This window comes from Prionailurus bengalensis, chromosome E2 (genome assembly GCF_016509475.1).
Source record: "Prionailurus bengalensis isolate Pbe53 chromosome E2, Fcat_Pben_1.1_paternal_pri, whole genome shotgun sequence".
In the NCBI taxonomy this organism is placed as follows: domain Eukaryota; kingdom Metazoa; phylum Chordata; class Mammalia; order Carnivora; family Felidae; genus Prionailurus; species Prionailurus bengalensis.
The window spans coordinates 14,813,304-14,883,736 of record NC_057352.1 but is presented as its reverse complement, the minus strand read 5'-3'; the positions used below and the strand labels follow the sequence as shown (position 1 = coordinate 14,883,736).

Sequence of the window (70,433 nt, the reverse complement as noted above, 5' to 3'; positions counted from 1 at the left end):
TAGGAGCCTGTGCTACCTCAGGGACTCGATTAAAGCATCTAATGCACGGCCAGTGCATACGGGCACCTGAAAAAGTCAGCTATTTTTCAGCATCCTCATTGTCCATACTGCATGAGCACAAGGGTCATGTGCCTGCCTTTTAGTGAGATCTCTGGGGCGGCGGGGCGGGGGGGGGGCAGCATGGAATCCCTCCAGCTTCCATAGGAGACCAAGTGCTTCTCAGTCAGAGAAGCACCATGGTGTGCCCAAGGTCCAGCGTGCAGTCTCCTGGCATGCTGTCCTGGATTCAAGTTGTGTCTTTGCTGGTGGACTTTGGGCCAATGATGGGACCTCCCTTCTAAAGAATAAAGCAAATCATGGTACTTCTGGCAGCAAGAATTAAATGACACCGTGGATGTGAAGTGTTCAGCGGCCAACAAAGTCAGGAATCAGCCGAGTAAAAACCGTAGCTACTGTTATTGTTGTTGTGGTGGTTGGCGAGGGGTGAGGGGGTCACCCCCAGATTGTCCTGTGTCCTTGAACCTTTCCCATCCCTGAACTTGCCCAGCCTCTGATTGCATCATGTCGCTGGCCAGGATACCAGGGAGGTGGCTAGGGCAGGAACAGAGAAGGTGCAGGGGAAGGGAAGAGGGGGTGGGAGAGATGTTCAGAGGGGACAGTCAGAGGCAGGGAGAGGAGAGACTAAGGAGCAGACAGAGGGGGAAACAGAGCCACGTGGGAGCAGGTCCCAGGTCCCCAAAGCCTCCTCGCTCCTTGGCTCCCCACTCAGGGCTCTGACCGGCACCTCCTCTCCTCGGGAACCCTGTGCCTTCCACATCCACTCCCAGATGTGAGCACTGCCCCTGGACCGAGTGCTGCCCATGTCCCACCCACCCAGCGCCCTCTACCCCAGGACCCCTCCCCTTCATGATCCGCCCCTGCTCTTACCGTGACCTTCCACTGATTTTGCTCCAGCCGTAGGGTGAAGTTAGCCACCTGGACAGTGATCACCCTGGTCACACTGACTCTCCCATTGCCCCAGGCCACATTCTCCTGCAGGACGGCAAACGACTCCAGGCCCGGCCGGGTCCCGCAGGTCCGAGCCAGCACGTACACGCAGGTGCCCATGAAGTCGAAGTGGCGGCCGTCGAAGGTGGTGTAATGGGGGTCTCCCGATGCTTGGCAGGTGGCAGAGCCCACGGCCACGCAGCCCAGAATGCCACCGGACGGTTGGCAGGCCTCATGCGGGCCACAGGTGGAGGGCTCACAGGTCACCAGGCCGCCCTCCTGGCAGCGGCACAGGGAATCACACCCCGGGCCGGGGTGGAAGGTCTGGCCTGGCGGGTGGTAAGCGCCCTGGTATATGCAGCCACACGAGGGCAGGGGCACGCAGGACTCACCACTGAGTGCGAAGCCCTCATCACACACACAGCCTTCGTGGCAGTCGGAGCCGCAGCCCCCAGGCACTGGGAGGTCTCCACAGGACAGCGGGCAGCCACGGGAACATGCCTCGTAGTGGCTGTGGGGCGGGCAGCTCAGAGCTGTGGGGAGAGCAGCCGTGAGCATCCAGGGTCCCTGCTCCCTGGTGACGCACACGCAGGCACACGCATGCTCCCGCGCTCACACGTAAGCCAGCCAGCTGCAAGGAACCCTCTGTATAATCTATGATATGATCTTCCTGGGGGGCAGATGATATCACAATTAACCTGGTCCTGATAAATAAGATTCAACTCCAAATTAACTGTGGTTTGTGGTTATCTGTAATGTCTTCAATGACATATTTTAAACACATATATGCAGGTACAATGTGTGTTTAATCTATGCAATGTACTCGTGAATGCAGTGGTTTTGACTTCTTCCTTCTCTAGTAGAGATATAGTAGTAGCAAATTAAAATATTTGGCCCGTGTTGTGAAGAGAAAAAGAATAATAATTCCTAGTTCTATCTCCAAACTCCAGTCACTCCAAATTATAAGACAGGTGGTTTCCTTGAAACAAAATAAAAAAAACTAAAACTGAGCCAAATAAAGCCTCTGTGTTGATATGATAGTCACTTGTGGCCATTTACGTGTAAGTTAATTAAAATTAAAAAAATAGAAGATTGGGGCAACTGGGTGGCTCAGTAAGTTGAGCGTCCTACTCTTGATTTCGGTTCAGGTCATGATCCCAGGGTGGTGGAATTGACCCCGGCATCAGGATCTCCCTGTCTGTCTGTCTGTCTGTCTCTCTCTCTCCCAAGCTTGTGCACGAGCTCTCTCTCTCTCTCTAAAATTAAAAACAAAACAAAACAAAACAAAACAAAACAAAACAAAACAAAACAAAAAACATTCAGTTCCTCGGTCACACTAGCCCCAGTTCAAGTGCTCAATACATGACTGGTGGCAACCATACAGGACAGCTCAGGGACAGAACACTTCCATCATCACCAAAGTTCTATTGGACAGCACTGTTCTAGATCTCATAACCAGCTTATAAGAGAATCAGGGAATAGAGGGACAAGTTAAATAACACTACAAAGAAGCAACTAGCCAAATTCAGAAAATAGGAAATTCTGCAGGACAAATGACTTTTTTGCCCCCAATAGATAAATGGTACAAACAAAATGGATAGAGGGACAGATATATGATAAAGCAAGTACAGTAAAATGGTTGACTATAGAATCTAGCTGGTAAGTGTATGAGTATTCACTGTAAAATTCTTTCAATCTTCCTATACATTTGAAAAACTTCATAATAATATGTAGGCAGAAAATGGAAAAGAGCTATTAGAGGATACAAATGATTTAAGAAAGGGGCGCTTGGGTGGCTCAGGCAGCTGAGTGTCTGACTTTGGTTCAGGTCATGATCTCTGGCCCCCCAAACCCCACTCATGCTCTGTCTCTCTCTCTCTCTCTCTCTCAAAAATAAACATTAGAAAAAAAAAATTTTTTTTAATCACGTAAGAAAAACCAACCCAGGGGCGCCTGGGTGGCGCAGTCGGTTAAGTATCCGACTTCAGCCAGGTCACGGTCTCGCGGTCCGTGAGTTTGAGCCCCGCGTCGGGCTCTGGGCTGATGGCTCGGAGCCTGGAGCCTGTTTCCGATTCTGTGTCTCCCCGTTCATGCTCTGTCTCTCTCTGTCCCAAAAATTAAAAAAAAAGAAAAAAAAAAAAAAGAAAAGAAAAACCAACCCAATGCAGTGTGTAGATTTGGTCTGGATCCAGATTCAAATAAACTGAAAAAAAAAAAAAAACCCACACTTTTTTTGTTTTTATTTAGACAATTGGGGAAATTTGAACCTAGGCTGAATTTTATTTTATTTTTTTTTTAATTATTTAAAAAAAAATTTTTTTTTTCAACGTTTATTTATTTTGGGACAGAGAGAGATAGAGCATGAACGGGGGAGGGGCAGAGAGAGAGGGAGACACAGAATCGGAAACAGGCTCCAGGCTCTGAGCCATCAGCCCAGAGCCTGACGCAGGGCTCGAACTCACGGACCACGAGATCGTGACCTGGCTGAAGTCAGCCGCTTAACCGACTGCGCCACCCAGGCGCCCCTTGAACCTAGGCTGAATTTTAGATGATGTTAAGGAATTAGTGTTATTTTCATTACTGGTAATAACAGCATTGTGGCATGTTTCTTAAAAAGTGCTATCTGTTGCAGATGTTTACTGAAGTATTTATGGGAAAATTCATATGTCTAGAATTTGCTTTAAAATATTTCAGCAAGTGGTGCCTGGCTGGCTCAGTTGGTAGAGCATGGGACTCTTGGTCTCAGTGTTTTAAGTTTGAACTCCACACTGAGTGTAGAGATTGCTTAAAAATAAAATCTTAGACTTTTTTTTAAATCTTCCAATCCAGGAACATGTGATGTCTTTCCATTTATTAAAAAATAAAATCTTAGAATTTTTAAAATACAAAAATAAAAATAAATAAGATATTTCAGCAAAATAAAAAAATAAAGGGAACTATTGGGTGGAAAGCTGAATCCATCTCACTAAGAGATGCCTTTCCAATACATTCTGTTTTTTATGTTTAATATTTTTATGTTTTAATATATTTATATAGACATTAATATATTAGTGTTTTATATGTTTTATTAGTTGTGTACTAATGATATTTGCAATGATAACTCATTCTATCTTTTTTTTTTAACACTTAGAGTCTGATGGTCTTAAGAATTTCTAAAAATAATGAAATGTCATTCACATGTATATATGTTTGTGGCAGAGAAGTATGATGGGGATTGGGACAGACTGATGACAGCCACCCCTTCTTCTTGGCTTGGCCATGGTGCTGGTTTTGACCAATGAGATAACAGCAAATGTGATGCCAAGCAGAGGCCTGAAGTGTGCTTGCCTACTGGGGCTTGTCCACTCTCGCTGTTCTTTGGAACACTGAGACCACTGTGTGAAGAAGTCTGTGCTAGCTGGCTGGAAGATAAAACCAAGTGGAGCAGGGGTAAGCCGTCCTGGATGAGGTCCCCCAAACCAACCAGCCTAACAACTGCCAGCTGTGTAAAATCAGGCCATTGTAGACCCTCCAGCCCCCATAGAACTGTCAGTAGGACTGCAGTGATAAACTATGCTGGCCCAGATTAGGAGAATAGCCCAGCCCACAGACTCATGAGAAATAATAAATATTTGTTGTAATCCACTTTTAGCTTTGGGGATGTTTGTTACACAGCAAAAACTAACCCATGCAATGATTTAAAAAGAGACTTTCTGGAGCACCTGGGTGGCTCAGTCAGTTAAGCATCTGACTTTGGCTCAGGTCATGATCTCACGGTTTGTGGGTTCAGGTCCCACATCAGGCTCTGTGCTGACAGCTCAGAGCCTGGAGCCTGCTTTGGATTCTGGGTCTCCCTCTCTCTGCCCTTCCCCTGTTCTCACTCTTTCTCTCTCTCTCCCTCAAAAGTAACATTAAAAAAAAAATAAAAAGAGACTTTCTGGGGCACCTGAGTGGCTCAGTTGGTTAAGCATCCAACTCTTGATTTTGGCTTAGGTTAGGATCTCATGGTTCATGAGATTGAGCCCCATGTCGGACTCTATGCTGACAGCCCTAAGCCTGCTTAGGACTCTCTCTCTCTCTCTCTTTCTCTACCCACCCCCCACTCATGCACATGCACACACTCTCTCTCAAAATTAATAAGACATTTTTTTTAAAAGAGACTTCCATGTATATAAGTATATTACATTAGGTATATTCTGCTGGAACTAAAAACCATTATTAGATGGTCACTTGGGGAGAGCAAGAATTTTTTTCCTGTTTTCTCCCCCATTATATCTTCAGTACCTGGAATATAGTAGGTGTTCAACAAATATTTGTTGAATGAATGAATGAATGAATGAATGAATATAAGTTGAAGGAGAAAAAGAAATGATGTAACATTCATGTATTTATCATGTGTATTTCAACAGATGACGTGATGTGTACCATCCAGGCAGATATTGTAAATGAGTGAAGTAGGCCAGATGGTGACCAAGAAAAACTGGAGAGGGGACCAGAACCAGGCTTCTTCTAAAGGCAGCATTGCTACTCATCTCTGAATGACAGCTGCCATATGGGAATTAGATGCAGGGCTACCAGATATTTTTGGTCATCTTACAAATATTTACTGCAACTGTGCCTTTCTAGCTGTACGTGATCCTGGGCACGTAACTAACTCTTTCTAAGCCTCTATTTCCTCATCTGTTAAATGCGTATCACCACAATCCCCACCTCATAATACTTTTGTCAGAGTTACGTGAATTAATGATACTTATCGATCATCCTATCTATAGGTATCCTAGAGACCCCCCAATACTCTTTACAAGGCTGAGCCCCCCCAGTTGTCACTCCTGGTACTCACGGCAAAGTTCCTCACTCCTCCAGGGGTGCACGGTGGCCCCGGCAGCCTGGCATGCAGCAGCATAGGTGGCCAGTGCATCACACAATGGCCCAGACTGGCCTGGCAGCAGGCAGCGGTCATAGACGCAGTCACGCACAGTGCCCTGTGGATCCAGCTTGCTGTGGCACTCCCGGAAGGGCCCCTCAGGGTCGGCAAGGATCCCACACTCCTTCTTGCTCTGCAGCTGCTGGGCCACTAGGGAGTCCAGCTTGGGACAGTCACCCGGCTCGGTTGCCCCACAGCCTGGCCTCGTCTCCTCCTGCCAGCTGTTCCCGAAGGCCAGCGCGTTGGCAGCTTGGCCTCCACCACGCAGGGCCAGATCATCATCTGGGTTCCCGTTGAAGTTCCCGCAGAGCCCGCAAAGGGCCCCAGCATAGCTGCCGGGAACCTTGGCAATCACACGGTTGTTCCAGTTGTAGGTGACAGTCAGGCCAAAGTCTGTGCGCACAACGGCATCTTGGCCCTGGCGGAACACCTGCACCTGGCCATCTGCGGCCTGGAAGGGCAAGTACTGAAGGACGCCATCCACCTGGGTGGAGATGAAGGAGGTCCACGGGGTCAGGGTATTCATGGTTCCTTGTCCCACCCTTCACTTCACTTCACTTGGCTCCAAATACTCTCAACTCCTTGCTGTTCTCTTGAGCACGTTCTGCTTCGTTCCACCTCAGGGCCCTTGCACTTGCTATCCCTCTGGTCTGGCACACCATCTACCTCTCTTCAACCTTCAACTATCGGCTCAAATCCAAATCCCTAACCCACGGCCTTCAAGAGCCTACAGGATCTGTCTCCTCATTACCTCCCTGATCTTCCTGCCTCCTACTCCCTCCCTCCGTCCCGCTCAGTATGTTCCAGGCACACTGGCTTTCTTGCTATTCCTCCACTTGTCTCAATTTGGTCCAACTTCAGGGTCTTTTTGCTTGGCCGAGAACATCACTGACCACTTCTCTCCTGGCTGCGAGTCCTGCAGCCTTCAGGATGGCGCAAATCCGAGCCCCTTCCCTACAAGGTCTCGTTTAACCTTGGCTCTGTCCACCTTTGTACCCGCATCACCTACCACATTGCGCACTCAGCCTCCTTGCTGTCTCCCTGAACACATCAAGCGCGCTGTCACCTCATGGCCTTCGCACTTGCCTCCTCCTAGATACCCCCCCAGTACTCTTTCCTTGGCCAACGCTACTTCATCTGTTAGGTGTTAGCTTTGATCCAAATCCCTTATGGTGGCTTAAAAGGCCCCAGGTGACCTGAGCCTCACTACTCTCCAATCTCTTCTCCAGTACTGCCCCGTTCCCCACGCCTGTGACGGCAGCCACGAAGCCATTTTGATCTCCTGAAGTCAGCAAGCTCAGCCCAGCTTCAGGGCCTTTGCTGTACCTTCTCCTTGCGACATTCCTACCCTCTTGCCCGTCCCCATTCTCCGCCTGGTTGCCTCCCCATCACCCTTTACGTCTCGGCTTAAAACAGAACCCCTCTCCCACCAGGCCCTGCTTGTTCCCACTTTTCTGACCTCATCTCCTACCACCCTCTCTGCCCTGTCTCTCCAGCCTCACTCTCCGGTGCAGGCACACTGGCTCCACACTGTTCTCCTGAGTCTTCAAAATCTGTCCAGCCTCACCTTTGTACCTGCTGCTCCCTCCTCCTCGGAACCACCACTCTTCACTCTTCCTTGTCCTTCAGGTTTTGTTTTAAATCAAGACCTCTATCGCAGCTGTCCCCTACATCATCCCCTGCCCCCAATCCAGCCCCACGGACCTCCAGGCCGTTCCTCTACCCCTCATGTTTGTTCCTGCCTCAGGGCCTTTGCACTCACTGTTCCTTCTACCTGGAGTACTCTTTCATCTACTTCTGTCCCTATCTGTTCCATCCCTTTCCTCAAGAGCAGCAGTAGGATGTAGTGGTTAAGAGTATGGTCTCTGGAGCCAAACAGCCTGGTTACAAATTGTGGCTCTGTGACTTATTAGCTGTGTGACCTTGAATAGATGACTTAACCTTTCCGTGCCTCAGTTTTCTCATCTAGCTATTTACAGAGTTGTTGTAGAGATTCAATGAGTTACTATATGTCAAGCATTTAACACCTAGGGGTAATGTCATATATTGGCTATTATTATTCCAGACTCAGAGAGGTGGGAACATAAATAGCAATCATCTGTTTATCCAGAAGTTTCTCTATGCCAAACACTCGGCTTTATGAGCAAAACTTCCTTTAATGCAAGGCCGTTCTGAGGACTATGACTTAAGGCCTGTAAAGGGTTTAGGGGTGTGCCTGCCACATGGAAATTTCTTTTGGTTTTCCATCCATTTCCAATTCATCCTCCTCTCCAGGGCGCAGGCCACTGTCTAAAACTGTTCAATTATTATTCACTAGAGTTGTGAATCTTACAACCCCACCTCTCGACTTTTATCTTCTTCTTTTTTTTTTTTTTTTTTAAAGAGAAAATCACTGGTTTTTGACTTCTGCTGCGTGGTGGACACGCTGACAGAAGACAAAACTAAGACAAAACCTGGAGACAGTCATTTGGAGACACAGTCACACAGCCAAGGAGAGGCAGCACCGCCTGGCTCGGGGGCCCAGGACTTAACCACTGGCCACACGATCTTTTAACAGATCCCCAGCCCTACCGGGGGTTCAGAGCCCCACTCCTGAAGGGGGGTTTCCTGCCCGCCTCCCAACCACCCCGACCGGTGTCGCTCACCAGCACTTTCCCCGGGTACTCCCGGCGCACCGCCACCTTCACTCCGCGGGCCTCTACGCGCACGGCACGCGTGTAGCTCACGGTCTGGCTGCCCCGGTGCTCGTTTTCCACCAGCACCCGGAAGGCGGGGAGCCCCGCGGCCTGGCTGCACGAGCCGGCCAGCAGGTAGGTGCAGGTGCCCATGAAGTCGAAGTGCCGGCCGTCGAAGCTCACGTAGTGCGGGTCCCCGGAAGCCTGGCAGCTCCCGAAGCGGTCGGGGTAGCAACCCAGGAGGCCGTCCTGGACGCGGCAGCGCTCGCCCGCCGGGCAGCCCTGTGTGTCGCTGCAGCGCACCTGCTGGGTGGCGCCGTCGCAAGTGCAGCGCCGCCGGCACAGCTCATCGGCCCATATCTGTTGGCCCGGGGCGAGCGGGCGGCCCTGGAAGATGCAGCCGCACGAGGAGGCCGCTACGCAGCCGCTACCGCTGGCCACGAAGCCCGGGAGGCACACGCAGCCCTCCACGCACGGGCGCCCGGAACAGTTGGACGGCGTCGCCTCGGAGTTGCAGGTGGCCGGGCAGGCGGGGCCGCACCGCTCATAGCGGCTGTTGGGGGGACAGGACAGGGCTGCGGGGAGGGGGAGACGGAGAGGGGGAGGATGCGTCAGGCCAGCGCAAGGGTGTTGCATTGATGCACTGGCGGCTCCGTTTCCTGGCGGGGCGCCCCGCCCAAAGCGCTCTACGGGACTTCCCTCCCCACATTCTGCTCCTTCCCCAGAGCTCTGCATGGCACTTCCATCCCTCCAGGTGCTGGGACCCCAAACCTCAGAGACACAGTTGACTCTTTTCCCTCTTCATTCCCCGACAACCAATCTGTCAGGAAGTCCTGTGAGCTCCATATTCAAAAATCTATCTAGAATCTGCCCCCTTCTCTCACCACCCCCCACCCTGGTCCAGTCCCTTCCAAGCAACCTTCTGCCTGGTCTCCCCCGGGCCCCATGCTACCCCCACAGGCTGCTCCTCACAGCCAGAGGGACCCTGTGAATGCCTGTGACATCCCTCTTGATGTCAGAGCCCCCTTGTGGTGCCATCTCAGGGGGAAGGCTAGAGTCCTCCTGGTGGCCCATGAAGCTGCCCATCACCTGCGCCCATCACCTCCCTCCTCATCTCCTCTCCCTCTCCCTTTGGCTCACTCTGTCCCAGCCACAGAGGCTTCCTCACAGGTCTTCACGCTCCCACCTCAGGGCCTTTGCACTGGCTGGCTGTTTCTGATGCCTGTATTGGCCTTTCCTCCAAAGGCAGTGCAGCATGTGGTTAAGAGAAAGCTGCTGGAGTCCGGATAGCCTGGGTTCAAATCCCAGTCTTCCCTTCCTAAGCTGTGTGATTGTGGGCCAATGACTCCATTCGCTCCCTGCCTCAGTTTTTCCCCATCAGTAAAATGAGATGATAATAGCACCGACCTCACAGGGTGGTGAGGGGTAAATAAGTTAACCTATGCAGAGACACCCCACAGCATCATTGTTACTCAGCTCACTCTATTGCCCTTTGCTGCTCTCAGCAATGATGTCACCTGTTCAGAAAGGCCTTCCCTGAGCACCCTCGTCATGAGCCTCCCATTTCCTCTTCTTACACGAATGCCATTTCTTTTGCTCTTTGAAGACGTTCCATAGTTTACTGCTTACTGTCTGTCTCCCCAACTGGAATATGAACTCTGAGAGCAGGGATCTGATCTGCCTCAATCCCAGAGCACAAAAGACAGGGTCTGGTCCACAGGAGATGCCCGCTCATTCAGAAATGAATGCATGGGTCAAAGAACTCACTGGTTCCTCCTCTGCACCAGGCATTGGGGAGCTTGGGAGGGTGGGCGTTTACTGGGCAGTGAGGACATATAGGAGTGACCACGACAAACCCCACATGGCCACAGTGTCTCCCCCAGACTTGCTCCTCCTCCGGAGTCTCTGTCTCAAGCCCTAGGCCTGGGTCTGGGCACCTCCCCTTCCCTGCACACTAGACTTTCTGTCTCCAGAAAAATTCCTTGGGAGCCTCCCAAGGGCAGGAATGGGTGTGTGCTGGCCCCCACTGTGCCCATTGCCAGAGGAGGGATGGGGCCACAGAGGGGCTCAGGGAATGCCCGTTGAGTAAATGAGTGAGTGAATGAATCATTAAGTGGATGGACACCCGGACTTTACCCAGAGGGCATCGGGGAGCCTCGAAAGGAATGCAAACGAAGAGATGTTCACATTTCTGCTTCGGGACTCTGAGGACTACGTCTCATGCCGGCTTCTGCACATGCCCCTCTCTCATTCCCAAACCCACTTCCTGCTCCCCCTTTATCTGCCTAGTTGAGTTCCTCCCACAGGCTTCCAATCAGGCATCCCTTCCTCTGGGAAATCCTCCTTGACCCTGCCAGGCTGAGTTGAGAAGCTTTCCTGGTCTCCCGTGCCCACCCTGGAATTCCCCCGTGCTGGCCCTGGCCACTCTGCCTGTGCCTCCCCGAGCCCAGCAGGGACCGCTTGGGACTGTCACCGGCTAGTGATGTGTCTGCCCCAACCTCGGGCTCACCGCGGGCACCGTCTGGCCATCTCGGCCATCCCTGTGTTCCTGGCATGGTCCGGCTTCAGGCTGAACCACACGAAGTGCTCAGACATTGAACAGATGCAAAGAGACCCCTGCCTTCCCACCACGTGCTCCCAGTCCGCCCCGGGGCATCACTCACGACAGTTGGCTGGTGACCTCCAGTCGCCGACAGAGATGCCGTGCTCCAGACAGGCCTGGGCGTAGGCGCTGAGGCTACGGCACAGGCTGGACCGGTCCCCGTTGAGCACACACAGGTCGTACACACACTCCTCCAGGAAGGGCCGGGGCGGCAGTGCGCTGTGGCAGGCAGCAAAGGGGCCGTCGGCCTGGGTCAGCATGCCGCAGAGCCGGTTGCCCTCGTAGTGCTGGGCCTGGCCCGGGGTGCACGAGGGACAGTTGTTTTGGCAGCCGTCGTCACACAGGTAGTCCCCGTCGTCCAGCTTCCAGCTGTTGGCGAACTCCACGGCGTCCGGCGCCTGCTCCGAGTCGGGCGTGAGGAAGTCATCGGTGGGGTCGCTGTTGTAGTTGCCACACAGTCCGCACACCTGGTCTTGGAAGCGCTCTGGCAGGCTCAGGGCCAGCTGGCAGTCCCAGTCGTAGGTGACCACCAGCCCGAAGTCCAGCTCCACCACGGCCCGTGTCCCACTCTGGTACACGCGCAGGCGACCCTCGGCCAGGGATACGGGCAGGCGCGAGTGCTGGTTGTCGATCTGTGGGGGGAGGAGTGGGTGGTCAGATCCCGTGTGGTCCGGCCCTCGCCCCTTCCACCCTCTCTCTCGCTTCCCCTAGTCCAGCTGGGATTCCTTCCTCCTGCTGCTCAGAACGGTGCCTGGTAGGATCGCAAGTGCTCGGGAAGTGAAGGCACTGCTGCATTAAATGACCATTCACTGGGCACTCCCTCTATGCCTGGTCCTGGCCGGGAGATCACTGAGACAACCCAGAGCCTGCTCTCGTGGGGCTCCCAGTCCAATGAGGGAGACAGAACTGTCACGAGATCAGAGCAACAGATCAGGGTGATCAGGACTGGGATGGTGGACGCACAGGAGGCTGTGGGAGTCTAGAAGAAGAGCCAGACCCAATCTTGCAGGTCAGGGGAGGCAGGGACAGCTGAGCTGAGCTGAGCTGGGCTGAGCTGAGCTGGGCTGAGCTGTAAAGGATCAGTGAGGGAGAGCCACGGAGACAAGGGGAAGGGGATTCCTTCGCAAATATCCTAAGCAGAGAGAGAGTCTGGCCAGGAGATGAGGAGTGTGTTTCTCGGTCCCTTGGGCCCAGTTTCCTCTTTCTGCATGTTTCTTCTTAATTCCTTCTTCCCATATGCTTGTCTTAGTCAGGAGGATGGGGTATGAAAAAAAAAAAAAAGGAATAAGAGGCAGAGGGAGACTGCAGGAGAAAGGTCCAAAGGTAAGATAGATCTTCATTTGGTCAGTGGGTCATCAAGGCCTCCGTGAGCCCTCCTGTGTGTCTGCATCCATGGGCAGTGCTGTGGATGCAGCCGTGACTGAGACACTTACAAGCTCTCAGCCCAGGGAACCTAGTCACCTCCATTTTTCAATGATACAAGTAATATTTGTTCATTACAGAAAACTTACAAAATGCTCATGAGCAAAAATCGGGAGAGGGAAATCACTCATATTGCTGTGGACACACTTGCCTGCCAGGGTTTTTTTCTACCTCTTAATTTATGTAATTTTTTTCCTTTTAAATAATGAGGCCATGTTGAAGTCCCCATTTTATGAAGCCCTCATCTCTCCTAGCAATGTTTTGGGGACATCCTATCATGATTCTTTTCTTAAAAAAAACCCTTTTTTTTAGTATGTTTGTTTATTTATTTATTTATTTACAGCACAAGTAGGGAAGGGGCAGAGAGAGGGAAAGAGAGGATTGCAAGCAGGCTCTGCACGGTCATTGTGATAACACATTGTGAGCCCGATGTGGGGTTTGATCCTATGAACTGCAAGATCATGACCTGAGCCGAGATCAAGTTGGACGCTTAACTGACTAAGCCACCCAGGTGCCCCTAATGTTTATTTTTTAATTTGTTGTTTTGGGAGAGAGAGAGAGAGAGTGTGGGCAGAGGAGGGGCAGAGAGAAAAGGAGAGAGAGAATCCCAAGCAGGCTCCATGATCAGCACGGAGCCTGACTCGGGGCTTGATCTCAAGATCAAGAGATCATAACCTGAGCTGAAATCCAGAGTCAGAGGCTTCACCGACTGAGCCACGCCGGGGCTCCTATCATGATTCTATCAGGAGCTCTAAACCTCTGTCAATCACTGACCTCTGTAAGGATCTGACCAATGGAATAGGCCCTCTCTCTCTGAAAAACTGCCCAGCATGTGCACAATTCCTCACGTAAATTCAGGAATTTGAACTCCCTCTGCGCTTGTGCTCAATCCCTCTAGATCTGGAGCACACCTACTTGAATCTGCTTACTTATTCATCTCACAGAATCACCGGCACACTCGCAAAGCGAGGGAGGTACCAGACTATTCAGTGCTGTGCTGTTTGCCATCGTGAAAAAAGCATCCATCCGTGGGGGGTTGAGTTGAATGAATGAGGAGGCATCCATCCAATGGAGAACCGTGCAGATGTAAAAGAGAGAGAGAGAGAGAGAGAGAGCACGCAGAGGCTCCCTTTATGCTGATATGGAAACAGCTCTAAAAGGCACCACTCAGTGCACAGCAAAGTGCAGGACAGAGCAGATGGTACAGTGCTCTTTGCTAAGAAAGGGGAAAGGTAAGAACGTATTGTTTACATTGCTTGCATTGTCATAAAGGAACCCTAGGTGAACCCTCAGGAAATCAGTAAAACTAGCTACCTGTGGGGAGCAGGGGCAAAGCAGATGAAGATGGGAATGAAAGCCAGACCTAGGGGCACCTGGGTGCCTCAGTCGGTTAAGCATCTGATGACTCGATTTCAGCTCAGGTCATGATCTCATAGTTCATGCGTTTGAGCGCCATGTAGGGCTCTGCTCTGACAGCTTGGAGCCTGCTTGGGATTCTCTCTCTCTCTCTCTCTCTCTCTCTCTCTCAAAAATAAATAAATAAACATAGAAAGAAAAGAAAGGAAGGAAGGAAGGAAGGAAGGAAGGAAAGAAGGAAGGAAGGAAGGAAGGAAGGAAGGAAGGAAGGAAGGAAGGAAGGAAGGAAGAAAGAAAGGGAGCCGGGGCACCTGGATGGTTCAGTCAGTTAAGCATCTGACTTCAGCTCAGGTCATGATCTCTCAGTCCGTGAGTTTGAGCCCGGCCTCAGGCTCTGCTTCAGATTCTGTCTCCTTCTCTCTGCCCCTCCCCCACTCACACTCTGTCTCTCTTTATCTCTCTCTCAAAAAGTAAATAAACATTAAAAAATTAAAAAAAAAAAAGCCAGACCTTTTGCAACAAGCCCTGTTTGTTCTGAGCTACGTGAATGCTTTACCTATTAACAAAAAATTAATCGCAGCATCACGGAAGAAACTCACAAATATTGTGCAGAGCAAAAGAGGTTTTACACAAAAGTCTTCTTACCTGTGTGATTCCATTCATGTGAATTTCTTTTTTTTTTTTTTAAATTTTTTTTTTTTCAACGTTAATTTTATTTTTGGGACAGAGAGAGACAGTGCATGAACGGGGGAGGGGCAGAGAGAGAGGGAGACACAGAATCGGAAACAGGCTCCAGGCTCTGAGCCATCAGCCCAGAGCCCGACGCGGGGCTCGAACTCCCGGACCGCGAGATCATGACCTGGCTGAAGTCGGACGCTCAACCAACTGCGCCACCCAGGCGCCCCCATGTGAATTTCTTAAACACACACACGCAAGTTCTTGAACAGGCAAAACTAATCCATGGTGGGGGGAAAAAATCAGAACTGTGGTTGCCTCTGGGGTGGGTTGGAATTGTTTGCAAAGGGGAATGAGAGAATGTTCCAGAATGATGAAAATATTCTGTTTGTTAATGGAGGTATGCATTCCACATTTGTCAAAACTCCGTGACTTGAGATTTATGGATTTTATTACGTGCATATTTGGTATCAAAAGTGAACACAACAGTGTAAAAATATTGTATAAGGCAGAATGGTGAAGAGGCTAAGCATAGTGACTCAGAAGCCAGACTGCATCTGAGCCCTTGGGAAGTCTGTCATCTCCCTGGACCTCAGTTTCCTTGTCTAGAAGTGTTAATAATAATAATAATGTGGGGGGCATCTCGGTGGCTCCAGTCGGTTGAGCGTCTGACTCTTGATTTTGGCTCAGGCTGTGATCCCAGGATGGTGGGGTAGAGCCCTGTGGTCCAGCTCGGCGCCGGGCATGGAGCCTGTTTGGGATTCTTTCTCTCCCTCTCCCTCTCTCTCTCTGCCCCTCCCCTGCTCATGCTCATGAGTGCTCTCTCTCTCACTCTCTCTCTCTCTCAAAAAAAAAATGCCTACCCCCACAGATCGCTGTGAGCACTCAATGCATTCATACATGGAAATCACTAAGAAACAAATCCAGGATATAATAGGTGCTCACTAAATTTAGTGTTAGTCGCTTAAGAAATTCCCCATTGTTGGACATTTTGTAGCCTTTTTTTTTCCTGTTGCTATTACAAGCGACATTGGCATAGACTTTTTTTTTTTTCTAAACCATATTTATGAGTATCCTTTAATTTTCTACAAGTAGAATTGCTGGACATAGGGGATTTAACACTCGGCCACAGATTTTCAAACTTCCCCCCCTCCCCGTCTCCACACTCTCCGCCCCAGCCTTTGCCTCCTCCTTCTGACTGGAGGCTCACAGGTATTCAATCTGAAGCTTCTGGGTACTCACTCGGACGAAGCCAACCTCCCCGCGGACCACCGACACTGAGTGGCTGTAGGCGTGCACGGTGACCAGGCCCACATAAGAGACGCGGCGGCTGCCTCGGTGCTCGTTCTTGGCTTCCACGCTGAAAGCGGGCAGGCTCTGGTCCTCGCTGCACAGCTCCACCATGGTGTACAGGCACGTGCCCATCATGTCGTAGCGACGGCCGTCGAAGGTGGTGTAGTGCGGGTCACCCTGGGCGCGGCAGGTGGCCATGGGGACCGCCACACACTGGGCCTGCCCATCCACCACCTGGCACTGCTGCTGAGGAGTGCACTGCACATCTTGGCAGGAGGGCTCCTGGGGCAGCACGGCTGGGGGCGGGGGGCGGCAGAGAAAGAGTCAGGAGTATCCTAGCAGGTGGGAACCGTGGAGCTCTCCTGCTGCGGGGAGTTTGGGCAGTGGGCCCACGACTACCCATTTTAGAAGTGGGGAAACTGAGGTCTGGAATCGTACAGGGAGAGAGGCGCCCAGGGATGACCCAACCCCATGTATTCTGATCCCCTGGTTTGACACAGCTCAGCCCAGAGGAACTGGAAGGTAGTGGAGAAGGATCATCATGGAAAGGTTAATTGGTGGGTTTTCTGTCCCCATTTCCCCCTCCTGTGCATCCCCACTCAGGTTAGAAGGCTAAGGCATCTTTATTTTTTTAATTAAAAAATTGTTTTTAATGTTTATTTTTGAGAGAAAGAGACGGAGACAGAGTGTGAGCGGGGGAGGGGCAGAGAGAACAGGAGACAATCCAAAGCAGGCTCCAGGCTCTGGGCTGTCGGCACAGAGCCTGACACAGGGTTCGAACTCACAAACTATGAGATCATGACCTGAGCGGAAGTCGGACGCTTAACCGATTGAGCCGTCCAGGTGCCCCCTAAAGAGTTGTTTTTTTTGTTTTTTTTTAAAGGAAGACAGACTGTTCATCACAACAGAAATGACTAGGGATCTGGCTGCCCATGTTAGAATCCTGGTTCCACCAATGATATGGGCGGGCACTGGTTGAGTAATTTTAAACTCTCTGTGCCTCAGGCTCCTCATTTGTAACAAGGGAGTGATAACAGTACGTTCTTCACGGGGATGTTTGGGGAGGAGGGTGTTGCCAGGCTCAAATAAGCGACAACAAAAGTAGGGGTTGGCCCCGGCGTTAACTGAGTGTTCCTTGTTATGATTAATCACCCACCCCTTCCCCATTTCTACTATTCAAGCCCAAAGTGACTCTTTAAAGTTGAGGGACTTCCATGTCCAGGGTCTGAGGGGGCATTTTTGCCAGTGCAGGGAATCCTAATGTCCAGGGTCCTAGCTTGAGGCAGGGGGTCCACACAGGAAGAAATAGCTCTTCCCTTCCTCCCTGTCTTCAAAATTTCTTGTTTTCTGTCCGCTCATAATAACTTACTAGATACCCCCTAAGAACTTTACAAATGTTAACTTATAACCCCCTCACTACAGTCCTGTGACAGTTATTACCCCTGTTTTACAGACGTGGAAACTGAGGCCCACAGAGGTGAGGTCACACGCCCAAGGTCACACAAGCAGAGGTGGGATTTGAACCTGGGAAGTCTGAGTTTAGCATGTGTGACCTCCGACACCACACTGTACTGTCTGGGGGCCGTTCCTCCATGCGCTGAGCCTAAGGTTACACGTAGGGCCGGGTCCTAAAGATTAACTATGTTAATACATGCAAGGCACCTAGAATGGTCTCTGGTATATTGAGAGGTAACTCCCCCCAACACGGTAGCCATTGTTATTATTATACTTCCAGACCTCTTGAGCTGGGGTATAAACATTCCTATAGGAAGTGGGGGAGGGGTAGTTAGCAATTGGTATAGTTGCTAAAATATCAAAATATTTCTGGGGTGCCTGGGTGGCTCAGACGGTTAAGTACCGGGCTTCTGATTTCAGCCTCAGGTCATGATCTCAGGGTTCGTGAATTTGAGCCCGGCATCGGGCTCTGTGCTGACAGTGCGGACCCTGCTTGGGATTCTCTGTCTCCCTCTCTCTCTGCCCCTCCCTTTCTTGCTCTCTATCTCTCCCCCCACCTCCCCCCACACACAGATCCCTCCCTCCAGGCACCTTGGCTCTTCCCTAGGACCCTATCTCTAAGCCCCCAGACACCATGGTGGCTTCTAAGACCCTGCTGCAGTGGTCTGGCCGGCACCAGCATCTCTTCTGACTGGTTGGGACCTTGGATCTTACTGGTCGCTAAATATTTAGCAGTTCCTGGTAGGAGAGGGAGGAGCTGGGAAGCCTTAGGGAAGGGAAGGATGGCAGAGGATGGAGGTGAGGTGGGGACAGCCCAGCGGAGCCAGGAATCCACAGGGGAGCAGGTGGGTGGGAAAAGGGAGGAGGTGAGAGAGCCCGCAAAGGGGCCCCAGGCTCATTTCCCATCACTCACTTCGACCGCAGACACCTGCTGTCCCGTAGCTGATGGCGTGGGCCAGCCCGAAGGTGAGCAGCCCAAAGTCGGTAGTGGCCTCAATCACGTGGGTCCTGTCAGTCGTGCCGAGGTCCACTTCGGCGAACGAGAACTCACTGCCTGGCACAGCTGTCCACGAGAGATCGGCCCCCAGCCCGCGCCCCTCCATGGTCAGCTCGTTAACAGCCTTCGTCCGGGCCACCACCACTGCCACGCCCTTAGTGCCTGGCATGCTCTTCACCACGTAGGCAGGGCAGTAGGCCGCCATGTCTGGGATCAAAGCCAGGTGGGGGTCATAGGTGACTCCATCCCTCACGGCACCTGTGCCAAACTGCAGGACCTGGATGCCCACATCTGCGGACAGGTAGAGGGGCAGGGATGGCCGGACCTCAAACTCGGCCACGTCACCTGCCCGGAGCCCGCGGGAGCCGGTGGTGCCCCCCTGCTGGTAGGTCAGCCTCGTGGTCTGGCTGGCCACGACGTAGACCAGATCGTAGCGGCTCTGGGAGGACAGGGTGGGCACCACGTAGCGGGTGCCCCAGGCGGACGTGGGCAGCAGCTGCTCCACCACGTGGTTGCAGTTGGTGTGTCTCTGGGCACAGCTGTGGCCGGAGAACACAGCCACGGGGCTCCTGGCCGTGATCTTTGAGCCCGACAATTCAGCTGTGCCCTGCACCTGGGCCACCTGGTAGGGCTTCAGAGTCAGGCTCAGGACACTGCCCGCTGCGTAGAACTTGCTCTGGAATGTCACTGCCCCCTCCAGCTGAACGCTGACCGAGGCTCCCGCTGCCCCAGCCACCACAGCGAACTCCTTAACATGCTTGGAGGAGACGCCAGGAGGCGTGACCACAAAATACTCGGTGCCCAGAGCGCGGACGGGCCACAGCCGCGTCAGCTCTGCCGTGTTGGGCTTAGTGTTTACGGCCTGTGCGGAGATCGCGCGGTCCGAGCGGATCACCACCGCGCTTTGGAAAGTGTTACTGCCGACCATCTCGGCTTTGGCGCTGATGTTGACCATGACCGACCGGCCGGGCTTCACCGTGACCTTCTGGGAGGTGCCGTCTGCCTGACTGAGAACGGAGACTGAGGCAGGGCTGTCCGACAGACTGGAGAGGAGGAGTTGGAGATAGGCGCGGCTGTACCCGGGCACGTAGTTCTGTAGGAAGGCTGCGAGGAATTCCACCTCCCTGGGGTCCTGGGGGTCCACTGACGCCCCCTGGGTCAACCCTGAGGGGGAGAGAATGAGTTATGGGTCTGCTTATCCAATCCTCCCCAGCGGACAAGTAACCGTTTGCACTGTGCCTAGATACCATATTGAAATAGTGACTGGAGCATTCCACACCGCCACCCCCTCTCCCCCCCACCCCCACCCCCGCCTTCTCTCTTTCCTTTCTCCTTATTCACCTACCGGCCTTTCTGGCTTTGGTTTCCTAAAAGCCTGAACACTTTCAAAGGGGATCTCAAACTCCAAGGCTGATGAGGCCAGGCGAACAATGTGAATGTGGGAAACAATCTGGCTGGTGAGTGTGTAAACCAAAGCATTCATATACCAAGGAAAGCGCGGCGTTGCTACTGGTTTCAGCCTGTTATTATGATGGTTTATGGGCTTTTCTTTTCTTTTCTTTTTATGCCAGATCTTACCATTTTTTCAAGAGAAGCTGGCTCTTTGAATTTCCATGAAAATTTTTCAAATTGGTTTAAGTACTGTGGGGCTCAAACTGCCTGGATTCAGGTGCCTGTTTGATTTCTGTCTTAATAAAACTTGGGGGTGAGTAAAGGGGATAAAGGGAAGAAGATTATGGAAGTGAGGACAATGTGTCTCCTAGAAATAGAGAGGAGTGGGTGCTTTCCAACACCCCTAACTAGGAAGAGATTCTCCAGGGCTGGGAAGAGAAGGGAGAGCAGGGAGAAAGAGGGGGAGGAGATCTACAGAGTCTTGGAGAGAGGATAGGGGTTATAGAAGGACTGTCTGTTGAATAAGGAGAGCTGGAAGGATGTCCCGATGTCTCACGGGGCCAGAGAATCAGGGATAATGAAGGCTTCAAAAGTAACTCAGGCAGATGCTGACTGATTCCCATCTTTTCCCCAGTACCCTGGCTTTACCTGAGACTCTAGGTCCTGGGCATAACCCTGGGGAATCGGGCACTAAGCCCTCCAAGAATGACTTTAGTAAAAATTACCATCACCTCCGCAGAATGAGGCTCAGAGTCAAAACGTTGGTTGAGTTACAGAAAACAGAGAAAGTGGTAGTTCTCACATACTTAAATTTGGGGACCGTGTTTTTTCTTTGCTTCCTTCTGGGACAGAGAGACAATGGGCAAATTCCACATTTCTCTGTAGAACCCACGGGACCGCTCTCCATCTTAGCTAGCCTGGGGTGGCATTGGGAGATAGGCTCATGGAGGGCGTACGGATGGAGGGTGCTGACCCCGGCAGGCAGCGTGCCCCAGACCAGAACAAGGACATCGATGGGATCTCTGCCCGACTTACCCCACAGGAGGGTTGCTCCGGTCCAGAGCGTCCACCAGCTCAGCAGGGACCCCATGTCTGCAGTGAGGAAAGAGAGGGGGTCATAGGAGGCTAGTCTGGCCCCAATGGCTGGACACTGTTCTGGAGAGGACAGAAGGGCCCAGTTTCAGGACAGGGGCTACCTGAGGCAGGTTGGATCCAAGGGCCAGTGTGTGTATATATAGGGGACTCAGATGTTCAGTGGATCTGGTTGGGGGTGGGGAGAGGGCAGAACAGGGCAAGGATGGGGAGTTGGGTGTCCAGTGGTCTGAGGTTGGGGTGAGGAAGCCTGGAGCCAGGGGCCAGAGTAGGGGACCTGATGTCCCACTTCTAAAGGGGACCCCAGCCTATCTCACCTGCAGGTCCCTGGAGCTGTGGGCCTAGCCCCTGGGCTGGGCTATATAGCAGAGTTTCTTGCCTCCTCGGGCCACACCCTGGGCCATCTGCCAGGAAGATGGTGTCAACTTCCTGGAGGAGGCTGGTGATCCCAGAGCCAGGTGGAATGGGGACCCTGAAGGCCTGGAAAGGGTGGAGGGCCAGCTCGGACACCTGGGTCCTGAGAGGGGTGTGAGAACAGCTGGTGGCTGTGTTCTGGGAACCGGCTGGAAACTTCAGAACTGGAAGGGTGGTGTCCCTGAGGGAAACAGCTGGGGAGCAGGGTGCTGAAGGCCTGGGTCTCCGGGGAAGGGGGGTGGGGAGTAGGGGCGGAAGGTGGTATTTGATCTTGTTTGCTGGGCCGATGGTTGGATTTCTTCCTTTCCCTCCTGCCAGGAACAAGAGCAAAGGACCTACATCCGGGTTCTGGCTGCTCCCTAGTCCCGCAAGCTGATTCCTGGGCCCCAGCCTTCCACATCCTGCATCCAGGCAGTGCTTCAGGGGATGGGGACAGGTGTCTGGGGTGGGCAGGAATTTGGGCACCTGACCCAGGCTGGTGGGTACCTCCACCCCCAGGTTAGCAGGGCCTCCTAGGTACATTGTCTGCAAAATGGGAACGTCAAAACTAGCCTCACTGGGCTTATCTCCCAGACAGCACTCTGTACACTCTCGAGGACTGTAGGGTGGGAGGCAGGTTCTTCTGGTGGGGTTCCCCCTGGGAAGAGTGGGGTGGGAACTGGGGAGCTGGGAGCTGTGTGTGAAGAAGGATGGAGGTCTCTGTTTCCTGGTTCCACGCAGACACTGGGTTCTACTTCCTGGAGAATTATTTGTTTTCTGGGAGGTCGTTTTGCCCTGAGAAGGGACTGGCTGAACAGGCTTTGGGGAACTCTATGCTCCCCATCACCCCAGGATCTACCTGGGATGGGAAATGGGGGCCTACGTTGCACATGGGGAGCAGAAGAAGGGGCTGCTGAGAGGTGGTGTGGGCTTTCTGAGATGGGGTCTGTTCCTCCGGAGGAGCTGGCCATGCCCAGGTCTTGCTCCCCTCCTCCCAACATCAAGACTCATTGTTTGCTGGGGAGTCTCCCCTGGAAACAGCAGCTGCAAGGCCTGGGAGCCCTCTCGGACAACACCCCAGCAGCTGCTGCCCCCAGGACTCCTCCTCTCTTATCACCAAAGCCTGGGCCTTGGGTTCCCCACGAAGGGCAGGTTCCCAGAGGGAGAGATAAAGGCTTGGAGTTGAACAGCACCCAAAGTCAACCAGGAAAATGAAGTGAGTAAACAGGGGACTGGATGAGAGCCAGGGATGTCAAGAAACAGGTGGGGGGCAGGGGGCTCATGGGAGTAGGAGCTTTGAGGGGAGCAGTGCCTGGGTCCCTGTGGGGTCTGGGGGTGGGCGAGGGAGCAGAGAATTAGGGTGAGCCTTGGGGGCGACTGATGAGGGAAACAAAGACAAGAAAAATTCAGCCTGCAGCCCATTGATAGGTGTCAGAGACCCCCAGCGTATAACGGCCCCCCAGACGTTTATGGTTGCCTTAATGTCTCCGTTTTTACACTTCCCTGAAAACTAAAAGCAACCTTATTTTGACAATAGCTAAATCTTTAGGGTCCTGTGAGACCCTGCTTTCAGCATCCAGAAATTCCTTGGAGACCCATGTTATCTATACCTCCTCTCCCTCCACAAACTTGAAAGTATATAATTAGTCACTCCTCACAACCCCAGTGCAGCTCTTTCTGCCCACGGGTCCTGTCCCCGTGCTATAATGAAATCACCTTTTTGCACCAAAGATGTCTTCAAGAAGTCTTTTTTGCCGTTGGCTCGCAAACCCCACTTCAAATTTCATCAGTGACCATGCCTCCCAATCTCCTCTAAGCCTTGAGGTCTCCCCTAGTTTGACCCCAGAGAGGAGGCTTTGTCCCCTCAAAATCCATTGCTGCCCTTCATAGTCAGAGTCCCTTAGAAATGGGGTGGTAGTGGGGAACCTCACGATTTAATATTTTGGATTTGACACCTACTGGGACCTTCTTCTCACTTCTTTCAGGACCCAAGGGGTGTGTGTGTGTGTTTGCGCATGTGTGTGTGGGTGGGTGTGTGGGTGTGTGGTACAACACAAACTGTGGTTTACTCTGTATCACGTCTCTTCTCAGAACCCCCTTATCTATTCTTGGAAAACCCCTGGAGATAACTTGTGGGGACCCTTCCTTATGGTCAGAGAAACACATCCATCCCTCCCACACCCCCAATCCTCATTCAGAGCCCAAACGGGTGTTTGAATCTGAGCCTTCTGGCCTCTCCCTGTTCCAGGATTTGCAGGGGGCAGGTTTGCACGAATAAGACCTCTAGAGACCCTTGAAACCCTCTGGTTGCCTGGGCTTTACAGAAAGGGCACAGCTAGAGAGAATTTACTCTCTGCAGCTAAATTCAGATTTATTATTACGTCATCTTATTACATTAATTATTATTATAATTGCAAGATATGTCTCTTTGGTGGAACGATCCTTCCCTGTAATTCCCCTCCTTGTTCTTAGCAATTTTTTCTGCTCTGAAGTCTACTTAATTTGATTTTAATGTAGTAACTTTTGGCTTTTTAGAGTTCTTGTTTGCACAGCACATCTTTTCCCACCCTTTTTACCTGTAACCTGCCAATATTGTTATATTTCAAGTGAGTTTTTTGGGGACAGATTACAGTTGAATCATGGTTTTTAAATTCACTCTACCAATCTCTGTTTTTGATTTTGCGCAATTTGGATAACCTACATCTAAAGTAACTATTGAGGCTTGAGCTTAAGTTTGACATCTTATTATTCATTTTCCATTTGTTCCCTCTGTTTCTCATCCCTCTGGCTTTTTGCTTTCACATTCCGTGGATTACATGAGCATTTTTTTTAGAATTCCATTTTGATTTATATTCTTTATGAGTGCATTCCTTTGGACAGTTTTCTTACCATTTGATCTAGGAATTACAATATGAATATATAATGTATCACATAAGTCTAGCATCAATATTTTACCACTTGGACTGAAGTACTGAAGCTTTACTTCTATGTCTATCCATTTACCTCCTTCGCTTAAAAAAATATAATTGTGTTAAGAACTTCTGCCATCTACATTGAACAGCACATCAGACGATGCCATAGTTGTCTTGTACTTGGAGAGGGGTATGGAGAAATAAGTCTCTGCCATCTTGTCTGGAACTGGAAGTCACCGCTTCTTTTTAAAGGAATGTTTATTTATTTAATTTTGAGAGAGAGGAGAGAGAGAGAGAGAGAGAGAGAGAGAGAGAGAGAGAGAGAGAGAATCTTAAGCAGGCTGCACACTCAGCAGGAAGCCCGACTCAATCCCATGAACCATGAGATCATGACCTGAGTCGAAATCAAGAGTCAGATGGACACTCAACTGACTGAGCCACCCAGGTGCCCCTACCAGTGTACTTTTAAAATCCATTCATTTCAATCTTAGTCCTGACTGCACATAAAATTCTTTTTGGAAGCTTTCCCTTCATAAACCTTCCACAACTTTTTCATTCAGATTTTGACTTAGGCCTTTTCTCTCCAAACAACCAGTCTCGTTTTAGGACAAAATTACTTTCCTTTTCCTCAACACAATGTATTCCCCTTCCTTAGATCTTTCTTGTGTATCTCCTGCTTTCCTACATAGAGAGTTGCTACCCTTATTCCCACCAGTCTTAATTACATTTAGCCAAGTTTTAACTCCTAAAAACCATAGTCTCCAGTGAAAACTAAGTAGTAACCAGTTGTGAACTGTTATATCAGACTTCTTTAGATCTGAAATTTATAAATACATTTCACAATTTTATTTTATTTTATTAATGTTTATTTTTGAGAGAGAGAGAGCGCGCGCGCGGGAGGGGCAGAGAGAGAGAGAGAGAGAGAGAGAGAGAGAGACAGACACAGAATCTGAAGCAGGCTCCGAGCTCTGAGCTGTCAGCACAGAGCCTGATGCAGGGCTTGAACCCACAAACTGTGAAATCACAACCTGAGCCAAAGTCGCATGCTTAACCAACTGAGCCACCCAGGTGCCCCAAATACATTTCACAATTTTAAAAACACGTTTTTCCATAGTTCAATTCTTTTAATAAAGTGCAAAGCATATTTACCAAAAGACCCAAGTAATCCTCAGCTTATCTGCAATAGGAAACCAAAAGCAGATAAACCTCACATTCAGTAATCAATGCTTCAGTATCTTACCTTATTTAGAAAATACGTAGATGCCCAATGAATTCAATCCAATTTGCCATCTCTAAGCAAAATTTTAAAGTTTCGGGTTACCAGAGACTTTGAAAGCTATCTTAACAATTGCCCATGAAAACTTTGAGGCAGACAAAAGTAACCACCAGTTGAAATCTTCTTTTTGCTAACACGGGCTTATTTGACCTTTAGTCATCCTTGGTAGTATATAAAAGTTTTATATTAATGCTGATAACTCTAAATTTTTTTTAACGTTTATTTATTTTTGAGTCAGAGAGAGAGCATGAATGGGGAGGGTCAGAGAGAGGGAGACACAGAATCTGAAACAGGCTCCAGGCTCTGAGCTGTCAGCACAGAGCCTGACGCGGGGCTCGAACTCACAGACCGCGAGATCATGACCTGAGCCGAAGTCAGCCGCTTAACTGACTGAGCCACCCAGGTGCCCCTAATGCTGATAACTCTAAAGACATGTCTATCTTAATTAAACTAAGAAACTTAAATTAGTTTAAATACTGAATATGGGAGCACTTGGGTGGCTCAGTTGGTTGAGGGTCCAACTCCTGATTTTGGCTCAGGATGAACTCATGGCTCGTGGGTTTGAGCCCTATGTCAGGCTCCACGCTGGCAGTGCAGAGTCTGTTTGGGATTCTCTCTCTGTCACTCTCTGTCTGTCCCTCCCTTGCTCTCTCTCTCTCTCAAAATAAATAAATAAAATAAAATTAAAAAACCAAATATGCTCCATCTGGGTCCACTTAAAACACAACCAATTTGTTCCCCATTGTCAAATTTTTAGCTGGGGCACTAGTGGGGAAATCTGAAGTGGGTGGTGTAAGTCTGGAGGGGTGCTCTTTGCTCCTTGACAGAGAGGGTGGAAGGAGGAGACAGTGGTGCCAGGAGCCAGTTATGCAGGCCGCACCCAAGGTGGTGCAGAAACAGGAAGGAAAGGAGGAGGCAGAAGAGGTGAGCTGCTGCCAGACAGCTGGAGGTGGGCAAAAGCCCCGAAGACAGAGAGAGAGGCTCCTGGCTCTGAAGCTCATCAGTTTGGACAGATGAGCAGACGCTTGTTTTTTTCTCACCAATAAGTAGAAATGGGCAGTCCATGTAGAGCCAGAGAAGACTGGGAATTTCCCTGAAACAAAAGGAGTTTTGACAGCTGCTCCATCCTGAGGTTGACTAACCAGAGACAATTGATTACAATTATCATAGCCATTAATCTGGGTCTGATAAGTTCTATAGCCTGTGTTTACTCCAATAACCTGGGTTAATTAGGAGAAGCCCTATTTATATAATCATCAACCAAAATGTTGGGAGGGGGGTTATTAGCCTGGTTAGTGGCCAAACACAGTCTGTAAGAGGTCCTTAGGTCAAGATCCTGATTTAGTGCCACGGAGACCTGGAAACAGGGTACCTCAGTCCATTTGCCCCATTTCCTGCAGAAGAGATCTGATAGATCCTACTGAATCTTAATGTCCCATTAATGGGCCATTTTCCCTTGTCTCCTAAGGAGTACTGACATCATGCAATGTTACAGAAGACCACTCTTTTTTTTCCCCCTGACATTTTGCAGCCTGAATTGTTTCCAGTGGGTCAAAAGGCATCCCAATTCAGAGTCCTTGGGAACTGAAGAAGATCCCACGCTCCTAGAAAAGTAGAGAGGGTCCATTACCAAGAAAATCACCCTCCCCACCCCCTGCCAACGACTCCCAGGTGGCATCCCACACAGGATATGTCAGAGGTTCTCCTAGTGTCAAAGCCACCAAGAGATGGCCCTTGAGTGAAATCACTGTAATCACTGCCCTGCCAGCATCCACCCCCCCAACCCCACTGCTTCCCCATCATCCTGGGCTACAAATAGGTGCTGGTGATGCCAGTGGACTTCATGCCGGTGCCATGAAGGCTGTGAAGAACATGCCATTTTTAACCCATGGAAAACACTAGGAAACTTTTACAAGGGGAAATTACTCAATGTTGTAATTTAAGTAGTTAATAGGGGACATTGATGGAAAACAGTAAAGATAGAAATCCATCCTGATCTAAACGACATTCCAGCACATGTAGTTTTTACAGCCTACTTCCCTAGGAAAAAATGGTCCCTGGTTAGATTTTAATTCAATCAGATACTGGTTTCAGCTGCCTTGGGGCCAGAAGCAGCTAGACCAGAGATGTGGAGCAGATCACATTAGACCAATAAGGAGGAAACGTCACATGGGAGTCTTAAGATTGGCAGCTGTCCTGGTGACCTAAGTGGCTGTCCTGTGCCCAAGAAAGACAACTTTGTATAAGGACAGGAAGAAAGAGAGGGCATCAAGTTTCTGGGTCTTATTTAACATTCTTCTCAGGGTGCTAACTTCCAGCCAAAAGGCAGGCTTTCTCCTCCTCATAGAGCAGCTGCAGGCTAGAGGATTGCAGCCTGAGCAACCGACAAGAAAGTGTTCCAATAAGACCATACTCCTCAAAAAGCCTCTGAAATGAAAGTAAAGAAAGAGAAGAGGAATTACTTGCCAAGTTTGCACCGAGGCTCAGAGTCCAGATGAGAAGACTCAGGCCGCATGTTCAGGCACCAAAATGATGTGGTTTGCTGTTTTGGGGTTCAAAGCCGACGGCCAAGAAAGAATTCTTGAGATGTTTTTGGTGCAAAAAGGTGGTTTTATTAAAGCACAGGGACAGGACCCGTGGGCAGAAAGAGCTGCACTGAGGTTGTGAGGAACGATGGATTATATACTTCTAAGTTGGGGGTGGGAATGGATAAAGGAAGTTTCCAAGAGGATTTTCTTTTCTAATTTTTAAATCTTTATTTATTTTTAAGAGAAAAGAGAGAGAGAGAGAGAGAGAGAGCATGAGTGGGAGAGGAGCAGAGAGAGAGGGAGACACAGAATCCAAAGCAGGTTCCACGCTCTGAGCTGTCAGCACAGAGCCGGATGCAGGGCTCGAACTCATTAACTGTGAGATCATGACCTGAGCTGAAGTGGATGCTTAACTGACTGAGCCACCCAGGCACCCCTTAAGAGTATTTTCATATATTAAAGAAACCTACAGGATCCTGGAGGCCTGGCTGATGTCAAGGTAAGGTTGCTTTTTGCCTCTAGCAGCACATTAACATTAAGGCAGTTAGTTGTGAACTCCTTGAGCATTGCCATACTCCACCGGTCTTTTGTCAATGGGCTGCAAGTTGTAAGGAAATTTAATTTTATGTATATTTCTTTTGCTTTTTTTCCCCACATCAAAATGTATCCATCTTTTCTTTCGCTGTTTCTACACTTTGCACAATTTTGCCCACTTTAAGGTTATAAAGGAATTCATCAGGTTTTGTTTTAGTTCTAGGATAGTGTCACTTAAATTTTTTTTAACGTTTTATTTATTTTTGAGAGACAGACAGAGCCTGAATGGGGGAAGGTCAGAGAGAGAGGGAGACACAGAATCCAAAGCAGGCTCCAGGTTCTGAGCTGTCAGCACAGAGCCTGATGCAGGGCTTGAACTACTGAACCAGGAGATCATAACCTGAGCCAAAGTCAGACACTTGACTGACTGGGCCACCCGGGTGCCCCTCACTTTTAACAATTTAGATCTCTTGGCCCTTTTCAAATTTATCCCTGTGCATGTTGTGAGGAACAGATCTAATCTGAACTTTTTCCGTATAGTTACCCACTTACTCTGGTACCACTTATTTAAAACATCCTTCTTGGGGCACCTGGGTGGCTCAGTCGGTTAAGCGTCCGACTTCGGCTCAGGTCACGATCTCGCGGTCCGCGAGTTCGAGCCCCGCGTCGGGCTCTGGGCTGATGGCTCAGAGCCTGGAGCCTGTTTCCGATTCTGTGTCTCCCTCTCTCTCTGCCCCTCCCCCGTTCATGCTCTGTCTCTCTCTGTCCCAAAAATAAATAAACGTTGAAAAAAAATTAAAAAAAAATAAATAAAACATCCTTCTTTTCTCCAGTGGTTTGAGACGCAACCTTCACCATATGCTAAATTTCTATATACATTTGGTTCTCTTCCTGAATTTTCTATCCTGTTCCTTTGGCCTATCCATGAGCCAATACTGATGAGGTTTTGGGGTGATGGTGGTGTTCAGAACTGATGGCCAAGAAAGAACTTTTGAAGACATCTTTGGTGCAAAAAGGTGATTTTATTAAAGCACGGGGACAGGACCTGTGAGCAGGAAGGAAGAGCTGCACTGCGGTGGTGAAGAGTGGCTGGTTATATACTACGGGGCTGGGGGAGATAAAGGAGGAAGTTTCTTAAAAAAGGGATTTTCCATATGCTAAGGACTCAGAGCTTACTGGAGGCCTAGCTATTGTCAAGCTAAGGTATTTTTCCCTCTAGCAAAGCATTACCATTAAGACTGTAGGGAGTTCCTGGAGATTAGGCTACTGATAATATTGTCCTCTTCTTGGAATATTACTAAGATGTTTGTGAACTGCTGGAGACTCTTATCAGTTTAACCATTTGTTTTCTGTCCTGTCTTTTATCCTTGGGCAGCCAGGAGTGCCTGAGGAGTGTCACACATATCCCACCTGGGGAAGATGTGTGTGTGCTGGCTTGTGCTTGGCCCTCAGCTTGCCTTATAGTCCCTCATTAACACCACAGTGTTATAATTACAGGAGTTTTATAATATGTTTTAATATCTGGTACAGCCGGTGGTGCTCTCTTACCATGGTCTTCTTAGAGTTTTCCTGGATGTTCTTATTTGCTTATTCTTTCAAATAAGTTTTATAACCAACCTTTTTCTAATTCTAGATCAAATGATGGCATTTGGGGGGAAGGTTGCACTACATGTATAAATCAACTTTGAAAGAATTGATATCTTTATTACAGGAGACTTCTGTCCAAAAACATTGTCCTTCCATCTGTTCATGTTTACTTTTGTGTCTTTCAGGAGTATTTATAGTTTTCCTCATAAATTTTACACTTTTCTTGTTAAGCTAATGCCTAGATATTTTATTATTATTACTAGTTGTTCTTATGATTAGGGTTTGCCTTTCTGTTCTTTCTTCTAACTGGATACTATTGAAGACTGCTGATTTCTATGTATTAATTTTAATGTCATGCTACTTAACTAAGTTCTATTTGTAGTTGCTTTTCCATTGATTCTTTTATAATCATGTTATCATCAAATAGAGGTTTTTTTCTAATTCTTCTTTTTTTTTTTTTAGAGAGAGAGTGTGTGTGTGAGTGGTGGAGAGGGGCAAAAAGGAGAGAGAGAGAATCTCAAGCAGGCTCCATGCTCCATGCAGAGTCCGACACAGGGCTTGATCCCACGACCCTGGGATCATGACCTGAGCTGAAATCAAGAGTCAGCACAGAGCCTGACATGGGGCTCAAACTCACGAACCGTAAGATCATGATCCGAACTGAAACCAAGAGTCGGACACTCAACCGACTGAGCCACCCAGGTGCCCCTGTTCGTTTCCAATTCTTATGTCTCTAACTGGTGTTAGAGCTCATGGCTCCAACATAAAGTTCAAGAGACTGAAGATGAAGGGCACCCCCATCAGAATACTATTCCTCTCAGTACACTGCTGATTTCAACTTCTTTCCACCTCCTTCCCCATGCTAGCTTCCACCCCACCACTGCTCTGAGTCGATGCCAGCCAAAGCTGCCAATAACCTCCTTGTAATTAAGTCCTGAGGACATTTACTGCTTTCAGAGAATAAGCACCTCTTTTTAAAATTTTCTCCGTTGGCTTTTCTGGTAGCACATACTTATGTACACACACACACACACACACACACACACGCACACCCCGACCTGATCTCCCACCAACCCCTCCGACTGCAACTTTCAAGCTCCTTATCTTCTGTCACCTCTCATTCTCAAGCCTCTTCTTACATTCTACAATCTTCCTAAGCCTTCTCAAACTCTTTCCTGGCTTCAGAAACCACTGACTTCTGCTGACTCCTGCCCCATGATCATTCTAAATGACTTTCTGCTTTTGTTTTATTTCTTATTGTAAACAAGACATCCCTTCCCATCCATGCACATGCACAGTAAGTTACAAAAATTCATTTATCATCACATAGTCGTTGAGATAGAAGGATTGAGTCTGCTGGTGCTAGGTCACATAAACAACAGTGATAAGGAACATGAAATGGTAACTCTTGATAACTCACATACAAGTTCAGAAGAAAACCGTGACTCTATACCAAGTGAGGGACGCTGAAAATCTTAAGAGCAGACACAACTCTCCTGTGGTTTCCAGATGGTGTGTGTCACTGCCTACTTGATACTGACTGAACGTCTCAAAGTCACCTCAGACTCAGTAGATCCGGAACCTCATGGTCTCCCCCCACCTACACTGTCATTCTCTTGTTTTGAATGATTAGCACCAGTTCTACAAGTCAGAGAATAGTTTTCCCAAGAGTACTTGCTTTTTTAAATTAATACACAATAAAATTGACATGTATGGATTTATGTTACCACTACCACAGGATACAGGATAGTTCCATCATCCAAAATCCTCCCTTGTGCCATCCCCTTCAGTCACACCTTCCCTCTCCCCCTAACCCCTGGCAACCACTACTCTGTTCTATGTTCCTGTAGTTTTGCCTTTTTCAAGAATGTCTCTTTACTTTAAAGATTTTATTATATTTAAAAATGTTTATTTATTTTTAGAGAGAGTGTGAGCAGGGGAGGGGCAGAGGGCAGAGAGAGGGGGGAGAGAGAATCCCAATCAGGCTCTGCACTGTCAGCACAGAGCCTGAAGCAGGACTTGATCTCACAAACCAGGAGATCATTACCTGAGTTGAAATCAAGAGTCGGACACTTAACTGACTGAGCCACCGAGATGCCCCAGAATCCAATTCCTTTCTGTTAAGCTGGAGATTAAAAAGATTTGCAAAAACTCAAAACAATATCACTCTTTTCAAAAGATGTGTGTGTGTGTGTGTGTGTGTGTGTGTGTGTGTGTGTGTGTTTGTGCTTATGGTTGTCATTAAGATTGATTAAGCCTACTATATGTAATCCCTCATGGATTACAACTAAAATCTCTGGCCAGAATACATAAAGTAACTACCCAAGGACACTGAAAAGTAATTGAGAATAGGCAGACTGCAGAGGGAAGTCAAAGTTTGAAAAACAACTGACATAGTGGTAAGGTTTCTATAGGTTTTTTTCCCTCCTGTACCTCCCTACTTTAACCAGAGCATGATCCAAATCCCAGATCTGGGCAGCAGATGCAGACAGAAAAATTCTGAGAAATGCTCTCTTTCTGGTCAGACGACTGGGAAGGGTGACCTATAAACAGAAAGTATGTGGGGGCAAAGTGGAGAGCTAATGGAAAAATTAAAAGAAAACAAATTCAAATCCAAAAGAAGGCAGAATGGAGGAAGGAGAGAACAAACAAAACAATAAAATGATAGACCTAAATCCAATGTATCAATATTACATTACATGTAAATAATCAAAGTATATACATGTATAATTAAATTTAGACTATATGCCATCTACAAGAAACTCACTTTATTTTTTATTTTTTTTATATATGAAATTTATTGTCAAATTGGTTTCCATACAACACCCAGTGCTCATCCCAAAAGGTGCCCTCCTCAATACCCATCACCCACCCTCTCCTCCCTCCCACCCCCCATCAACCCTCAGTTTGTTCTCAGTTTTTAACAGTCTCTTATGCTTTGGCTGTCTCCCACTCTAACCTTTTTTTTTTTTTTCCTTCCCCTTCCCCATGGGTTCCTGTTAAGTTTCTCAGGATCCACATAAGAGTGAAACCATATGGTATCTGTCTTTCTCTGTATGGCTTATTTCACTTAGCATCACACTCTCCAGTTCCATCCACGTTGCTATAAAAGGCCATATTTCATTTTTTCTCATTGCCACGTAGTACTCCATTGTGTATATAAACCACAATTTCTTTATCCATTCATCAGTTGATGGACATTTAGGCTCTTTCCATAATTTGGCTATTGTTGAGAGTGCTGCTATGAACATTGGGGTACAAGTGCCCCTATGCATCAGTACTCCTGTATCCCTTGGATAAATTCCTAGTAGTGCTATTGCTGGGTCATAGGGTAGGTCTATTTTTAATTTTCTGAGGAACCTCCACACTGCTTTCCAGAGCGCCTGCACCAGTTTGCATTCCCACCAACAGTGCAAGAGGGTTCCCATTTCTCCACATCCTCTCCAGCATCTATAGTCTCCTGATTTGTTCATTTTGGCCACTGTGACTGGCGTGAGGTGATATCTGAGTGTGGTTTTGATTTGTATTTCCCTGATAAGGAGCGACGCTGAACATCTTTTCATGTGCCTGTTGGCCATCCGGATGTCTTCTTTAGAGAAGTGTCTATTCATGTTTTCTGCCCATTTCTTCACTGGGTTATTTGTTTTTCGGGTGTGGAGTTTGGTGAGCTCTTTATAGATTTTGGATACTAGCCCTTTGTCCGCTATGTCATTTGCGAATATCTTTTCCCATTCCGTTGGTTGCCTTTTAGTTTTGTTGGTTGTTTCCTTTGCTGTGCAGAAGCTTTTTATCTTCATAAGGTCCCAGTAATTCACTTTTGCTTTTAATTCCCTTGCCTTTGGGGACGTGTCGAGTAAGAGATTGCTACGGCTGAGGTCAGAGAGGTCTTTTCCTGCTTTCTCCTCTAAGGTTTTGATGGCTTCCTGTCTCACATTCAGGTCCTTTATCCATTTTGAGTTTATTTTTGTGAATGGTGTGAGAAAGTGGTCTAGTTTCAACCTTCTGCATGTTGCTGTCCAGTTCTCCCAGCACCATTTGTTAAAGAGGCTGTCTTTTTTCCATTGTATGTTCTTTCCTGCTTTGTCAAAGATGAGTTGGCCATACGTTTGTGGGTCTAGTTCTGGGGTTTCTATTCTATTCCATTGGTCTATGTGTCTGTTTTTGTGCCAAAGAAACTCACTTTAAATAAAAAGATGCGGACAGGTTAAAAGTAAAAGGATGGAAAAAGATATACCACTCAAATACTAATCAAAATAAAGCAAGAGTCGCCCTATTCATATCAGAAAAAAAGTATACTTCACAACAAGAAAAATTACCAGGGTCATTATATAATGATACAAAAATAAATTCACCAAGAAAGTTTAACAACTCTAAATGTGCTTGCACCTAACAACAGAGCTTCAAAATACATCAAGCAAAAACAGAACTGAAAGAAGTAGACAAATCTATGTTTATAGTTGGCAACTTCAACACCCATCTCTCAGTAATCAATAGTAAAAATAGATAAGAAATCAGCAAAAATAGAAAAGATACAAACAATACTATCAACTAAGCTGACCTAATTGATATTTCCAAAACACTGCACCCAACAATAACAGAAAACACATTCTTTTCAAGTGCACATAGTGGGCGCCTGGGTGGCTTAGATGATTAAGTGTCCGACTTTGGCTCAGGTCATGATCTTTTTTTTTTTTTTTTTTAAATTTTTTTTTTCAACTTTTTTAATTTATTTTTGGGACAGAGAGAGACAGAGCATGAACAGGGGAGGGGCAGAGAGAGAAGGAGACACAGAATCGGAAGCAGGCTCCAGGCTCTGAGCTGTCAGCACAGAGCCCGACGTGGGGCTTGAACCCACGAACTGTGAGATCATGACCTGGCTGAAGTCGGACGCCCAACCGACTGCGCCACCCAGGCGCAGGCTCAGGTCATGATCTTGTGGTCTGTGAGTTTGAGCTCCGTGTCAGGCTTTGCCTGAGCCTGCTTTGGATTCTGTGTCTCCCTTTCTCTCTGCCTCTCTCCCTCTCATGTTCTGTCTCTGTCTCTGTCCCTTTCTCAAAAATAAAATAAGTATCAAGTGCACATAGAACATTTACTAGGATAGACCATATCCTGGGACACCTGGGTGGCTCAGTCAGTTAAGCATCTGGCTTTTGATTTTGGCTTAGGTCATAATCTCATGGTTCAAGAGATCGAGCCCCAAGATCAAGCCTTACATCAGGCTCTGCACTGACAGCACAGTGTCTGCTTGGGATTCTCTCTCTCCCTCTCTGTCTGCCCCTTCCCTGCTCCCACACTCTCTCAAAATAAGTAAATACATTTTTAAAAAGATACATTTTATCCTGTGTTAGAAAATGAACACCTTAACAAATTTTTAAAAATTGAAATCATACAAAATATGCATATACAAGTTATGTCCTCTGGCCACAATGGAATTAAAGTCGAAATCAATAATAGAAAGATAGCTGGAATATTCCCAAATATTTGGAAATTAATCACACACTTCTAAATAATCCGTGAGTCAAAGAAGTAGTGTTAAGAGGAAATAGAAAATAAAAAATATTTTTTAATGTTAATTTATTTTTGAGAGAGAGACAGAGAACAAGCAGGGGAGGGGCAAAGAAAGAGACACCCACACAGAATCCAAAGCAGGGTCCAATCTCTGAGCTGTCAGCACAGAGCCTGATGCAGAGTTCGAATTCATGAATGGCAAAATCATGACCTGAGCTGAAGTCAGATGCTCAACCAACTGAGCCACCCAGGCACCCCGGAAAAAAAACTTTTAATTGAATCTAAAAATATCAAAATTTGTGGGAACAATTCAAGCAGTTTTGAGAGATAAATTTATTGCAGTAAACACATACATTACAAAAGAAGCTCTCAAATCTAACAGTCTATCTTAAGATCCTAGAAAAAGAAGAGCAAATGAAACCCAGAGCACTGAAGGAAAAAATAGCAAAGAGCAGAAATCAATAAAATTGAAAAAATTGGAAAAATCAATAAAATTGAAAAAAATCAATGAAACTAAAAGCGATCTCTGATAGATCAATAGAGTTGATAAACTTATAACCAGACTGACCAAGAGAAAAAGAGAGTAAACAAAATCACCTATGTTGTGAATGAAAGAGGACTATCACTACAGAACCAACATGAATTAAAAGGTAATTAGGTAATACTACAAAAGATTCAATGCCCATATTTGACAACTTCCATGAAATGTATCAATTCCTCGAAATATACCAACTACCCAAATTCACCAAAGATGAAAAAGATAACCTGAGAGGTTCTATAACTATTAAAGAAATTGAATTTATAGCTAAATATCTGCCAAAAAAAAAAATCTCCAGGCCAATGGTTTTACTGGAGAATTCCATAAAATATTCACACATTTATTCCATCAAATAAAATAACATGAATTCTGAAAAATCTCATCCAGCAAATAGAAGAGGAAGGAACACATTCCAACTAATTTTGAGACTAATATTACCTTGATACCAGAGACCAGATAAAGACATTACAAGAAAACTATAAATCAATATTCCCTAGAACACAGACACAAAAATCCTTAACAAAATATTAGTAAATTAAATCCATCAATACATAAAAATTATAGGATATAAAAAGGCCAACTGGAGTTTATTCTGGGAATACAAGTTTCATTCAACATTCAAAAAGCAATCAATGAAATTCATCATATTAACAAACTAAAGAATAAACTCTGTGTGGTCATCTCAATAGGTAAAGAAAAAACATTCAACAAAATTGACTTTTAAGTCAGTAAACAAGGAATAGAAAGAAACTTCCTTAACCTGTCAAAGGGCATTTAGAAAGATAGATGATGTTAAAAGTTTGAATAGTTTCTATTTAAAATTGGGAGCAAGAGAAGAATGTTTGCTTTCAACACCCCTATTCAATATTGTACTGAGTCCGGGCTATTGCAAGCTGTCAAGAAAAGAAATAAAAGGCATACAGATTGAAAAGGGAAAAATAGGGGCTCCAGGTTGGCTTAGCTAATTAAGCATCTGACTCTTTATTTTGGCTCAGGTCATGATCTCATGGTTTGTGGGTTCGAGCCCCACATCGGGCTCTGCACTGACAGTATGGAGCCTGCTTGGGGTTCTCTGTTTCTCTCTCTCTGCCCTTCCTGCATATTCTCTCTCTCCATCCCTCTCTCTCTCTCTCTCTCTCTCTCTCTCAAAAATAAATAAAAATTTTAAAAAAGATAATAAAAATATGAACTATATAGGGATAAATCTGAAGAAAGGGGTGCAATATCTGTACACTACAAACTTAAAAAAACATTCTGGAAGACATTAAGGAATACCTAAATAAATGGAGAAATATACGGGGTTCGTAGATTGGAAAATTTAGTACAGAGATGTCAATTTCCTCCAGATGAGTCTGTGGATCCAAGATATTGTCACATATAATTTTTATAAAAATCAAAAAGCTGACTCCAAAATTCTTATAGAAATGCTAAGTACCTAGAATAGTCAAAATAACTTTGAAAAAGAAGGATAAAGTTGGAAGACTTCTACTACCAAATTTCAAGATTTGTAAACCTACAGTAATTAAGACGATGTAGTATTGGTGTCAAGATAGAAAAATAGATCAGGAGAACAGTCTACAAGTAGATCCACACCTGCACAGTCAACTGAATTTTGACAAAGTTGCGAGACAATTCAGTGGGAAAAGATCATATTTTCAACAAATGGTGCCAGAACAACAGAGTATCCATAGGCAAAAAGAGGAACTTTGAGCACTGCTTTGTACCACATACCAAAAAACCAAAACCAAAACCAAAACCAAAACAAAACAAAACACACACACACACACACACAACCCCACAACCTCAAAATGAATTATAGATCTAAATGTAAAACATGATATTACAAAACTTTTCGAAGAAAATCTTTGTGAATTTCCATTAGGCAAGGATTCTTTTAGATAACAACATTGACAAATGATCCATTTTTTAAAAATTGATAAAACTGGACTTAAAATCAAGAATTGCTGCTCTTCAGACATTATTAAGAGGATGAAAAGGGAAGCCGCACACTGGGAAGGTATTTGTAAATAACATCTCTGATAAAGGACTTGTGTAAGTCTTATGGACTGAATATGTTCCCCCCACCACCAAAATTTGTAGTTGATGCCCTAACTCTCAATGTTACTGTATCTTGAGATAGGTCCTGTGAGGAGGTGATAAAGGTTTAATGAGGCCCTAAGCATGGAGTCCTAATCCTATAGAGATGGTACCCTTATTAGAAGAGGAAGACATTCCACAGCTCTCTTCCTGCATTATGTGAGGCCACAGTAAAAAGGCAGCCATCTGGGTACCTGGGTGGCTCAGGTGATTGAGGGCCCAACTCTTGATTTTGGCTCACGTCATGATCCCAGGGTCATGGGATTAAGCCCCATATTGGGCTCTGTGCTTAGCATGGAGCCTGCTTAAGATATTCTCTCTCTCTCTCTCTCTCTCTCTCTCGGCACTTGGGTGGCTCAGTCAGTTAGGCGTCTGACTCCTGACTTTGTTATGGAGGTCATGATCTCGTGGTTCATGAGTTCAAGCCCTGTGTTGGGCTCTGTGCTGACTACTCAGAGCCTGCTTGGGATTCTCTTTCTCCCCCTCTGCCCCTACCCTGGTTGCATTCTCTCTCTCAAAATACATAAATATATATATATATATATATATATATATATATATATATATATTTTTATATATATATAAATTTATTCATTTATTCATTTTTTTAAAATTTTTTTTCAACGTTTATTTTATTTTTGGGACAGAGAGAGACAGAGCATGAACGGGGTAGGGGCAGAGAGAGAGGGAGACACAGAATCGGAAACAGGCTCCAGGCTCTGAGCCGTCAGTCCAGAGCCCGACGCGGGGCTCGAACTCACGGACCGCGAGATCGTGACCTGGCTGAAGTCGGACGCTTAACCGACTGTGCCACCCAGGTGCCCCTAAACATTTATTCATTTTTGAGAGACAGAGACAGAGCGTGAATGAGGAAGGGGCAGAGAGGGAGACACAGAATCCAAAGCAGGCTCCAGGCTCCCAGCTGTCAGCACAGAACCCAACGTGGGGCTCAAACCCACGGACCACAAGACCATGACCTGAGCCAAAGTTGGACGTGTAACCAACTAAGCCACCCAGGTGTCCCTAAATACATTTTTTAAAAAAAGATTCTTTCTCTCTCTCCCTCTGCTCCTCTCCCCAACTCATGTGCGCTCTCTCTCTCCCTCTCAAAAAAAGGCAGCCATATATAAGATCTATAAGCTAGCAATAGAGCCCTCACCAAGACCCAAAACAGCTAGCACGTTGATCTTGAACTTCCCAGCCTCCAGAACTGTGAGAAATAAATTGCTTCTGTTTGAGCTACTCAGTCCATGATTTTGCCCAACCCAAGTCAGACACCAAAATAAATAAAGAACTGTCGAAACTCCATTAACAAGAAAAAGCAACACAATTAAAAATGGGCACAATATTTAAACAGACACCCCACCCGAGGGAATAAACGGATAGTAAATAAGCACATGAAAAAAGGCTCAGTACTATTAGTCATTAGGTAAATTCAGGTGAAAATCACATCTACTAGAATGTCTAAAATTGAGGAGCACCTGGGTGGCTCAGTCAGTTGAGCATGAGACTCGTGATTTCAGCTCAGGTCATTATCTCACGGTTGTGAGACAGAGCCCTAAATCAGGCTCTGCACTAGGTGTGGAACCAGCTTAAGAGTCTCGCTTTCCCTTTCCTTCTGCCTCTCTCCTGCTCACCCTCTCTTTCTCAGAATAAAAACAAACCAATTTTAATAAAATGTCTAAAATTGAAAGACTGATTTGAAAGTCGGGGGGGGGCGCCTGGGTGGCTCAGTCGGTTGAGTGTCCAACTTCAGCTCAGGTCACGATCTCACGGTCCGTGAGTTTGAGCCCCGCGTCAGGCTCTGGGCTGTTGGCTCAGAGCCTGGAGCCTGCTTCCGATTCTGTGTCTCCCTCTCTCTCTGCCCCTCCCCCGTTCATGCTCTGTCTCTCTCTGTCTCAAAAATAAATAAACGTTAAAAAAAAATTAAAAAAAAAAAAAAAGAAAGTCAGGGAGTATTTGGCGAGGATGTGGAACAATTAGAATTCTCATGCTGCTGATGGGAATGTACTATGGTACCACCACGCCGGGAGGCAGTGTGGCGGCTTTTTAAAAGGTTAAACTTACACCTACCATAGGACCCGGCCATTCCACTCCTAGGTATTTATCCAAGAGAAATAAAAGCACGTATCCAACTTGTACATGAATGTTCATAGCAACTATACTTGCCATCGCCGAAGACTATTAATCAGTAGAGTGCCCTCGGCAATGCAAGAGAACGAGCTGTGATACACACAATACCATGCATAAATCTGAGAATACTTAGGCAGAATGAAAGAGTATATACTGTAAGATCCCATTTACATAAAATTCTAAAAACTGCAAATGAATTAGAGTTTCCCGGGATAGAGGCACGGAGAGCCTGAAGGAAGAGTACAAAAGGACCCAAAATGATGTTGGAGGGCAACACACGGTTTCATTATCTTGATTCTAATGATGGTTTCTTGTGTGCATACATATACTGAAACTCACCAAATTGTATACTTTAAATATGTGCAATTTATTATATATTAATTATCCCTGTTTTTAGAAAGATACTATTTTATGTTTAATGTTTATTTTTGAGAGAGAGAGAGAGAGAGAGCAAGCAGGGATGGAGCAGAGAGAGAGGGAGACACAGAATCCGAAGCAGGCTCCAGGCTCTGAGCTGTCAGCACAGAGCCCGACGTGGGGCTTGAACCCACGAACTGTGAGATCATGACCTGAGCCAAAGTTGGACACCCAAATGGCTGAGCCACTGAGATGCCCCTAGGAAGATACTATTTTAAATAGCTTGAAAAAAATGATATAGGTAAGGGCATACCTGGTTTTATTGCATCCTCTTTATTATGCTTCACAAATACTGTGTTTTTTACAAATTGAAGGTTTTGGACGACCCTGCACTGAACAAATCCATTATTGGCACCATTTTTCCAAAGCATTTGCTCACTTTGTGTTTCTGTGTCACATTTTGGTAAAGCTTGCAATATTTAAAATGTTTTCACTATCATATCTGTTTCGGTGGTCTCGGATCAGGTCCTTTGATGTTACTATTATAATTGTTTGGGGTCACCGTGAACCCTGCCCACATAAGACAGAGACCTTAATTGATAGATGTGTATGGTCTGACTGCTCCACTGACCGGCTGATCCCCTGTCTGTCTCCTCTCCCCAGGCCTCCCTATTCCCTGACACAATATTGAAATTAAGCCAATTAATAACCCTACAGTGGCTTCTAAGAGTTCAAGTGAAAGGGAGAATCTCATGTCTCTCCCTTTAAATCAAAAGCTAGAAATAGTCAAGCTCAGTGAGGAAGGCATGTCAAAAGCCAACATAGGGAGAAAACTCAGCTTCTTGTGCCAAAGAATTAGCCAAGTTGTAATTGCAGAGGAAAAAGTCCTTGAGAAAAATGAAAAGTGCTACTCCAGTGAACATATGAATAGTAAGAAAGCAAAACAGCCTTGTTGCTGATATGGAGAAAGTTTTAGTGGTCTGGAGAGAAGATCAAACCAGCTACAGAATTCCCTTAGGCCAAAGTCCAATCCAGAGCAAGGCCCTAACTCTCTTCAGTTTGATGAAGGTTGAGAGAGGGCAGGAAGCACAGGAGAAGAGTTTGAACCTAGCAGAGATTGGTTCATGAGGTTTAAGGAAAGGACCCATCTCCATAGTATAAAAACGCAAGGTGAATCTGCAAGTGCTGTTATAAAACCTGTGGTAAGTTATCCAGATCTAGTTAAAATAATCACCATGAAGGTGGCCGTCAAACAAATTTTCAATGTCGACGAAACAGCCTTATATTGGAAGAAGATGCCTTCCGAGACTTTCACGGGTAGAGAGGAAAACTCAATGCCTGACTTCAAAGGACAGGCTGACTCTCTTGTTAGGAGTAATGCAGCTGGTGACTTTAAGTTGAAGCTAGTGCTCACTGACCATTCTGAAAATGCTTTGGCCTTTAAGAATTATGCTAAACTAGTCTGCCTGTAAAAAAGCCTGAATGACAGCACATCTGTTTACAACATGGTTTACTGAATATTATAATTCTTTAAATGTTTATTTATTTTTGGGGCACCTGGGTGGCGCAGTCGGTTAGGCGTCCGACTTCAGCCAGGTCACGATCTCGCGGTCCGTGAGTTCGAGCCCCGCGTCAGGCTCTGGGCTGATGGCTCGGAGCCTGGAGCCTGTTTCTGATTCTGTGTCTCCCTCTCTCTCTGCCCCTCCCCCGTTCATGCTCTGTCTCTCTCTGTCCCAAAAATAAATTAAAAACGTTGAAAAAAAATGTTTATTTATTTTTGAGAGAGAGAGACAGAGGGACACAGAGAGATTGAGGGAGACATAGAATCTGAAAAAGGCTCCAAGCTCCGAGCTGTCAGCACAGAGCCTGATGTGGGGCTCGAACTTACGAACCGTGAGATCATGACCTGGGCTGAAGTCGGACGCTTAACCGACTGAACCACCCAGGCACCGCAGTTTACTGAATATCTTAAGCCCACTGTTGAGACCTACTGCTCAGAAAAAAAGATTCCTTTCAGAATATTACTGCTCACTGACAGTGCACCTGGTCACCCAATATCTCTGATGGAGATGGACAAGGAGATTCATGCTGTTTTCACGCCTGCTGACACAACGTCCATTCTGCAGCCCACAGATCGAGGAGTCATTCCAACTCTCAAGTCTTAATACTTCAGAAATGCATTTCATAAGGTGACATCTGCCATCCATAATGATGCCTCTGACGGATCTGAGTAAAGCAAACTGGAAACTTTCTGGAAAGGATTCACCATGCTAGATGCCATCAACAACATTTGTGATTCCTGGGAAGAAGCCAAAATATTTAAATAAACAGGAGTTTGAAGACATTGATTCCAACCCTCATGGATGAATTTGAGAGATCCAAGACTTCGGTGGAGGAAGTCACTGTGGATGTGGTGGAAACAGCAAGAGAACTCGGATTAGAAGGGGAGCCTGGCGATGGGACTGAATTGCTGCAATCTCCTGATGAAACTTTAATGGATGAGCAGCGACTTCTTATGATGAAGAAAGGAAGAGGTTTCTCGGGATGGAGTCTACTCCAGGTGAAGATGCTGTGAAGATTTTTGAAATGAAAACAAAGGATTTAGAATGTTACATAGACTTGGTTGATAAAGCAGTAACAGGCTTTGAGAAGAATCTTATTTATTTATTTATTTATTTATTTATTTATTTATTTATTTTTATTTTTAAAATTTACATCCAAGTTAGCATATAGTGCAACAACGATTTCAGGAGTAGATTCTTTAGTGCCCCTTACCCATTTAGCCCATCCCCCCTCCCACAACCCCTCCAGGAACCCTCTGTTTGTTCTCCATATTTAAGAGTCTCTTATGTTTTGTTCCCCTCCCTGTTTTTGTATTATTTTTGCTTGCCTTCCCTTGTGTTCATCTGTTCTGTGTCTTAAAGTCCTCATATGAGTGACATCATATGATATTTGTCTTTCTCTGACTAATTTCACTTAGCATAATACCCTCCAGTTCCATCCACGTAGCTACAAATGGCAAGATTTAATTCTTTTTTTTTTTTTAATTTTTTTTTTCAACGTTTATTTATTTTTGGGACAGAGAGAGACAGAGCATGAACGGGGAAGGGGCAGAGAGAGAGGGAGACACAGAATTGGAAACAGGCTCCAGGCTCTGAGCCATCAGCCCAGAGCCTGACGCGGGGCTCGAACTCACGGACTGCGAGATCGTGACCTGGCTGAATCGGACGCTTAACCGACTGCGCCACCCAGGCGCCCCAAGATTTAATTCTTTTTTATTGCCGTGTAATACTCCATTGTATATATACCACATCTTTTTTTTAATTTAATTTTTTTTAGTGTTTATTTATTTTTGAGATAGAGAGAGACAGAGCATGAGCAGGGAAGGGGCAAAGACAGAGACACACACAGAATCCGAAGCAGGCTCCAGGCTCTGAGCTGTCAGCACAGAGCCTGATGAGGGGCTTGAACTCACGAACCTGTGAGATCAAGACCTGAGCTGAAGTCGGACACTTAACCGACTGAGCCACTCAGATACCCTTACCACATCTTTATCCATTCATCCATCAATGGACATTTGGGCTCTTTCCATACTTTGGCTATTGTCGATAGTGCTGCTATAAACATTGGGGTGCATGTGCCCCTTCGAAACAGCATACCTGTATCCCTTGGATAAATACCTAGTCGTGCAATTGCTGGGTCATAGGGTAGTTCTATTTTTATTTTTTGAGGAAGCTCCATACTGTTTTCCAGAGTGGCTGCACCAGCTTCATTCCCACTAACAATGCAAAATAGATCCTCTTTCTCTGCATCCTCGCCAACATCTGTTGTTTCCTGAGTTGTTAATTTGAGTCATTCTGACAGGTGTAGGGTGGTATCTCATTGTGGTTTTGATCTGTATTTCCCTGATGATGAGTGATGTGGAGGATTTTTTCATGTGTCGGTTGGCCATCTGGATGTCTTATTTGGAGAAGTGTCTATTCATATCTTTTGCCCATTTCTTCACTGGATGATTTGTTTTTTGGGTGTTGAGTTTGATAAGTTCTTTATAGATTTTGTATACTAACCCTGTATCTGATACGTCCTTTGCAAATATCTTCTCCCATTCTGTTGGTTGCCTTTTAGTTTTGCTGACTGTTTCCTTCGCTGTGCAGAAACTTTTTATTTTGATGAGGTCCCAATAGTTCATTTTTGCTTTTGTTTCCCTTACCTCTGGAGATATGTTGAGCAACAAGTTGCTGCGGCCAAGATCAAAGAGGTTTTTGCCTGCTTTCTCCTCAAGGGTTTTGATGGCTTCCTGTCTTACATTTAGGTCTTTCATCCATTTTGAGTTTATTTTTGTGTCTGGTGTAAGAAAGTGGTCCAGGTTCATTCTTCTGCATGTCGCTGTCCAGTTTTCCCAGCACCATTTGCTGAAGAGACTGTGTTTTTTCCATTGGATATTCTTTCTTGCTTTGTCAAAGAAGTTTGTGGGTCCATTTCTGGGTTCTTTATGCTGTCTTATTGATCTGAGTGTCTTTTTGTGCCACTACCATACTGTCTTGGTGATTACAAGAAGCCTGTCTTTTCTAAAAAGCAGTTCTCCCGTGGGTAAAATGCTATGAAACATCATTGCATGCTACACAGTAATCATTCATGAAAGGAAGACTCAATCAATGTAGCTAACTTCACTGTTGTCTTAGTTTTCAAAATTGCCACAGCCACCCCAGCCTTCAGCAACAGCCACCCTGCTCAGTCAGAAGCCCTCGACATCAAAGCGAGACCCTCCACCAGCAAAAAGATTGTGATCCACTGAAAGCTCAGTTAATGTTTTTCAGCAAGAAAGTATTTTTGAATTATGGTATGCACATTTTTAAGACTTACTACTATTGCACACGCAATGAACTACAGTATAGTCTACACATAATTTTTTTAAGCCTGGACATTTTAAAGTTTATTTATTTATTTATTTTGAAAGAGAGAGAGAGAGAGAGAGAGAGAGAGAGAGTGAGAGAGAGAGAGAGAGAGAGAGAGAGAGAGAGAGAATCCCAAGCAGGCTCCACACCATCAGTGCAGAGCCCAATGCAGGGATCGAACTCATGAACCATGAGATCATGACCTGAGCCAAAGTTGGATACTTAACCAACTGAGCCACACAGGTACGCCTGTAAACATAACTTTTATATGCACTGGGAAACCAAAAATTTAATTTGATTCACATTATTGCAATATTTGCTTTATTGCAATGGTCTGGAACCAAACTTGCAATATCTCCAAAGTATACCTGTATAAATCTACCATAGCAGAATCTGTATGCTATGTGGAGACATACTATATTCATGGATGGGAATGGTGTGGTTAACATGCCAGTTCTCACCAAATCAGTCTATAAATTTAATGCAATCCAAATAAAAATCCCAGTAGTAGTTTTAGAAAAATACATATATATGGCAAGATATATGTGTAATATGTATCTGTATACAGACACACAAATAAGAATGCATATATAGAGAAAAAGACAATGATAAGGCATATGTGTTAAATGGTAACATTTGGGGAAACTGGGCAAAGACTATGTACTATTCTTATAAATCTTCTGGAACTGAAATTTCAAAATAAAAAGATTTTTTTTTTTCAACGTTTTTTATTTATTTTTGGGACAGAGAGAGACAGAGCATGAACGGGGGAGGGGCAGAGAGAGAAGGAGACACAGAATCGGAAGCAGGCTCCAGGCTCTGAGCCATCAGCCCAGAGCCTGACGCGGGGCTCGAACTCACGGACCGCGAGATCGTGACCTGGCTGAAGTCGGACGCTTAACCGACTGCGCCACCCAGGCGCCCCCAAAATAAAAAGATTTTTTAAAAGGGTTTATATTTTATCACTTTGTCATCTATGTTTTTCTTTTAGGTATTATATATTCTGTGAACATATGGTGTATTAAATATTCTATACCACCTTTTTAAAGTTTATTTATTTTGAGAGAGAGAGAGAGAGAAAGAGCAGGGGAGGGACAGAGAGAGGGAGAGACAGAATCCCAAGCAGGCTCCGTGCCATCAACAAGGAACCTGACACAGGCTCAAACTCACAAACCCTGAGATAGTGACCTAAGCTGAGATCAAGAGTCAGATGCTTAACCAACTGAGCCACCCAGGGCCCCCTCTATACCACTTTTAAAAACTGTGTCATAGTCCATAATAGATAGATGTTAAATTTTTTTTTTTTTAACATTTATTCATTTTTGAGAGACAGAGAGAGACAGAGTGTGAGTGGGGGGAGGGGCAAAGAGAGAGAGGGAGACACAGAATCTGAAGCTGACAGCACAGAGCCCAGTGTGGGGCTCAAACTCACGAACCGAGAGATCATGATCTGAGCCAAAGTCGGATGCTCAACTGACTGAGCCACCCAGATGCTCCAAAATTTAAAAAGTTCATTCAGTTTATTTAACAGATCAGCTATTGTTAGATACCTACATTTGCTTTTCCCGGAGAAAATTGTTTTTAATTTTTAATGTTTACTCATTTTTGAGAGAGACAGGGTGCAAGCTGGGGAGGGGCAGAGAGAGAGGCAGACACAGAATCTGAAGCAGGCTGCAGGCTCCGAGCTGTCAGCACAGTCCCTGATGCAGGGCTCAAGCTCACAAACTGTGAGACCATGACCTGAGCAGAAGTCAGATGCTTAACTGACTGAACCACCTAGGCGCCCCTGCTTTTCCCCAAATATAATCCTTATTCATCCTTGACCTCGTATTTTTGCTGCCTTCTGAATGTTTCAGACCCCTCCCTCCACTTCCACCCTGGGACTGAGTAAAGCCCTTGATTCCTGGGCCTTTGATGGCCATACTGGGCACACGATGAGCCTAGACCAGGGGTCACCTATCCATTGTATGAAGCCCACAGATGGTTTTGTTTGGCCTGTATGGTGGTTTTTTTTTTTTTAAGTTTTAAAAAATGTTTATTTATTTATTCTGAGAGAGAGAGAGAGAACACAAGCAGGGGAGGAGCAGAGAGACAGGGAGAGAGAGAAGCTTGATGCAGGGCTCAATCTTATGAATCATAAGACATGACCTGAACCGAAATCAGGAGTCCATCGCTCAGCCGACTGAACACCCAGGCACCCCTGCATGGTGTTTCTAAGTGTTTGAATTTATCATCAATATTTAAAAATTAGAAGATTTCACTTGAAAATCTGGATTCTTGGGGCACCTGAGTGACTCAGGAGCATCTGAGTTTGGCTCAGGTCATGATCTCACAGTTTGTGGGTTCAAGCCCCACATCCGGCTCTGTGCTGACAGCTCAGAGCCTGGAGCCTGCTTTGGATTCTGCGTCTCCCTCTCTCTCTGTCCCTCCCCTGCTCACACCGTGTCTCTCGCGCGCACTCAAAAATAAATAAACATTAAAAAATTTTTTTTAATTAAAAAAAGAAAAGAAAATCTGGATTCTTGACTTCTCTCAAAACATCAGATCTGGTAACAATGGGCCCACATTTTGGCATGGCTATCATGGCTGGAGTTCGGCCACTCTCTGTCGATGAGGAATAGGTTCTCTGCCAGTCCAGCTGTCTTTCTTTACCTTCTGGTCTGCTGGCTCCTGTATGTACCCAGCCACATGCAGAGCTCTAAAACCCAGATCTGGAAACACCCTCACGGAACACAAGAGCTGCTCAGGACTTCTGTTAGAAGGCAGTGTAGTCTAGAGGAAGAAAGCCCTCGGCTTCAACCAGGAGGGAGAAATTTTAGTCAGCTGGGCTGATCCTGGCTCCAGTTTGCCCATTGTTAAACGATCTAGATGCGTGGTTCTTAACTAGAAGATAGGGGGAAGGATCATAACATTAAAATAAGGTAAAGGTGCATCTAGCTTGAAAAAATTCCCTAAAGGATTCAGTGTCCTCCGGCTTGAGAATGACTAGCTCACTTGTTGAAGGTCATCTGCAAATCCAAATGATAACTATCACAGGAGGGTAAACGCCCAGGTCCTGGATTTGAATACCAGCTCTACCATTTACTTCCTGCATGATCTTGGCCAACAAGTGACTTCACCTCTCTGAGCCTGGTAACTTATGTTGGGCCTGAGAGAGTAGGAAGTAAGACGACTGTTCCCATTTCAAATCCCACATAAATATGAGATTTAAATCAGATCATGTGTATAAAACACTTGAGCTTCCCCGGCAGAAGGTAAAATGTTGGTTATTTCTACTACCTGCTTTGGAAGGCTGTTGTGAGGGTTGAATGAGATAATACGGTAAAGTGCTTAGCAAAGAGCCAGGCACACAGTCAGCGTTTAGGAAATGGTTACTTACAATTATTTTCCATAAAAATGCCAAAGGGATCCATTGATTTATCCTTGCCAAAGATGGCAGAGAGATTTCAGAGATGGGTTGACAGGGTTTGGGGAATAAAAGCAAGGCTCTTACATAGTTTGAGTCTGAAATCTGGAAACTAGGAGATAGGGAACAGGAGGCAAGGAAGGAGATGATGAATCCTGTTTTAGGTGATGGATTCCAAGACTCAAGTAGAAATGGGGATGACTTTCGGGGGAGGCAGAGGTAAGGAAGACAGAACTATGAACTGTCGATGCAGAGGAAAAAAAGGAGGATCTGTTGTCCTCATTGTTTTTTTGTGTGGAAATAAAAGTGCTGGGGGGGTGCATCTGGGTGGCTCAATCATTTTGTGGTAGGGTCCCCTCCCTAAAAGAGAAAAAAAACAAAACAAAACAAAACTCAAGGCAACTTGGCTACGCCACATGACAACATTCCTCATGACCTTGTAACATGAGACCACTTAATCAGACTGCATGTTTGTGTGTTACCATAAATGGGAAACAAACAGAAAACGTATAAAAAAAACTATGCCACGTGGCGTTCGGGGCTGAGTTCTTTGGGTACAAACCCAACTGAATAGTGCCAACAGTTGCTTCCTGGAAAGAAAAGCCTCAGTGTCACAACTCTGTGCGAGAATCCTGCCACTAGTTGAGCATCTGACTCTTGGTTTTGGCTCAGGTCATGATCTTACGGTTTGTACCATTGAGCTCCACATAGGGCTCTGCACTGACAGTGTGGAGTCTGCTTGGGATTCCCCCTCCCCCTCTGCCCCTCCCCATATGCCCAGATGTGCTCTCTCTCTCTCTCTCAAAATAAATAAGAAAAAAAAAAAAAAGTACTGGGGTCTTAAACAAGGAAGGCAGGGACCAGATCTGATTGATTTCTAATTCCCCTAGCATAGGGCTGGCATTGATCAGGAGCCACAAATTCTCTTTGTGACTTAGCGGGCGTGACTTTCCCTTGTCTGAGCCTCAGTTTCCTCACCTGTAAAATGAGGAAGAGCAAACCTACCTCTGAGGGTATTGTAAGGATTCAGAGTTTGGAACTTGCCCAGTTAAAAGGAAATGCACAAATGGTGCCTGGTGTGACAACCCACAATATACCGACCAGAATGGAAAAAAAATTCAGAGAGACAATATCAAGTGTGTGCACAAGGGATGTGAGTGTAAGTTATTGTAGCTTCACAGTGTTGACTAAAGCCAACCGCACACTTGCCCTTTGACCAGTGATTCCACTCCTTAGCATATTCCCATAAGTTTATTGAGGAAATGTACGAGAATAGTGGTAGCACCAGGATAACCCCAGGCTGGAAAATATCCAGTTTTAGGCATATCCACAGGACCGAAAGCATACAGAAGTGAAAATGAAAGAACTATTCCTATGTGCAATATGAATGTCACAAACATGATGTTAAGTAAAAAGCCAAATACACAGTACACACTGTGGGGGTTGAGACGGACAGAAGTAATCCGCACTGTTAGAACTCAGGTAAAGAATAACTTTAAGAAGGGATAGGATGGCAGAAAGAGAGCATGTGGGGGGCTCTTGGGGGTGGCTACTGTTTGGCCTCTTGATCTGAGTACTGGTTATAGGTGTGTTCACTTAGTGGAAAGTCATTGAACTGCACAGTAATGATCTGTACACTTCGCTGTATTTATATTTCAATACAACTATTTACTTAACAAACACTGTGTGAGTGTATCCCCACTGGCCAGTGTGTATCCCCTGTCTGGGGACAGACAGATCTGAGGACTCTTGTGACGGGCAAGCAGCTTCATAGCTCTGAGCCTATTTCCTTCTCTGTAAAAGGGAACATAATGCCTGTTCAGATTCAACGAGTTGAGGCACCCAGGACTTAGGCACAGGGCCTGGCACAGGTCTGCAAGTCTCCCACGGGACTCAACTCCCGCACTGCTGCCTCATCTTCTCCAGCCCAGATGCCTGCGTCGTTTCTACCTGATTCGCTAAGGGTAATGCGGGCTTGGGGCTCCTCACCTCGCATGGGAGTAAAAAGAAACAAAGGCCAGACTTTGCGGAGGCTCTCAGTCTCCAAGCAGAATTCCCGAGGCTCACAGATAGTAACATTCCTCCAGCTCTCTCAAGGACTTCCTTTACCAAAGCTGTGTTACAATTTTGCTCGTTAGTGTCACTTTCTCTGATAGCTTTAAACACTCCCCAAGATCTATGTGCAATTAGATCCTGAGCATATGGCCCACTGATACACAACTGAAGGGCCTCAAGACTGATGTTTTACTAGAAGGTAGTAAATAGCCTTATCTTAGCAGCAGCTAGCGCCCTGAACGCTTTACTTCCAAATTCCTTACCGACTTACTCTATCCTTAGCACCACCATCCCGCCTCAAACTGTAAAGTATTTAATCAGTCATTTCTCACAAACACAAGTGCAGCTCTTCCCGTACGGGTCCTGGCCCTGTGCTTTAAATAAAGCACCCTTCCCACTGAAAACGTCTCAAGAATTCTTTCTCCACCGTTTGCTCCCGGCCCACGTCACATCAACTCCCAGGGTGGATCCCAGTGAGGAGTCACTCTGGGGGTCGCGGTGGAATCCTCTGGCGCAGCTCACGTTGAGACACCTAAAGGAACCCCTCTGGGGAACGCCGCCCTAAACATCTCCAGCCCCTTCACTAAATGAGATCGAGGAGACGGATTTGCGAGTTCCTTGATTGATAAAGCAATGAAGCAGCGCCGCCTACTGCCGAGAAAACCCCAGCACAGATGCCGCCCGAAATGGTGCCACCACGCGCTACTGCGCACGCGCACCGCCCCAAACCCCTGTCCCGAGAGCGCGCTGTGCAAGCCTTGGGGGCGGAGCTCAGGACGAAATCTTCCCTTCCCTCCCTCCTTTGCGGCCTAGCCAGCCCGCTCTAGCGAAGTCTTAAACTACGTTTCCCAGAATCCACTGAGGTCCTAGTCTTCCGGTAGCGTCAGCGGAAGCGGTGACTAGATCTGGCTGGGCCGCACAGAGGCCGGCTTGGTCACTATGGAGGAGATAGGCATCTTGGTAGAGAAAGCTCAGGTCTGGTGGGGCCTGGCTCGCGGGGAGAGGGTGAGGCCGACCTGAGTGGGGTGCTGAGTGACTTCGGGAATTCCGGCCTGGGTCAGGGTGATTTGGGATCCTTCGGTGGAGAGCTCTGTGCTGCCCCGAGGCCTGGCTCGGTGACTTAATGATGTTAGGGGGCCAGTAAGGCGCAGAAAGCGCGGCTACAGGAATGAGTGACGTTAGAGGTTCCTTGGCACGGAATGATTTCGAGGACTAGCTAGGAGTGCTTAGTGACCGATGGCCTAGCGAAGCTGGGGCTGTGTCGGAGTGTGAGTGATAGATGGGACGCGGCCGTGGGCCGAATGATGTCTGAAGTTGGGCTGGGAGCTAACCGATGTTCGGAGGCTAAGTAAAATCTGTGGTTTGGGGCCTTCCTAGGGAACTGGATGATAAAAGAATGTTTGAAAGCATGGTGACATTAACAACCTATATTGAGCTAGCCATGTGACCCTAGGAACCTGTTGAGGGGGGTTGAAGAGCATTGGGAGCTGGTAAGGAGTGGTTGTGACATTTAGGCTCTAGTTGGGAGTCTGGTGACATTGGGGGTATGTTACAAGTGGCACGTGTTAATAAAATATGTTTTTGGAGGGCTAGTTGACATAAGAGCCCTGTTAGGGGCTAGGTGACATTAGGAGCCTTTTTAGGGGGCTGAGAGGTTTGCAGGGTCTATTTAGAGGGGCTGAATGATGTCAGGAGCCGGTTAGGGGCTGAGTGGTTCATGGTGAAGTGGGGAGGATGCTCTGTATTCTTTCTTCCTCCAACTTGAGTTTTCTCCTTTGTTCTAGGATGAGATCCCAGCACTGTCTGTGTCTCGGCCCCAGACTGGCCTTTCCTTCCTGGGGCCGGAGCCTGAGGACCTGGAGGACCTGTACAGCCGCTACAAGGTACATTCAGTCCCAAGCCGGACCCTGCACAGGGTCCCAGCATCCCATACTCTTCCTCCACCCCACAACCTTCCACTGCCGCCTCACTTAGCAGGGCATGGAGCCAACCCTCCACCTTTCCCCTCTCCACTCACAGAAGCTGCAGCAAGAGCTGGAGTTCCTGGAGGTGCAGGAGGAATACATCAAGGATGAGCAGAAGAACCTGAAGAAGGAATTCCTCCATGCCCAGGAGGAGGTGAAGCGAATCCAAAGCATCCCACTGGTCATTGGGCAGTTTCTGGAGGCTGTGGATCAGAATACAGCCATTGTGGGCTCCACCACAGGTGCGTGGGTGGGTGGGCAGGGGGCCTCTCATTCACTCATCTGTTCATTCAACGTCTGTCAACTGTTTCCTGCCACGGACCGGGAATTGTGCTAGGGTCTTAGAAGAGCAAACAAGGCAAGAGAGTGTAATGGTGTTTTTCAGACTCTGATATGAAGGTAGACATATGTCTTACATTCTTTCTCTACACATACATATGCATGTATTTTGTGTGTGTGTATATGTGTGTGTACATACGTGTACAGTTGACTTTTGAACAACACAGGTTTGAACTGGATGGGTCTCCTAATACATGGAGTTTTTGGGTAAATACAGTGTAGTACTATAAATGTATTTTCTTTTCCTAATATTTTTTTTGCTAGTTTACTTTATTGTAAGAATACAGTATATAATATGTAAAACATACCAAACACGTGTTAATTGACTGCTTATGGTATTGGTCAACAGTGGGCTATTAGTAGTTAGCTTGTGGGGAGTCAAAAGTTATACATGGATTTTTCAGATGCACGGGGAGTCAGTGCCCTTAACCCCTGCATGGTTCAAGAGTCAACTGTTATACATATATACACTACATATATATACTACATATACACTGAATATACTTATGTATACATACTATATATATATTATCTATGCGTATGTAATACATATATTACAGATATACTGGAAATTTCATCAAATGCTGTTTACCCTTACTATGTGCAGTATACTCTGATGTTTTCCATTCTGTTCTAGCCTGCTTTTGTTTCAAACTATGTTCTGGATATGACCCTCTCAGTTGATTTCATGACCATTACTGGGTTGGGACCTGCCATTTGAAACCATGGGTGAAGTGGGAAGAGATTGGGCTCTGGTAGGACTCGGTATACAGTAGCTGCTGTTATTAACATGGGCTTAGGCCCTGCCCTCATGATGGTTATTGTCTCTGTGTGTTACCCATCTTTTTCTGTTTCTGGCCTCTGCTCCTTTGGACTGAGCCATGTTCTCGTAACGGTGGGGAGAGGTGGCTGACTGGGCCTGGAATTGAACTGATGGGCTGGAGGTGAGGTGGTGAAGGGAGGGAGTCGCCCAGGATGAGGCTTGTGTGTTTGACCTGTAGGACTTGGGGGACTGTAGGGCTATTCCTGAGATGTCAACATGGGCAGAGGAGTAGGTTTGGAGGGAGACCGTGCAGGCAGTCTAGGATGTTGCAGGGAGGGGTCCAGGAGGCTGCTAGACAGCCAGGTCTGAAGGTCAGGAGAGAGACTGACACTGGCCGGGGGTGTGCGTCAGCACCGTAGAAGGAGAATGTGGATGGGAGAGAGGAACCTGAGGCTGGTTGAGCCAGGAGGTCTGGTGCAGAAACCTAGAAGGGTGAATCGGGCAGGGTCCAAGGGGAGGAGAAGAGATGATTGGAGATGTTCTGGAGGCTGAATGGAAGATCATAGTGACTGATGGACAATGGAGAGAAGGGGAGAAAGATCTAGGATGAGGTTTGGGACTCTGGCCGGGGACCAAGGACTGTAGGTCTCCCTGAGACAGAGACCCAGGGAGAGCAGCACAATTTGGGAGAAGATCCTGAGAACACATTGGGACACAGTGAGTGACAGACACCCTAGGGTCATGCAGGGGGAGGCATTCCAGGAGGCTGCTGGTCACCTCGGGCTGAAGCATGAGAGGGAGTCAGGGCTATAGAACGACAGGGAAGTTGTCATTGTGAACGTGGGGATGGACCAGAGGAGGCCAGTGGCCAGGAGGCCCACGCAGGGTCTGAGTGAGAGATACCGGTGGCCTGGAGTGTACGACCGTGAGGGGTGGGGAGACGTTTTAAGGTTCTGGTACTTCTCATTTTCCCCTCTTCTTCCTGTCTCCCAAAGGCTCCAACTACTACGTGCGCATCCTGAGCACCATTGATCGGGAGCTGCTCAAGCCTAACGCCTCGGTGGCCCTGCACAAGCACAGCAATGCCCTGGTGGACGTGCTGCCTCCTGAGGCTGACAGCAGCATCATGATGCTCACCTCAGGTGTGGGGGAGGGGAGCCCAGGGCTGGGGGCGGGTCCTAAGGGACCCTGGGAGCCAGGCTGAGAGCCCCAGCTCTGCTCTCCCACCAGACCAGAAGCCAGATGTGATGTATGCAGACATCGGGGGCATGGACATCCAGAAGCAGGAGGTGCGGGAGGCTGTGGAGCTCCCACTTACACACTTCGAGCTGTATAAGCAGGTGCGGGGCTGGGAGGGGCAGGGAAGGGAGAGGCCCCACTGTATTGAGCTGGTGATGGGACTCCCTGGCTCGTCCTTCTTCGCCTCTGTGTTTCAGATCGGCATCGACCCTCCCCGAGGCGTCCTCATGTATGGCCCACCTGGCTGCGGGAAGACCATGCTGGCGAAGGCTGTGGCTCATCACACGACAGGTGAGCCTCTCAGCGCCTCTCCAGAGCCTTGACCTTCTGGGCTCTTCTGACCTTGCTCCCTGCTTTCTCATCTAACCCAGGAAGTGGCATGGTGATTAAGAACAGGGGCTGTGGGGTCAAAGCCCCTGTGTGCCTCTTACTGGCTGTGCCGTCCTGGGAGGTGACTTTATATCCTCATACCTCAGTTTCCTTATCTGTAGAAGACTCTTCACAGTGTTACTGTGAGAAATGAATGAAATAATGCAGTGTTTTTCCTACAGTGGGTTGTGACCCATGAGTAATCGTGACTTCAGATTCATGGGTGTAACCAGCATTTCAAAAAATGAAACAAAACATCAGAGTCCATCCCACATAGTAAGAGCTCAGATTTGTGAAACTTGTAGTACACACACACACACACACACACACACACACACACACACACGTGCTTGTGGTTGTTTATATACGTATTTCTTTTTTTTTTTTTTTCAATGTTTATTTTTAAGAGAGAGCATGTGAGCAAGCAGGGGAGGAGCAGAGAGAGGGAGACAGGGGATCTGAAGCAGGCTCTGTGCTGATAGCATGGAGTCCGATGCGGGGCTTGAACTCAAACTGAGATCACGGTCTGAGCCGAATTTGGATGCTTAACGTACTGAGCCACCCAGGCGCCCCCCACCCCCCATGTATTTTTTATTGTAGGTTCCAGACAAAAACGTCCTAAAGTCACTATATTACTGTTTGTAAAGCCTAAAGATAGGGCTCGGCACATCTTAAAATCTTACCACGTGTGAACCAGAGGCTGGTAGAAGGCCATAGTTAAGCAGTGTTTTCTGGGCCAGGCTGACTGGGTTTGCAGTCTGGCTCCCCTACAACTGCTTATGTAAGGTAGTTTATGTAACTGCTCAATAAGTTAGCCTCTCTGTGACTCCCATTTCGTATTTGTGTGGGTTATTCAGAAGATTGAATCAATATAAAGCTTCTAGAACCATACCTGGCACGTAGAGAGTGGACAGTAAATGATAGCTATTGTCACGATCACTCCTTTGCTTAGCAGTTCATTGGACCTCTGCTCTCCCGGGCCTGGAGCATGGATACAGTGATGAATCAGACATGTCCCATGTGTTGGAGAATCTCCCAGTATGGCTGAGGAAAAAGAAAAAGAAACACTTAGAACTCAGTCATTTGGTTAACGTTTATTGAGCGCCTGGTGCGTGCCACGCTGTGTTCTAGGTGCAGGAGATGTGGCAGCGAACGGAACAAAGCCTCCTTTCTTCATGGAGGTGATGCCTTAGTTGAGGGAAGTACTTGAACAGATACACAAGCGAATAGATTATATATCCCATGGTGCTGAATGCGTGCTGAGATTAAGCAGGACAAGGGGAGAGAGAGTAACAGGCTGCAGCTTTTTATGCCAGAGCTGGGGCTTGGTCAGGGAAGACTTTCTACGAGGTGACCTTTACACAAAGACCTGGAAGACCTGAGGGAGCGAATCACAGGAAGGTCCAGGGGAGGAACTGTATCAGGCTGAGGGACTATCTGGTGAGGCAGGAATAACAGGGAGGCCCCTGCAGCTGAAGCGAGTGAGGGAGGGGGCTCACAGTCAGAGGTGAGGTAGAATGGGAACAGTCTGCGGAGTAGCAAATACCCCGGAGAAGCAGGGAAGGTAGTGGGATTGCCCTAACGGGAGGGTGCACCGGCCCTTGCTGCCCAGGCCTCTTAGGTAAGGGTTCCCAGAGAAAGCGAGGTGTAAGTGATTTGGCAGGCACACCGTTGGGAGAGGGCCTCCAAGCACAGGGAATGGTATGTGCAAAGGCCTGGGACAGGAAAGCACTTTTTAGCGTCATGAGTAGACCATGACCAAACTCCAGGAGGGCACGGGCCTTATATATTTGTGTGTTTCTGCATTTCCAGTGCCTGCCCAGTAACTGAACTGTGGTAGTTGCTCAGCGAATGTTTGTAGGAGGGCTGTGCTTGGCAGGTCTAGGAGGTGAGGCTGAGGGGATCAGAAAGGGTGTGAATATAGTTTTAGCACTACTCTCAGGGAGTTTACATGTACTGAGAGCGGGGTGGTTTTAGACAGGGTTTGATAGGAATATATGCACGCTACATCTATAATTAAAAAAAAATTTTGGGGGGGGGGGCGCCTGGGTGGCTCTGTTGGTTGAGCAACCGACTTCGGCTCAGGTCATGATCTCACGGTTTGTGAGTTCGAGCCCCGCGTCAGGCTCTGTGCTGACAGCTCAGAGCCTGGAGCCTGCTTCGGATTCTGTGTCTCCCTCTCCCCCACTCATGCTGTCTCTCTCTGTCTCAGAAATAAATAAACATTAAAAATAATTAAAAAAAAATTTTTTTAATGTTTATTTCTGAGAGAGAGGAGATACAGAACATGAGCCGGGGAGGGGCAGAGAGAGAGGGAGACACAGAATCCAAAGCAGCCTCCAGGCTCTGAGCTGTCCGCACAGAACCTGATACAGGCTCAAACTCACAAACCGTAAGATCATGATCTGAGCCAAAGTCGGAAGCTTAACCAGCTGAGCCACTCAGGTGCCCCTAGCCAATTTTTAAGTGTATAATTCAGTGGCATTGAGAGCAGTCACTGTTATGCAGCCTCCACCAGTATCCATTTCCAGAACTTGTTCATCATCCCGAACGGAAACTCTATACCCATGAATTAATAACGCCCTGTTTCTCCACACCCCCTTGCCCCTCGAGCCCCTGGTAACCTTTGTTCTTAGTGACTATGAATTTGGCTCTCGTAGGTTATCTCATGTAAGTAGATGGATCCTACATTTGTCTTCTTAAGACTTGCTTTTTCACTTAGCGTGTTGTTTTCAGGGCTCATCATGTTGGAGCAGGTATCAAAATATCATTCATTTTTAAGGCCAAATAATATTCCATTGTGCATATATAGTGTGTTTTATTTATCTGGCCATTTATTGAGGGACATTTCTTGAGATATTTTACATTTTGTTGTACGAAGTCTTTTGAAACCTAAGACTTTTGAGTATGTCACGGTTACAGCGTGTCTCATTTTGGACCAGGCACATTTCAGTTCCCCAACAGCCGTGCATGGCCAGCATTAGAGAAGTGGTGTGATCAGGACCGCCACTTGCACGACTCCTGGTTTATGACGTAAAACACCAGGCCTGCGTTACAGACTGCGGGTCTCCCTCCTGTGTGGTGGGCGGAAGGAGGGTTCTGAAGGTTGCTCCAGGCAACACAAAGCCACATGCAATTATTAACAAATAAGTTAAATTCTAAGAAGTCAAAAAAGGAGAGGCCCAGAACAAACCTGTCTTTAGCCACGTTGCCGCTTGATTATACCAGAATACGTGCCCCAGGTCCCTGGTTCTTTCATGATATTCAAAAGTGGGTCTTTTCCCATTCCATACGGAACTCCAAATGGAACTCTGAGCTCTTGGGGAGGCAGTACGATGCCTTAGTGTATGGACAACCTGTCTTTATTCTCTGATTTTTCCAGCACTCTGGAAATCCAGATTTTTTTCTATCTTGGATTCTGTGAATGTCTCTTGCTCTCCCCTATATGGCATATTGAAGCACAGATGCATTATTATTATTTAGAATGTCCTGATTTTTAAATGTTGGGCCAGAAAATGACACATCTGTGGTAGGATTCATGATATGGGCTGCTAGGTTGCTATGGGGTGCAAGCAGGTGGCTGGTCCTCCCAGTGGGATCTGAGACCCAGTCCCTGGGGCACGAGAGAGTAACCTGGCCACTTGGAGTGAATGTTCACAGGAACGGCTGTCTGCAGGGAATTCTCGGTTTCAGTAAGCGGCATGGGCCCTGTGGGAGGCCCTTCCTCATCTAACCCTCATCTTCCTGCCATCAGCTGCGTTTATCCGGGTCGTGGGCTCCGAGTTTGTACAGAAATACCTGGGCGAGGGCCCCCGCATGGTCCGGGACGTGTTCCGCCTGGCCAAGGAGAACGCACCTGCCATCATCTTCATAGATGAGATTGACGCCATTGCCACCAAGAGATTTGATGCCCAGACGGGGGGTGAGTGATGCCTAATCAGGGCCTGGGATCTTGGGCAGCCTTTTACGGGGTGCCCTGGACTGACCAAGTGGCACACTCTCCAGCTGACAGGGAGGTTCAGAGAATCCTGCTGGAGCTGCTGAATCAAATGGACGGATTTGACCAGAACGTTAACGTCAAGGTTCGGGGTTCAGGATGGGCAAGGGGAGGTGTGGTGTGGGAATCCAGGAAGAGTGGTGGCTGGCATGTAAGGGGGCAGGTATCATGACAGGAAAGAGGGTGTAGTGGGGACAGAGGTCTCAGCTGGCCTGTCCCCAATGCCAGGTGATCATGGCCACGAACAGAGCAGACACTCTGGATCCTGCCCTGCTGCGGCCAGGACGCCTTGATCGTAAAATTGAATTTCCACTCCCTGACCGCCGCCAGAAGAGATTGATTTTCTCCACTATCACCAGCAAGATGAATCTCTCTGAGGAGGTTGACTTGGAAGACTGTATCCTGCTCTAGAAGTGAGGGGATGGTCCCGGCTGGGTTGGGGACCGGATCTTCATCTCCACCTCTGCCTTCTTGTACAGGTTGGGAGACCAAGGTCCAGGGAAGGGGGTGGTGACAAAGCTCAAGGGTGACTTCTGGCTCCAGGCATTCACCCCCTCGTGCAGGGAATGGTTGCCTTAACTCGCCTGTTGCAGATGTGGCCCGACCAGATAAGATTTCAGGAGCCGATATCAACTCCATCTGTCAGGAGGTGAGTGAGGGTTTCTCCCTGGATCCGGGCATGGAGTATGTGGGGACCCTTCCTCTTTGAGAATATTCTGCTGCAGTCCTCATGTACCTCAGTGCCTCCCCGGGGCTTGGGGCCCTGCCTCTTCTTCCACCATCACTAGGGTTGGGGAGTAGATTTCTAACTCTCATCCCTCAACAGAGTGGAATGTTGGCTGTCCGTGAGAACCGCTACATTGTTCTGGCTAAGGACTTCGAGAAAGCATACAAGACAGTCATCAAGAAGGATGAACAGGAGCATGAGTTTTATAAGTGACCCCTCCCCCGCCCCACCACAGGGGCCGGAGACTTCTCTCACCTCCCAGCCTCTGTCCTAAAACCTAGTGTTCCTTTTTCTTTACCTGGGATTGGTTTACTCAGTAAATATACAAGATTGAATCTGTTTAATTTCTTCCTAAAAGTTTAACTCTTTTGGAGAAAACTGGGCCTGGAATAGGATGTTCTGTCCCCTCCTGCTCTCCTGACAGATGAGTGGGTGAGGTACATGTCCTGGGTTACAGTTTGGGAGAGAAGCAACGAATTCAAACCAAATGACTGTAGAAATTTGGGGAAAGGGGAGGGGCACCTGGGTGGCTCAGTCAGTTAAGCATCCAACTTCAGCTCAGGTCATGATCTCACAATTCATAGGTTCGAGCCCCACATCTGGCTCTGTGCTGACATTGGAGCCTGCTTCAGATTCTGGATTTCCCTCTCTCTCTCGCTGCCCCTCCCCCACTCACACTGGGTCTCTCTCAAAAATAAACAAACACTGAGGCGCCTGGGTGGCTCAGTTGCTTGAGCATCCGACTTCAGCTCAGGTCATGATCTCACAGTTCGTGGGTTCAAGCCCTACATCAGGCTCTGTGCTGACAGCTCAGAGCCTGAAGCCTGATTTGGATTCTGTGTCTCCCTCTCTCTGCCCCTCCTTTGCTTGTGCTCTCTTTCTCAAAAATAAATAAACATTAAAAATTTTTAAATAAAAAATAAACATTTAAAAATATTGGGGGAAAGGGATAGAAACTGAACCTTAGACCACAGCCCTTGGCCACAAAATAAAGCCTCTGCACACCTGCCCACCTGCATTTCCTAGAGTAGGTAGATCATTTGAGTCTTTGATGATTCCTGCCTTCCTCACACTTGGAGTATCAAGAACAGGGAAACAGCCCTGCAGAGTCCCCAAGAGCAGGGATGACGGTTGATGGGAGGAGGTTGGATGGCTGGGTTTTGTGAGTATCTCTGGCCCTACTCCATACGGTCTTACTGGAGCACAAATGTGTTTGGTTGGACCAATTCCGTCTCTTGAGGTCTCTCTTTCAACACCTCTCCCTCTGGACAGCCCTCTCTGGTGCCCCAAGCTGGGAGGGAACCCTTCTGCACTCCACTGGCGCCAGGCCCGTGGTCTGCTTGATCACAGTTCCAGTCCCAGAGCCTACGCATGGTAGACGTTCACTTAGTATTTCCTGAACAAATACATGAATGTCAGTATCTATTTGGAAGTGAGATAGGAAGAAGGAAAAATGGTAGTCACAGGTCCTTGAAGAGACGGAGGGTGATTCCTCTGTAGACCACTGCAGGTTGAGTAGGGAAGTTAACTTCTCCTCCCCAGGACCTCACTAAAATAAGAGGTGATAAGACAGTAGGATGTACATTCACAAGATCAGGAGGAGAGACGATCTGGCAGCAACACGGTTTCGGAAAGAGGCAGATAGCTGCTCGTTAACGTAGCAGACGTGAAGCGGAGCCCAGAAACAGATGCCCGCTTCAGAAGTCACAGGTGACACGTTCTGAAGGTGAGGGCTGGAAACAGGGACTACCTGAAAGGCTATAGAAATCCAAACTCATACCAAGTGCACCTAGATCCTGGAGCTGTAAATGAACGAGCTGTTTTTCCAGGCCCCGTGACCCTCCTGCAGCCTGGCTGGAGGTTTATTCCAGGAAAGGCTGGACTGCGGGTCCCCAGACTGGCAGGCCTGGAGCTCGGATGAGAGGGGGGCTGCTGTGTGGAAGACAGGAATCAGGGAGAGCCCCGGGCAGGCAGCTGAAGGATTTCTGCTGAGGAAACCGGGCAGCATGGGAGAAAAGAGAGAATGGGTTAAGACACCATAAGTTCTCATCTTTCATGCTCGGTAGCAGCTAATACCTAAAACTAATGATTTTACAAAAGCATAGAATTTAGAAATACGGAAGTAAACTTCAAAAGACAAGAGGATGGGAAGTGGCTGACTCCTGGAAGTAGGGAAATACGGGGTGAGGGTGCCATGGGCACGCTTTATACACACTTTATGCAACAATATTTAACCTTTTAAATTAGGTACTTAAAAACCGACAGGGGGGGCCTGGGTGGCTCAGTCAGTTGAGCGTCCAACTTTGGCTCAGGTCATGATCTCCCGGCTGATGAGTTTGAGCCTTGCATCAGGCTCTCTGTTGTCAGCACAGAGCCTGATTTGGATCCTCTGCCTTTCTCTCTCTCTGCCCCTCCCCCGCTGGCACGGCTGCACACTCTCAAAAAAATTAAAACATTGAAATTTTAAAAAACCAAGGGAAAAAAATGGGGATGGTACAAGGCAGGAGATAACTTGGAAGCGAGAAGGTAAGGGAGGGAAATCGCAGAAGTGACAGAACACACCCAAAACATCAGTGATAAAGGGCAAAGAAATTGGAAACAACAAAGCCAAGTGCCCCAGAAATGACAGCAAAGAAAATAACGGGGCAGGGCCGGGGGCGGGGGGTGCGGTGGAGGGGATACTGTCACAATCTGAACAGAGCACCCTTCTTGGGAGTCACAATTGCGGGTTCCTGCTTCCATCCCATTGGGTGGTGGTGTGACTCAAAGCATCTGCCTTAAGTTCTGTCACTCGTGGTCCTCATTAGTCCACCCAAGACCGAGGGACGGTGAGAGGAGCATGTGAAATCATGCACATCATGTGGACAGCATAAAGCGCTAGCAGGGCGAGACAGAAAACCCAAATCCTTCATGAAAGCTTCTCCTCTTGCCAGATAGTCTCTCCCTGAGTCCACGTGACAGACTGCCCTCAACAGGCCTGCAGTCTGGCGATTTGTCTTATTTTGCTGCTGTTGAGAACTGTTCGCTCAACACCCCAACACTGGCATTCTGGCGGGAGTGACCGAGGTTTCAGGGATGACGCAGATTCAGTCCCTGTGGTCAAAGACCTGGCAGTGCAGAAGGGAGGCCCATTAGGTAAATCCCAGTTATATATATATATATTTTAACCTTTACTCAGTTTTCGAGAGACAGAGAGAGGCAGAGCATGAGTGGGGAGGGGCAGAGAGAGAGGGAGACACAGAATCCGAAGCAGCCTCTAGGCTCTGAGTGCTCAGCACAGAGCCCGATGTGGGGCTTGAACTCACGAACCACGAGATCCTGACCTGAGCTGAAGTCAGACGCCCAACTGACTGAGCACCCAGGTGCCCCCCACCCCCAGGTTATATTTTAATAAAGGGGTCTACTTTTTCTGCTTTGAGGAAGTTGGCATTTCCTTGTGGCTTTTGAAAAATTAGGAATCTGGAAGATGATCAGGATAGGTTTGCTAATGTTCTCATTTTTACATTTCCCTGACCACCCATCCAACTTCAAGTTCCTGGAGTATCTTTGAGAAGATGTGGAGATCCCAGAAAGTGAAGACCATGTTTCTTCTTCATCCATATGATGCTTTTACAGGGCCTTTCTCCATTTCCTTCAGGTGAAATGACCCCAAATGACTAGTGAAGAGTGACCTTGGTTACCCCCATTCCTCGAGGGTCCGAGGCCTGCCGACCACAGTTCTGCATTTCAAAATTACTTTCTGCATTTTGAAAGGGAGCATAAGCCAAGACCACTGAGTAAAACCTGCCACAATAATGCCATGATTAACTGCATTTACTGCCTGTGCTGTCCAGCCAGAGACCCCTAGGAACACACCCGTAGTCGAAAATTCTGGGTTTAGCACTCGTTATGAGGGAGAACACACACCATGGGGAGCTGTGTGGCGTCTTAGAAAGAGGGTGACAGAAAAGACACACCTTGGGGAGGGCTTCAGGAAGCGGGGCTTCGCTCTGGATTTGAGGCTATCAGGATACAAGAGGAATTTTATTAGGATGGGACATTAGCTGCAGTGAAGGCAGACCAGGGTGAGGCTGAAGCTGTACTGGGTGAGAAGTAGCGGCCACTCCCATTAGCTGGGAGAGGGGGTATTTGGTCTGTTTTGTGACCTGGTTTGTCTGTGCTTAGACAAAATGATGAAGTGGCCTTGTTCCATCTCTCGTTATGGTCTCAGAGTGACCGTGATGTTGGTGTTCTAGGAGACTGCTTATGTGCAACAGGAGAATAATGTGGCCTAACTGTGAGCGCCGGGACAGCTTTATGCCACCGATGCCTACCTGTAATTGTCATACGGTTCCTGGACACCAGCAGCTGCTTTTTCCATGCTCAGTTACATGCTACTGGGTCAAGAGGGGAAAAGGCTGGTTTGCTGACCAGCCTGGGTGTTCTTCCATCTTAGAAGTGGAGTTTTTTGTTTTTTATTTTTTAAGCGGGGGGTGGGGGGAGGGGTTGTGGCAGAGGGAGAGAGAGAATTTTAAGCAGGATCATGCCCACTGTGGAGCCCAACGCGGGGCTCGATCCCATGACCTGAGCTGAAATCAAGAGTCAGATGCTTGAGCCACCTAGGCACCCTAGAGTGTTTAAAGCAAGTGTTTTCCTGCACATATATCTTTTCTCTGTTCCACTTTGCAAAGACTGGGAGAAGAAAAAAATGTCAATACATGTAAATAGTTTTGTTTGTTTTTAATTGTAAAAAAATAACACAGGAGCGCCTGGGTGGCTCAGTGGGTTGAGTGTCCAACTTCACCTCAGGTCATGATCTACAGTTCATGGGTTTGAGCCCCACATCGGGCTCTGTGCTGACAGCTCAGAGCCTGGTGCCTGCTTCGGATTCTGTGTCTTCCTCTCTCTCTGCCCCTCCCCTGCTCACGCTCTGTCTCTGTTTCTCAAGAATAATTTTTTAATTTTTAAATTTAAATTTAAATTTTTAAATGTTTAGAAGTTAAAAAAAAACCACAAAAAGTACCCACAATATAAACAATATAAATACAGAACGTGACAACTTCTAAATAGAACACGTGTGTAAACACTGTCCAGATTCGGGGGGGTGGTGTTTCCACTGAAAAAGAAATTCCCACACCACTACTCACCCACAGGCGGTGATGGCGGATTCTGTGTGCGGGTCCCCTGCAGTTACTGCAAAGGCGCGTGCGCTCTGGCTGAATACAGCAACACTTTGGACCCCTGTCCATCATTTCCAACCTGTCTACACGTCACGTGGATTCCTTGGTAATGTTTCCTTTGGGTGCTCCCCAGAGTTGGTAAACATATCTCAGATGAGATGACCGGGCAGTTACTGCTAAGGAGTTACAGATGGCTCTCGATTGTCACAGAGTACCAATGCAGCAGCATGACACGTGTCACCACAGTATGCACAAACCAGAAGCCACGTGCTGATGGCATGGATCACAGCGTGGCCAACCCAGATTACGCAAACACTGTCTTCCATGGCCGCCACAGAGCAAGAGGAGGAGGATGAAGAAGCCAGAAGGTGGTGCTCAACATCCTGATGGACTGCATCATTTTTCTGAGTCACGCTCACAAATCATCCCTAAACATTACTTGGATATTTTGCCTTATCTTTAGGATCTTAAGGTGTATATACTGTCTCATGTGATAGGACAGGAGGCCCAAGCAGAGTTGCTCGGCATGCCAACTCCTACTCGAGCAGTGACATATCAGGCCAGGCAGACGCTGGGACTCAGAGCACTTGCAAGGAACAGCAGAGTGGAACAGCCCCAGAAGTGAGCCTGGCCACCGGAGCCTGCTTCTATGTTTTCTACCTACCCATATAGAAAACTGTTAAGTTCATACTATTACGTCTAGTTAACCTAACGTCACAAGGTCCCTTCTCATTTTCTCCCTTTCCATACCTGTTACTCCCTGCTGTGACGGGGAGAGAAACTCGGCTCCAGTGCCTCTTAATGTGTTTACTCGCTTGACAGGCCCCCTGTGTGTAACAAACTCCCATCGCTGCTCCGGCCCCCTCCCTCTTGCAGATGCTTTCCTCACCCAACTTGGATTGGGTTCTGACACTCAGCACCTCCTACCTGGCCTGCACGAGTGTGCCTAACTCTCCTATTTGGGCCCTGACACCCAAAGCCAGGCAGTACTCGTATCCAGATGCCCTCTTCATCCTGCTTGGGCTTTGAAATCGCATACCCATAGTCCTCCTGTGTGGACCCCGCCTTACCCTGATCAGGTTGACACCCCATGCTGGTCCATCCCACCAACTGAACTGCCCCCTAGTAAGTTCTGTCACCCTGCACCAGGCCACCCCCTGTGTGAACACCCTCCTCACCCTGCTCGGGCTATAGATATAAGGTTGTGAAAATAACCTTAAAAATCTAAAAAAAAAGTAGGGGTACCAGGGTAGCTCAGTCAGTTAAGCATCCGACTTCGGCTCAGGTCATGATCTCGTAGTTTGTGAGTTCAAGACCCATGTCAGGCTGTGTGCTGACAGCCCAGAGCCTGGAGCCTGCTTCAGATTCTGTGTCTCCCTCTCTCTCTGCCCCTCCCCCGCTCGTGATCTGCCTCTCTTTCAAAAATAAATAAACATTTTAAAAAATCTTTAAAAAGAGTATAATCTTGAAGAGCTACTTTATTTGATAAACTGTGCCATAATAATTATCCTTAGCTGGTTTATCAGATAAAACCTTAAAAGGTATAAACACCTAGCAGGTATCAAATAGAGAGGCTCACTGGCACTTTCCTCAGAGGTATAAGAAACTTCTGGTTAGGTAGAACAACCTTTTCTAAATAGGAGTTGGAGTGTCTCTGTGACCTATGTTCCACTAGCACAATTTCTATTCTGCAGAAACAAACATACACATCACATATATGTACAGGTGCAAAGAAAAGTTTTGCTAAAATATACCTCCCCAAAATATGATGCTGGGGCTATTTTAATTTTCTTCTTTGTAATTCCCTCATGCATATAACTGATTAACTGCAAAAAGTGAGTATTAATTCCACAATCTTAAGTATATAATAGATCTATATCCAATTAAAAAGAATTTTTAAGTCTTAGAAGCAAACAGGTTTGACATATGTGGGAATAGAAATCAGTGGGACCGTTATAAAGAGCCTACCAGTTCTTGAACATTCTTCTTCAACATGAGATCTTTATATTGCCAAAATTCTTCTTTAAGTGGACATAAATCAGGTGAAAAGCATCTGCAGACTAAATAATAAAATTTGGTCAAAGCTGACAAAGCAGCATTTGATTCTCTCTCTACTCCTCCACCGAGTAACCAACAGAAATATCGCTTTGGATATAATCCTTGTAAAATGTCTCAATCCCAAATATTAGTAAGTGAAATTTATATGAAATTTAAAATTGGAGTATTACTGTTCATCACTGAATATTACTTCACTCATATGTACTTTTTGTTGTCTTATGACAAATCTTTGTCAATATAAATCTCAATCCATTGATTCCTTGGGGAAATCCCTGCCTCTTATTACACAGATTTCCACGCTAAGCCTTCCAATTACATTCCTGCTCCCAAAAGCCTTAAAAAAGCAGATGACCATGTCATTTCTCACTCACACCAGTCAAACCGCTTCTGATATTGCCTTATTTTTTTTTTTTAACACTTTTTTATTTTGGAGACAGAGAGAGACAGAGCATGAACGGGGGAGGGTCAGAAAGAGAGGGAGACACAGAATCCGAAACGGGCTCCAGGCTCTGAGCTGTCAGCACAGAGCCCGATGCGGGGCTTGAACTCACGGACCGCAAGATCATGACCTGAGCTGAAGTCGGCCGCTTAACCGACTGAGCCACCCAGGCGCCCCTTGCCTTACTTTTTAAACTGAGGTTTTGGAGGTGGAAGATGATTCCATCTAAACATTACTCTCAGTAAAGCAAAGCTTTAACCAGACCGCGGAATGGGCATTTCTTACTATTACAAAAAGTGAATGCTGAGGAATGATACGAAAGATGAGGAGAGGGGTATCTGGCGGAGGGACAGTGAGGAGAGGGACTCATCTGCATGGCCCGTCGTTCACTGGGAAGGCGGGCCTAGGATGAGCCGTTGGGCAATTTGGGAAAAGAAAAGCAAACGTTACTAAAAACAAAAGCGTGTTTGTTTATAAACAAAGAGGAAACAAACTCACCTGAGCTGGACTTTCGGATGTACAACCATTTTTCCTCCTTCTTTTGGAGAATGGCAGGGCTGGGGAAGAAGGAAACCTTGAGACGCCAGGCCTTTGTTAGAAGTCGTGCAGACTAAGAAAATCCCCCTGCAGGGCCACATCTGCCCTGACGTCACCCACACAACCAGATGTGAGAGGGCGGCTGCAGGTATGGGAACGCTGTGGTTCGGGAAAATGTAGCTGCACCCACAGCGCCTCCAAGTAGGGGCTCTCCCATCATTTCTTGCACGGAGTTCGTCCCAGGCACACTTCTAGCTCTAAAAGTCCCACCCCAAGACCAGTCCTCTGCCTTCCTGCTTGGAACCTTCATCCCAGGGCTCAGTGTTTGTCCTCTTGGGGAAACGTGCCCACAGTGCTCTGTGCAGACACTCGGGGCTGCGGGGCAAGCAGCAGGGACGTGGGGCAGTAACACACACCACACAGCCGGCGTTGCCGCGCGCGCGCGCGCACACACGCACACACACACACACACACACACACACACACACACTGCCGGTCACAATAGGTTTCACAGCCCCCTCCTCCGGTCCTCACGCGCACATGGGTGTGAGGCTCTGGACTCCACGCGCCATGGGCTCCTCACTGGGCGGCAGCTCCACGCCACGAGTCCGCCCCCCAGCCTCACCTAGAGCCGACTCCTTCCCGGACTGCCACCAACTCACCGCGGGGGCGGAACCACCGACGGCGCACCATCCCTGTCCCGGGAGCCTCCGCGACCACCGCCCCGGGGCTTCGGGACACACCTTCCCGCGGCCAGCGCGCCGGGCTCTGAATGCGCAGGCGCAAGCGCAGAACCCGCGGCCGCAGCCAAGGTCTCGCGACCCGGCGGTAAAGCCACGCGTGCTCGCGCCTAGGTCTCGGCGCTCGGGGAGCCTCGCTGCTCGCCCTGGCGCTGGGTCCCCCCAGAACGGCCGAAGGCACGACCCTACGGCCGAGCGGGTGTGAGTGGGAAACGAACTCCACCAGGCGGAATTTCGGCTGTCTCTTCCTGTGAGACAGTCCTGACGGGATTATCTGAGTGTATTTTATTATTTTTTTAATGTTTATTTATTTTTGAAAGTGACAGAGCGCGCTCGAGAGAGCACGAGCGGGGGAGGGGCAGAGAGAGAGGGACAGAGGATACAGAGTTTGCTCCGCAATGACAGCAGCAAACCCCATGCGGGGCCAGAACCCATGAACTGTGAGATCATGACGAGCTAAAATCGAGTCGGTTGCTTAACCGACTGAGCCACCCAGACGCCCCAAAAGATTAATGCATTTAAAAAAAACCCCACACAATTATTAGCGTAAAATCTAGCATAGGAATAAGTACCTGACATTAAGCTTTTGACCACTGAGGCATCGATTTCAAAAGACATCCATTCTAAATAATAGAAATATTGCCAGCTTTTTGACACAAGTACTAGCAAAACAACCAGAGAAGGGACTGGGCCATCTTCATTCATGAAGCGCCTAGTTCCCGAAAGCCCTGAGGAACCTAGATAATTGACCATTTCGGTAACCTTGCTTCTCCCTTCCAGTTCCTTAATTCCCACCCAAGGCTTTAAATTAGCCAATAAGGAGGGGCGCCTGGGGGCTGTTGGTTAGGTGTCCGACTTCGGCTCAGCGCATGATCTCTCAGTTCGTGGGTTCGAGCCCCGCGTGGAGCTCTGTGCTGACAGCTCAGAGCCTGGAGCCTGCTTTGGATTCTGTGTCTCCCTCTCTCTCTGCCCTCCCCCGCTCAACACACACATTCTCTCTCTCTCAAAAATAAATGACCGTTGAACAAATTAAA

The 70,433-nt window shown here is 47.4% G+C and overlaps 2 protein-coding genes, 1 long non-coding RNA gene and 1 pseudogene across 5 annotated transcripts in view; 2 read left to right on the top strand and 2 right to left on the bottom strand.

The window, feature by feature from the left end:
* Positions 1-20,875, bottom strand: part of LOC122494049 (Fc fragment of IgG binding protein) — a 40,440-nt gene extending 19,565 nt beyond the window's left edge. The window contains exons 1-7 of the mRNA XM_043598913.1: positions 20,789-20,875; positions 20,008-20,020; positions 15,863-16,195; positions 11,229-11,799; positions 8,536-9,140; positions 5,807-6,374; positions 928-1,520 (exon numbers count right to left, since the gene is read on the bottom strand). Of these exons, the coding sequence (XP_043454848.1) occupies positions 928-1,520; positions 5,807-6,374; positions 8,536-9,140; positions 11,229-11,799; positions 15,863-16,195; positions 20,008-20,020; positions 20,789-20,847 (2,742 nt within the window). The 5' untranslated portion in view covers positions 20,848-20,875. The remainder of the gene's footprint in view (positions 1-927; positions 1,521-5,806; positions 6,375-8,535; positions 9,141-11,228; positions 11,800-15,862; positions 16,196-20,007; positions 20,021-20,788) is intronic.
* A 5,422-nt stretch (positions 20,876-26,297) lies between these two features.
* On the top strand, positions 26,298-43,373 carry LOC122494288 (annotated as a pseudogene).
* Positions 43,374-51,913: 8,540 nt separating this feature from the next.
* PSMC4 (proteasome 26S subunit, ATPase 4) lies at positions 51,914-64,085 on the top strand. Of its 3 annotated transcripts, none has more exons than XR_006300093.1 (11): positions 51,914-52,043; positions 52,853-52,951; positions 53,088-53,274; positions 55,130-55,276; positions 55,365-55,474; positions 55,571-55,664; positions 59,497-59,664; positions 59,748-59,824; positions 59,968-60,218; positions 60,303-60,388; positions 60,566-60,641. XR_006300093.1 is itself a non-coding variant. In XM_043598911.1 (11 exons), the coding sequence occupies exons 1-11, from the start codon at positions 52,008-52,010 to the stop codon at positions 60,677-60,679; spliced, it is 1,257 nt and encodes a 418-aa protein (XP_043454846.1). In that variant the 5' UTR covers positions 51,914-52,007; the 3' UTR covers positions 60,680-60,801. The 3 variants fall into 3 exon arrangements, 2 of the variants coding, with proteins under 2 accessions (XP_043454846.1, XP_043454847.1); XM_043598911.1 differs by having other exon boundaries at positions 59,968-60,136; positions 60,333-60,388; positions 60,566-60,801; XM_043598912.1 differs by lacking the exons at positions 60,303-60,388; positions 60,566-60,641 and adding an exon at positions 64,021-64,085 and having other exon boundaries at positions 59,968-60,136.
* On the bottom strand, positions 56,594-69,419 carry LOC122494048. Its single transcript, XR_006300094.1, has 3 exons — positions 69,322-69,419; positions 68,621-68,679; positions 56,594-56,786 (listed from the first exon to the last, which is right to left on the bottom strand). It is a non-coding gene; the product is annotated as an uncharacterized LOC122494048 (long non-coding RNA).
* Between the last annotated feature and the right edge of the window lie 1,014 nt (positions 69,420-70,433).

Coding starts and splice junctions, on each gene's coding strand:
- PSMC4 (XM_043598911.1), top strand. CDS start 52,008: ATGGAGGAGATAGGCATCTTGGTAGAGAAAGCTCAG. Junction 53,275..55,129: donor CATTGTGGGCTCCACCACAG/GTGCGTGGGTGG, acceptor TGTCTCCCAAAG/GCTCCAACTACTACGTGCGC. Junction 59,665..59,747: donor ATTTGATGCCCAGACGGGGG/GTGAGTGATGCC, acceptor CACACTCTCCAG/CTGACAGGGAGGTTCAGAGA.